Source organism: Budorcas taxicolor, chromosome 10 (genome assembly GCF_023091745.1).
Source record: "Budorcas taxicolor isolate Tak-1 chromosome 10, Takin1.1, whole genome shotgun sequence".
NCBI lineage: Eukaryota > Metazoa > Chordata > Mammalia > Artiodactyla > Bovidae > Budorcas > Budorcas taxicolor.
In genome coordinates, this window is record NC_068919.1 from 23,387,251 (window position 1) to 23,459,339 (window position 72,089).

Sequence of the window (72,089 nt, forward strand, 5' to 3'; positions counted from 1 at the left end):
TGCACCAGGTCTTATTTTAGGCATGTGGGATCTAGTTCCCTGACCCGGGATTGAACCTGAGCCTCCTGCAATGTGAGTGCAGAGTCCTACTCACTGAACCAACCCTCCACCTAAAATTAGCATCTTGAGTTGAAGTTATCATGTTGGCAGGACTCTCTGGCTCCGCAGATCACCTAGATTCTCTTAAACTCTTGTGCATTTTCAGGAATCCCTAGCTTCCAGCATTCATTCTGGAAATTTACAGGGTTGTCTGCAATGCGGAAACCAAAATCAGATAAAATTCCTATCTCAAATTGCTTTCAGCTGACTGAGGAGCTACCTGCTCAGCAAATATATATATATCTCCTATGCCCTGTCTGTACTCCCACTAGCCTGGACCCCAACACATGAAATGAGGAATCAGACTGGAAGTAGAGAGCTGATACAGTTACCACCAGGGGAATAAAACCTGCTGGAATACTTCTTCCCCCACCGGTAAGATTTATCTTTGTTCTTTCATCTCCCTCTCCACTTCTAGGCCTCTTTATTAAGCTGTTGAACCCCCAGTGCTCAGGTGGCCAGCACCCAGTGTGCAGGACTCTAGGATGTCAGGGAGGAAGGCAGTGTGTACCTTCAGGTGGGTGTGGATTCACCCTAAGTGATGATGGTAACTACATCTGCCAAGACCATAAAACTGCTATAACTACTAAACTCTGCATTTAAGTAGTTGTGTCCATAAATTGAGTTTCCCCAGTAGCTCAGCAGTAAAGAATCTGCCTACCAATTGAGGAGATGAGGGTTCAATCCCTCGGTCAGGAAGATCCCTTGAAGGAGAAAATAGCAACCCACTCCAGTATTCTGCCCGGAAAATTCCACGGACAGAAGAGCCTGGCAGGCTACCGTCCACAGGACTGCAAAGAGTCAGACAAGACTTAGCAACTGAGCACCAGACACAATGCACACACGCCTATAAATTATGAAATGACAGTGATTAGTGTCCTGGCCACACCTGACAGCCTGCCCCGCAGTCAACATGCATGTCTTCCCACCTGCTGGGCCCACCACTGTCCTTCCAGAAAGTCTGCTCCCGGAAGTCGCAGACAGGCGTTCAGCCTGAAAAGATGAGGGGACACTCTGTGCAACGGGCAGGAGTGTAGCAGAGACACAGAGAGTGACCAAAGAGGCTCCGCATCCCTGCTCGTGAGCAGAGGAGTGTGGAGACGCTCCTGCTTGGCGAGTGGGTGGTAACCTCTCCTAGTCTCTGGAGTAGGTGAAAAGCCCACTCCACTGCCAAGACAGCTTATTGTGAGAGCACATGAACACTTCTCCCACATGTCTGAAATATGGCTGACTGGTGAGTTAATTTCCCCTGCTTTTGCTGCTGTTCCGTCTCTAGGTCATGTCTGACTCTTTACGACGCCAGGAACCGCAGCACGTCAGGCTTCCCTGTTCTCACTATCTCCCAGCATTTGCTCAAACTCATGTCCATTGAGTCAGTAATGCCATCCAACCTTCTTACCCTCTGTCACCTTCTTATCCTCTTGCCCTCAGTCTTTCCCATCACCAGTGTCTTCTCCAGTGAATCAGTTCTTCGCAATCAAGTGGCCAAAGAACTGGAGCTTCAGTTTCAGTATTCCAGCAGGTTTAATCCGCCGGTGGTGACTGCATCAGAATTCCAGATTCAAGATTGCCTCTTAGCCTTCTTTACGGTTCAACTTTCACATCCACACATGATTCCTGGGTAAACCATAGCTCTGACTATAGGGACCTTTGTCGGTAAAGTAATGTCTCTTCTTTTTAGCACTGTCTAGGTTTGTCACGTCTTTTCTTCCAAGGATCAAGCGTCTTTTAATTTCATGGCTGCAATCACCATCTGCAGTGACTTTGGAACCCAAGAAAATAAAATCGGTCATTGTTTCCACTTTTCCCCATCTATTTGCCATAAAGTGATGGGACCAGATGCCATAATCTCAGTTTTTCAAAGTTAAGTTTTAATCCAGCTTTTTCATTCTCCTCTTTCACCCTCATCAAGAGGCTCTTTACTTTCTCTTTGCTTTCTGCCATTCGAGTGGTACCATCTGCATATGTGAGATTGCTAATATTTCTCCTGGCAAACTTGATTCCAGCTTGTGACTCATCCAGCCCAGCATTTCGCATGGTGGACTCTGCATGTAAGTTAAATAAGCAGGGTGACAATATCGAGCCTTGGAGTGCTCTTTTTCCAAATTTGAACCAGTCCATTGTTCCATGTGCAGTACTAACTGTTGCTTCGTGTCCTGCATACATGTTTCTTGGGTATCCCATCTCTTTAAGAATTTTCCACAGTTTATTGTGATCCACACAGTCAAAGGCTTTAATGTAGTCAATGAAGCAGAAGTAGATTTTTTAATCCCCTTGCTCTTCTGTGATCCAGCAGATATTGGATCTGCTCTGGTTCCTCTGCCTTTTCTAACCCAGCTTCTACAACAGAAATTCTTGGTTCATGTACTGCTGAAGCCTAGCTTGAAGGATTTTGAGCATCATCTTGCTAGCATGTGAAATGAGTGCAATTGTATGGTAATTGGAACATTCTTTGGCATTCATTTCCCTGAGATGAGGTTATTAGCAAAGAGACTATCCTGTACCTAGTTTGAATACAAACAACAAACACAACACCTGCGATATTTACAGAGTGGGCTGCTCTGATCCACAGGGCCCTTGACAGGAGTATCTTGTCAGAAACTCTCCTCCTGGAACTTACTTCGGCAGCAGCATTTCTGGAGCAACCAGAAGGGATGGAAAAGTCAAGGAAAGAGAGAATAAAGCTCCAGTCACTGAAGATGGAGTGTCTGCAGGTGAAACTCAGCAGGATACACAATCTTGGCCTGAATTTTAAAAACCAGAGACTAGCTTCCAGGTCACACAGTCATCCATCAACAATGTGCCCTGGAATTTTCCTTAACACACTGTGAAATATTTCAGCATATATAATCTGAATTGTCATTGAAGAGTTTACTTCACTTTAAGGGATTCTATCTGGGGGGATGTCGATGGGCTGAAAACAGGCATTTCCGGAGAAAAGCTCTTAGGTTCCTTTCCGCACTGTCCTGCTCCAGATTCCTCTCTGTAGGGCAACCCAAGAATTCATAGGTCCTTGGCTCTGAAGAGCAGACCTGGAAGTGCTTTGACAACACCTCTAGCAGAACACACTGGAGAGAGAAACAACACCCCCTCGCAGGGCTGCCCACAGCCAGAGCCCCATCTGCACTCTGGGTTTGTGCTTGGCTCCCCCGCAGCCCTGTGTCACTGTGTCACTCAGAGCACAGTAGTACACAGCCGAGTCTGATGCTTGCACTGCCCGTTTCTGCAGGTGGAAGGACCTGTCACTCTTAACAAGAGTGGCCTGAAAACCTTCATGCTCTACCTTCTTGTCTGCTGTTAAGCCCTTCAGGAGGAGTTGAGGAGCTTTGTTGAGATGCTGGACGTACCAGAAAAGATAGACATTCGAATATGTGGCCTGGTAAGTGCAGTTCAGGGTCATGAGAGCCCCCTCTGAGACAGTCACTGGGCCTTCTGTCTGGTTCACTGAGTCACCATTGGTCCCTCCTACAAAAAAAATCGCTTTGTCATTGTAGAAATGTACAGGAGGAGAGTTTTCAGTCCGAGAAGAAAAATAAAACTTACCTATAGGTATAAGAAAGTGAAAAATCATTAACATTTGGAATAAAATGTTACTTACTGAATATTAAGATGATCAGAAGAACTGAGTGAGTGACAGGATGCATTTTCCCAAAAGAAAACGATCCTTGTTCCCTGGAATACACCAGTCTAACAAATCTAGTCTCCCTCTGGATGTTACAGAAGCTCCTCACTCAGAAACTGAGAGCCCCTTTCTGTACTGCAGCAATATTCTGTCTTGTGGCTACAAAGTAGGCAAGTGAAACCAGCTCCTGAATACGAGGACCTGCATCTGAAGGAAGCCCCGCCCTCTGGTGGTGATCATGAAAATTGCACTATAGTCGAGTCTGACCTATCCCTCCTGATAACAGTTTGTGGGATTACATACGGGAGAATGGGACAGGACCCTAAGAAGAGAGTCCTGAACATAAGAGTGCTTAGGGAATATTCTATTATTACTTCCATAATTTTTTGCATGGTACAGGTATCTCTAGCTTTGCAAGAAACCCCAGTTACAATTTCTAGATGAAATTGTCAGAGGTTCCTCCTTGTGTCTTCGATTCCCATGGGTCAGAGATGGATCCCTCCGTATGGAAAGTGCTTCCTCCTCTCCCCAAGTCATTTCTCTAAAGTACTTATATTCATGTTGACTCTGTCAGCATGCCCTGGAGAAAATTTTATCTAAGGCAGGTGTCAAATAATGTGTAGTTAAGTGATAAGGTTATTATCCCGATTTATCATGGAATGACAGATTTGTAAAACACAATAAAAGTAAAATAGGTGACTTCTTTTTCCCTGATAACGGTAGAGTTGATCTTCCAATTGGAAGACTATTTTTGGACCTTGAACATCAGGGAGCACAGAGATAAGGAAAACAGATGAGATGAGCCCTAACATTGCCCAGCTTCCCCTCTGTACAGGAGAGGAGGAATGTTGACAAAAAGAGAGAGAGAGAGAGAGATAAGTGCAAGGCAGGAGTGGGAGGAGTCAGGGAGGGGTACAGTTTGACCATCCTTGGATGATGGCAACCTTACGTCTTTAGCCTCATGAGGGACAGGTGGCCTTAATTAGGTACCTTGGTTCTTGAAACACAAACGCTATTATTTCCCTTCTTGTCACATAGTTGTTTTAACTCAACTAAGTATTTTTTAGAATGTCAAGTTTAGATGCTTAATATGTTAGCCAGGCACTCTTCATTCCAGAGGCATGTGTGGGTGGTGTTCATCTGTCTTGTTTGTTTATTAAGGATTCAGGCATCTCTATGGAAAGAACTGTTTGCTCAGTGTCTGTCAGCCCATTTGTCTGGTTTCCTGTGCAGTTATCCGGGCTAGTGAAGTGAACCCAGAGAAGATTTAACGCAGTCATTTCACAGCTTGTTTTCTCTAGGGTTGGGTTTACCTTATGCAAAGTAAGACTGTGTTATGGTAAGAAGTCAAAACATTGGTCTTTGCTGACACACACCATTCTAAGGCGTGGGGATGCTGCGGCTGCAGACAGCTGGGAGGTTGCCTTACATGGGATGTCAGGGCAGTGCTGTCAGCCCAGGAACAATAGCTGTGACTCTTAGTTGAATTAAGTCCAATTTGTTTATTTTTGTTTTTATTTCCAGTACTCTAGGAGATGGGTCAAAGAGGATCGTGCTGTGATGTATGTCAAAGAGTGATCTGCCTGTTTTCCTTTAAGAATTTTATGGATTCTGGCCTTCATTTAAGTCGTTAATCCATTTTGAGTTTATTTTGTGTATGGTGTTGGGAAGGGTTCTAGTGTCATCCTTTTACCTGTAGCTTTCCAATTATCTTCTGATTAAAAATAAATGTTTCTAAACGACAATGACCAAGTCAGTTGAACTCAAGAGCTGCTTCTGCTGCTCCTGCTGCTGCTAAGTCTCAATTGTGTCCGACTCTGTGTGACCCCATAGATGGCAGCCCACCAGGCTCCCCCATCCCTGGGATTCTCCAGGCAAGAACACTGGAGTGGGGTGCCATTTCCTTCTCCAATGCGTGAAAGTGAAAAGTGAAAGTGAAGTTGCTCAGTCGTGTCCGACTCTTAGCGACCCCATGGACTGCAGCCTACCAGGCTCCTCCGTCCATGGGATTTTCCAGGCAAGAGTACTGGAGTGGGGTGCCATTGCCTTCTCCGGAACTCAAAAGCAATCTTCTTCAAATGATACCTAATAATGGACATAGAATTTCTCAACAGTCAAAATGACCTGTTTTTCTAAAACTAGGGTATTTATTAAATGCACAGCTGTTTGCTGAGCTTTTCTGTTTTGTTTTTGGTTTTGGCTGTGCCGGGTCTTAATTTCAGCTTCTGAGATCTAGTTCCCTGACCAAGGATCAAACTCAGGCCCCCGGCACTGGGAGCGCAGAGTCCTATCCCCTGGACCAAAGTTCCCTCTAAAATTAGGGGCTTGAGTCAAGTTCTCATGCTGGCAGGACTCTGGCTCGGTGGATCCCCGAGGTTCTCTTAAGCTTTTGTGCGTGTTCAGGAATCCCTGGGCTCCAGCATTCATTCTGGAAACTTAGAGAGTTGTCTACAACGTGGAAACCAAAACCAGACATGATTCCTGTCTCAAACTGCTTTCAGTTGACTGAGGAGCAGGTTAAAGAAAAAAAAAAAAATCCTCTGCCCTGTCTGTAGTCCCACCAGCCTGGACCCAGAGATGTGGAATGAGGGGTCAGACCAGAAGCAGAGAGCTGACACAGTTACCACCTGGGGAATAAAACCTGCTTGGATACTTTCCTGTCACTGTTCGGACTTCGTTTTGTTTTTCCATCTCCCTCTCCCTTCCTAGGCCCTGTTTATCAAGATGTTGAAGCCCCAGTGCTCAGGTGTCCAACACCCAGTGTGCAAGACTCTAGGTTGTTGGGAGGAAATCTGTGTTTACCTTCAGGTGGGTGTTCAGACATCCCCCCGGTTAAATAAGGATGGGGACTACATCCTCCAGGAATATTAAAACCATTATAACTATTAAATTCTGCATTTTTATAGTTGTGCCTATACATTTTTAAATGACAATGATTCAGTGTTTATGCCACATCTCCTAGACTGCCCAGAAATAAAACATATACCTCTTTTCTCCTTCTGTGTCCCCCACTGTCCTTACAGAAACTCTGGTCCTGAATTTGTAGACAGGAGTTCAGCCTGCAGAGATGCGCAGGGTAAACTCTGTGCAATGGGCCCAATTGTAGCAGAGATGCAGAGACTGACCCAAGGGGCTCCGCATTCCTGCTCATGAGCAGAGGAGTGGGGGGAGGTTCCTGCCTTGGGAGGGGCTGATACTTTCTCCTAGTTTCTTGGAGCAGATGAAAAACTCACTCCACTCCAAAGGCAGTCTGCCTTCAAACTGGGTGCAGGATGAGAATATCCTCTTTGCCAGTGATCATATCATCTCAGGGAAAATTAATTCATCAATCAATCAAGTTTCAGATATATTGAAAAAGTGTTTATATAGTCTTAAAATAAAAACAGAAAAAAATCTCTCCTTAACTTATAGAGATATTGTGTCTCACAAGTTATCCAATAGCAGTATATTTTTTTTTCAGGTGAAAAATGCCATTTCTTCATTATCTTTTATCTTGACATGTGGAAATTTGCTGAATGTTTACTAATTGTGTGCAAGGCTGAAAGCAAATGAGTTTGAAGGCTGCAGTGGTGATCATGTCTTAGTGCATTTTTCCACTGATCTGTCAACAAATATGGGAAAATACACCTTCTGTTATATAGTCAGGGGAATTAAAGTGGCCCTGCCTGGCCCTGAGAAGGGCACTTTTATGTTGAGCATAAGTCACCTGCTCTTCTCTGTCAGGACCAGGGGCTTGTCTGGAGGGGCTGCTGAGATGGGAACATTGACCACAGGGCTACCAAACCCTGTAGGCAACATTCCTAGCAGTGCCAACACGGCCCTGGCTTTTCCCTGAGCTTCGGTTCCTTTCCTGAAAAATAAGGAGAAACTTTGTGTAATAAAAATAATGTCATGAATGAAAATCTGATGTAGGTACTGGAACAAACTCTGCCTTTTATATTAATAATGGTCATCAGTGAGTGATCCCTCCTGTATCAAGATGCCTTAATATGTACCTGTGCTTAAAGTTTTATTTCTATAAAACACACAGGCAGGTGTGTTTATATATAATCTAATTTTATAATGATTTTAAACAGATAGAGATATAGAGATGATTTTGATTCTTAAGTCCATGAAGTAGGTTCTATTATTGCCATTTTACATATTAAGAAACTCATGCACAGAGAGGCTAAGGAGTGCCTCAAAAGTCATGCTGTGATGCAGATGACAGGGTTTGAATCCAGCTAATTTCAATTCATCCTTTTATTAAGGATGATATCAAATGTATACAAAAGTGTTCGGGATGGAAGAGCAAAGGCTGGGCCTGTCCTCCCCTCCTGCCTGCCTGTCCCTTTGCCTCCGCCCTCTCCCGTCCAGCGACGCAGAACAGCTTCTGATGTGTTAAAGGCAGGTGGCTTCCCTCATCACTCTACTCTCTTCCTGAGCCCGTGGCTTCTTATTACACTGTGAAGCAATGTGAGCAGCTCCTTGATAACTTCTACATCACACCCTTGGTGGATTCATGTCAATGTATGGCAGAACCGATACAGTATTGTAAAGTAAAATAAAATAAAAATAAAAGTTTAAAATAATAATAATAATAATACTAGTCCTTGCTTAAGTAAGGGAGGGTGTTAGGAACTCAAAAAGGATAGTGAACTAAGTGGTCCTGTGAGGTGAGTAAAATTTTGGAAAGGACTTCCCTGGTGGCTCAGATGGAAAAAATATCTGTCTGCAATACCAGACACCTAGGTTCAGTCCCTGGGTCAGGAAGATCCCCTGGAGGAAAAAATGGCAACCCACTCGAGTCATCCTGCCTGGGGAGTGCCATGGACAGAGGAGCCTGGCAGCCTACAGTCCACAGGGTCCCAAAAGAGTTGCACACGACTGCGCGACTCACACTAACTCAACAGCAGCTTCATGACTAACCTTTACACTTTACAGACGAGGAAGCAGAAAGTCAGAGTGAACGACCTGCTTAAGGTCACACAGTCTGTGCTGTGAGGTCCTTTCTGCCTCCTATCCTGTACTGGAGACCATATAGCCCCCTGGAACATGAGCTCCATCAAAGCAGACATCACATCTTTCTTGCCAACTGATGTTTCCCCAGAGCTGACCAGAAAACGAAGAATTAATGAATAAACTATACTGAAATTTCTCACACTGGGATCCATGCTGTGATGATAAAATTCACAGGACAAAAAAACAGGTATATTTCCATGAGATGTTAATTCAGATCTGTTTGCTTTGTGGATTAGCTTCTACATTATGACTAATAATTTAAAATTTTATTTTGGGGCTATTCATGTTGTGAATGGTAAATCTGCATAGATTTTAAAGATAAAATGAGTCTATATCAAAGGCATTATGCAATCAAACACGACTTTTGACCTCTACCCCAGAGGATGTTGTGCCCTTAGATATTTTTATAGAGAAGCTAGAAATCCAGTTTTCAATGTGATGTCTGATTTTTAAATAATAGCCATAACTACTAACTTCATATACACAGTCCAAGGTTGCAGCCTCCTTCTCCACCACAGAAATTGCAGACTGGACTTGAGTTACTTTCTGGGTCATGCTGGATCCTGCAGGAAAGAGCCTTTATTTACAAGCATGATGGTATAGGGATGAAGTGGCTTAGGACCTAATGCCCCGATTGCACTGCCCCTTATCTCTGCCTTTCAAGATGCATCAGGTAACAATGCTCTGCCCTCCCCACAACCTTGGCACTGAGAGAGGGCATGAGTCCTGTGTGTGGCCACCCTCACCAAGACAGACAGAGGCTCTGCCCGCCCTCGGCGCACTGGCAACCAGCATATGGGCAGCTCCTCCCTGCAGTGATGCGTCCTCTGCTCCATTTCAGATCCAGATCTGAATTCTGCACCCTGTGCTCAAGAGGTCCAGGCAGAGCTCCGGGGCTGTGAGATGCTTCTGCCCCACGCAGGAAACTGAGTCAGCAGCTGGAGGGCAGTTTGTCTGTGTCGGGTCACACGCTTCCTTCCTAGGAGGGAAATGCTAGACTTCTGCACATCAGTTTGTCGAATTAGGACACTATCAGACTAGAAATAAACAGTGGTAAAACAGAATCATGTTCAGTTCATTCTCCTTTGGATCAAAGAATCAAAAGGAACAATGGGGTTTGTATTTTAACAGAAACGCTGAATTTTTTGCTTCAATCTTTGTCTCTGCCTCCTATGGAATCTGGTAAAAGTTACCTGCGAAATATTTTGTTGTCTGTGAACGAATTCATATCTTGCCTCTGCATCACAAATCTGTCAAGTGTGTGCCATGTTAAATAGCAGCAGGGGGAGAAATACATGTGTATGTGATCACAATTTACATGTGTGTATTTGTGTAAACAAAAGTAAATTCAGAAAATTTTAGTCATTGCCTAAATATAAGAACTCCTGTTAAAACTCAATACATGTTTTTCTGAATCACCCGCAACTCTTCCAAACCACATCCATTAATTGTGGTGCAAATTAGGATAGGGAAAACCCTGAAAATACACAAATCCGAAGCCAAGCATTATCAAAAGCAATAGCAATCCTGTTAGAAATGCCAGCAGAGTTCAATCTCCATTGACATCTGTTGCTTGCATCATAGTTTTAAAACTCTTTGACATCGTAAATATTGGGAGTTGTGTCTCACTGCTCTCACATAGGTCCATGAGAACATGTAAGACCAAGGTCATCAAAACTTTAAATGTTTTTGCTTCATAAGGGCTTTGCCTGGTGGCTCAGCTGGTAAAGAATCCGCCTGCAATGTGGAAGACCTGGGTTTGATCCCTGGGTTGGGAAGGTCCCCTGGAGAAGGGAATGACTACCCACTCCAGTATTCTGACCTGAAGAATTCTTGATAAATCAATTTGCTTAATGCCTGAGATGAAGATGGACCAGCATTCTTTTTACCCTCCCTCTCAGCTTTATCAGGTAGCTTTCACTTGAAAACCCTCGAAATTCTTGAAGTCACTAAAGCAAACACTAGATTGTAGGCTTTTTAATTGAGAGAAAATTGCCTTTGAATGTTTTTACTTTAGCACAAATTACTAATGTGCTTGGAAAAAGCAATGAAACTTCCTCATCATGCCTGTATTGTTGCTGTTTAGTCGCTAAGTTGTGCCCAACTCTTTGCAACCCCATGAACTGTAACCCACCAGGCTCCTCTGTCCATGGGATTTCCAAGACCAGAATACTGGGGTGGGTTGCTGTATCCTTCTCCAGGGGATCTGCTCGACCCAGGGGCTGAACTCATCCTGGAGAAGATCTTCTGCATAGGCAGGCAGATTCTGTACCACTGAGCCCCCAAGGAAGCCAAGACCCATATTTACTAATTGTCTAAAAAAGGATTTGCTTTAATAAGATATACACTGTAGCAGAACAGAAAATGCTGTATCTTACAGTCTCAATGAGGAGACATATTTGTCACATGAAGGATGTTTTTTTATTTGAAAAATATAGTCCTCATTGCCATGGCAAAGACCTGTAATGTATGCCCCTTTCATATGGCTACTGAGGCTCAGCTATTAGCCCTGAAATAAGCAGGTTATTCAATCACTGAGAATCTGAGCAACTTTATGTTCAAAGTCATAAAAGATGATGACTGCAATTTTTTGGCCTCAGTGTTCAGGAATATATACAGACTCCTGTGAGTGCCCATTGAGTAAAGTACAGTTTTCATTACTGCATTAACTTAGTTTTCATCAAATGAAAATTTCAAAAATTATAAAATTCTAAGAAGGCAGTAGTATTTAACAAAAAAGAAAGAGATTTCATGGTGGTTCTATCAATTAGCTTTTAAGAATAAAAGTCATGCATCAGAATGATTGACAACCTACCCAAGCTCTGCTCCTAACTGGTTATGTACCTTGATTAAGTTATTAAACATCTCTACACCTCAAATTTTAACATTTTTTAAATTGGAAGTTTCCTAGTATCCACCTGAAGAGGTGGAGAGGGATTTAAAATGCTTAGCCCATTGCCCATAAAACTGCCAATGTCATATACTGGAGACAAACAGAGCTCAGTGAGTGAATAAAGTGATTGATTTGTGAAAGAAACATTATTTTAAGACACGTGTGGTGTCTTAAAGCAATACAATCCTAAAGCAGGAGACTCGGTCATGTCTACTATATTCTCAACACTTATTCATATGACTGACACATATGAGTATGTGCTCAAAAAGTTTTCCTGAATGAATGCAGGTATAACTTGGAATGATTATATCTCATGTAAGCATGAAATCATAATTTTAAAGAGCATTTTCTCTTGTACTTACTCATTTTACATCCTAAGGAAATGTTGGTACCAAATAAAGCAAAATGAAATGAAACAAATATGAAAACACAAAAAGTCGAACCTTTAACTGAAACTACATTTACTTAGAGCAATAGAGCTCCTGCACATGAGTGCTCATACCAGCATTATTTATAAGCGCTAAAAAGTGGAAATAACCAAAATGTTTCCAAAACAATCACTCTTCAAGTGAAGAATGGATCAGGAGAATAGGTGGTATCGCAGAGCAGCCTATTAAGTGACCATAAGGCGTAGTGGAGAGCTGATATGGAGACACGCCATGGAGAGACTCTGCGAGGCGAAAGAAGACAGGTACAAACAGTCATATGCGAGCTGATTCTATCTCTAGGAAACTCCCAGAACCATCAAATCCACAGAGACCAAGAACAGAGGAGTAGATGCCCGTGTCTGGGGGAAACGGGGAACAGAAGTGACTGCTAATGGGTACAAAGTTTCTTCCTGGGGTGGTGTTACAGTACTGATGACTACACAACTCTGTGAACATGCTAAAAACCACTCAATTGTACAGTTAAAAGCGTGAAGGTGATGATATGTGAATTATCTTTATAAAGCTGTTATTTAAAAAGTGATAGAGCTGAAAATATTCATATTAATTACAGATCAAGTGCTGGGACAGAAAACGTCCTGGGGGGTTCTAACCTGCCAATATCAGGACAAAATAAGATGGTTATAATGCTTTGATCTTAAAGAGGAGAGTAAAATTTATGAAGAGGGTTTACCATGAAGAAAATTCAGCTTGTATTTCAGGATCCCTTAGTGTCCTGGGCCCAAGAAACTTGACTCTGCAATTTCATTTTCTTTTTCTTAAGAAGAGTGTCTGAAATCAAAGAAGGATCAGGCTCTGCAAAACCTTCATCTTTACTTGTCAGTCCCACAGAATCATACAAGAGGGATAAAGGACGAGTGAGGTTCAGAGACTCCAGAATGCCAGAACGAATTTCTCTCGGTGAGTTTCATTCATTGCAAGTTACAGTGAGAGCCACACATTTCTCTGTTTTCTGCTCCTCTGCTGTGGGAACATTGTGAATATGTCAAGAATTTAGAATCCCAGTCAACAGAAGTCCATGCGCCCTCTTTTCACTAACAGACTGAGTGTTTGCTTGGTCACTGAATTTGACACATTTCAAAAGGATCAGAGGCCTCAATTCACCGATAAAGATAATGTCAGGTTCCGTGGTCATGCTTATGTCTAGAACTTCTCACAGCACAGATCCTCAAGACCAGGATTGGGATCATGACTCAGCATTCTGTAAAGAGCTGCCATGATGACAAGATGCGGGTGGAGCTGTGTCACCAACATATAAGCAAGACACCTCATGCACAAAATGTTCACTGACTAGACTGCTCTGGCCCACAGGGCCCTTGACAGAAGGAGTATCTTCTCAGGAAACCATCTTCATGGGACTCGCAGCAGCAGCATTTCTTGAGCAACCATAAGAGTTGGAAAAGTCAAGGGAAGAGAGTGTGAAGGTCCCAGTCACTAAAGATGCAGTGTCTGCAGGTGAAACTCAGCAAGACACAAAATTCCGGTCTGAATTATAAAAATCAGACAGTAGCTTCAAGGTCATACATTCATCCATGAACGAGGTGCCCTGGAAGTTTTCATCAACAGGTTGTGACATATTTCAGCATATATCAACTGAACTGTGATTGAACAGAGTTAATGTCACTTCCAGGAATTCCATGCCATCTGGAGAAATGTGACTGGGCTAAAAACAAGCATTTCTGGAGAAGGCCGTTGAGATTCCTCTTTTCACTGTCCCTCCCAGATTCCTCTCTGTAGACCAATCCAAGAATTGCAGCGTTCTTGGCACTGAGCTTCAGAGCTGGAAGTACTTTGACGATGCCTCTGGCATAAAACGGGCTCTCAGGTGGCCTAGTGGTAAAGAGTCTGCCTGATAAACAGGAGACATGGGTACCATTCCTGGGTCGGGATAACTCCCAGGGAAAGAAATGGCAACCCACTCCAGTCTTCTTGCCTGGGAAATCCCATGGACAGAAGAGCCCACTACAGTCACAGGGTCGCAAAAGAGTCGGACATGACTTAGCAAATAAACAGCAACACAGCTAGCATAAAACACCTAAGACAGAAACAGCAACCCGCTTGCAGGGCTGCCCACAGCCAGAGCCCCATCTGCACTCTGGGTTTGTGCTCAGCTCCCCCTGCAGCCCTGTGTCACTGTGTCACTCAGAGCACAGTAGTACACAGCCGAGTCTGATGCTTGCACTGCCCGTTTCTGCAGGTGGAAGGACCTGTCACTCTGAACAAGAGTGGCCTGAAAACCTTCACTCTTTGGCTTCGGGTCTGACATCGAGCCCTTCAGGAGGAGTCGAGGAGCTTTGTTGAGATGCTGGATATACCAGAAATGATAGGGAGAAAAACCAGCAGTCTGGTAAGTGCAGTTCAGGGTCATGAGAGCCCCCTCTGAGACAGTCACTGGGCCTTCTGTCTGGTTCACTGAGTCACCATTGGTCCCTCCTGGAAAAGAATCACTTTGTTATCGTAGAAATGTACTGGAGGAGAGTTTTCAGCCATAGAAGAAAAATAAAACTTACCTGAAATCATAGAAAAATGAAAAATCATTAACATTTACTATAAAATGTTACTGAATATTAAGATGATCAGAAGAACTGAGTGAGTGGCAGAATGCAGGTTCGCAAAAGAAAACGATCCTTGTTCTCTGCAATACACCAGTCTAACAAATCTAGTATCCATCTGGATGTTACAGAAGCTCCTCCCTCAGAAACTGAGAGCCCCTTTCTGTACTGCAGCAATATTCTGCCTTGTGGCTACAAAGTAGTCAAGTGAAACCAGCTCCTGAATACAGTGAGGAACCGCATCTGAAGGAAGCCCCGCCCTCTGGTGGTGATCGTGAATATTGCACCACAGTCTGGTCTGACCTATTTCTCCTGATATTAGCTTGTGGGGTACATACAGGAGAGTGGGACAGGCCCCTAAGAAGAGAGTCCTAAACATAAGCGTGCTTAGGGAGATATTCTATTATTACTTCCATAATTTTTTGCGTTGTACAGGTATCTCTAGCTTCGCAAGAAATCCCAGTTACAATTTCTAGATGGAATAGTCAGATTTCTTCCTTCCATGTGTCTCCAAGATTCCCATGAGTCAGAGAAGGATCCCCCTGAATGGAAAGTGCTCCCTGCTCTCCTCAAGTTCTTTACCTGAACTAGCTCTGTTCATCCCTAAGACTCAGTCAACATGCCATGGAGGAAATCTTATATATGGCAGGTGTCAAATAATGTGTGGTTAATGATAAGGTTATTATTACATACCCTACCATCATAAAATGACACATTTGTAAAAATACCAATAAATAAATAAATAAATTACCATTACTTTTTTTCACAGGTAAAGGTAGAGTTGACCTTACAACTAGAAAACTGGACAAAATATATGAAATAAATCTTGGATCTTGTACATCAGGTAGCACAGAGACAAGGAAGACAGATGAGACGAGCACTGACATTGCTCAGCTTGCTTCATGGAGGCAGCTCCCAGGCGCCAGGGCAGGAGGGGTTTACCAAATTGTCTCACTGTGGGATTGAGATGGAACCTAGAAATTTGTGGACCACTGTACAAGAGAGGAGGGATGTGGACAAAAGAGAGAAAGGGAGAGACAAGGGCAAGGCGGTAGCATGAGGAGGGAGGAGATCCAAGGTGAATCCTGGGCTGAGTGATAATCTGTAATAAAAGAGAGAAACCTCAGTGAGTTTGGTAAACCTCCCTGAAAAGATCTCCTTTGGGGCCCCTGGACCATACTTGGATGATAGCACTTGTCATATTCTTGTTTTAATTCAACTAAGTATTTTTTTGAGAAATTCAAGTTCAGATGCTTAATATATTAACCAGGCTTGCTTCATGGCATTCAGGCTTTCAAAGGCATGTGTGTGGTGTTTATCAGGCTCCTGTTTATTTATTTTATTAGAGACTGAGGAATCTCAGTGGAAAGAACTCTCTGCTCAGTGTCTATCAGCCTGTTTGTCTAGGTTCCTGTGCAATTATTTGTGCAAGTGAACCCAGCAGAAGATATAACAAAGTCATTTCATAGCTGCTGCTTTTTCTAGGATTTACTTTATGGAAAGTATGGTTGTATTATGGTAAGAAGTCAAAACATTGTTCTTTGCTGACATAAACCATTTTAAGGCATGGAGACTTTGTGGCTGCAGTCAGGTGGGAGGTTGCCTTATGCGGGTTTTCAGGGCAGTGCTGTCAATCCAGTAACAATGGCTATGACTTAGTTGAACTGACTAAGGGCAATTTCAAGAACAATCTTCTTCAAATGTACCTTTCCACCTACAGAGATTTTCTCACCAGTTAAAATGAACTCCTACTAAAATTAGAGTTATTTTTTTAATGCACAGCTGTTTGCTGAGTTGTCGCTTGTTTTGTTTATGGCTGCCCTGGGTCTTAGCTTCAGCTTGTGAGATTTAGTTCTCTAACCAGGGACTGAACTTGGGACACCCACATTGGGAGTGCAGAGTCCTATCCCCTGGACCAAAACTCCCCCTAAAATTAGAGTCTTGAGTCAAGTTATTGTGCTGCTAGGACCCTCTGGCTCAGCAGATCACCGAGGTGCTCCTAAACTGTGGTGCATGTTCAGGAATCCCTAGGCTCCAGCATTCACTCGGGAAATTTGAAGAGTTCTCTACAACGTGGAAACTGAAAACCAGACATGATTCCTATCTCAAATTGCCTTCAGTTGACTGAGGAGCAGGTAAGCAAAAAATTAAAAAAAAATAAAATCCTCTGCCCTGTTTGTAGTCCCACTAGCCTGGACCCAGAGATGTGGAATGAGAGATCACAGCAGAAGTAGAGAGCTGATACAGTTACCACCAGGGAAATAAACCCTGCTTCAATACTTTTTTTCCACTGTAAGATTTATTTTTGTTTTTTCATCTCCCTCTCCCTTTCTCTGGCCTGTTTATCAAGATGTTGAACCCCCAGTGCTCAGGTGGCCAACACCCAGTGCGCAGGACTCTAGGATGTTCGGGAGGAAGTCTGCACTGACCTTCAGGTGGGTGTCCAGACATCCACGCTGTTAAATGAGAATGGGGACTACCTCCTCCATGACCATTAAAACTATCCTAACTATTAAATCTGTATTTTTATTGCTGTGTTTATAAATTATGAGATGACAAATAATCAGTGTCTAGGCCACATCTCCCTGACTGCCTGGCAGTAAAACATCTCTCTTTTCACACCTTCTGTGTCCCCCACTGTCCTTCCAGAAAGGCTGGTCCCCAAAGGCGCGGACAGGAGTTCAGCCTTCAGGGATGCAGAGGGGCTGCTCTGTGCCCTGGGCATGACTGTCGCGGAGCGCTGACCCGAGGGGCTCCGCATTCCTGCTCGTGGGCAGAGGAGTGGGGAGATGGTCCTGCCTCGGGAGGGGCTGATACTTTCTCCTAGTTTCTTGGAGCAGGGGAAAAGCTCACTCCACTCCAAAGATAGCTTATTGTAAGAGTACATAAACACTTTTTCCATATATCAGAAATATGATTGATGAATAGATTTCCCCTGAGGTGACATTATTATTGGCAAAGAGAATATCCTGTATCCTGTTTGAAGACCAACATGCCTGCAATATTTACCAACTGAGCTGCTCTGACCCACAGAGCCATTGACAGAAGGATTATCTTGTGAGAAAACTCTCCCTCTGGAGCTTACTTAGGTAGCAGCATTGCTGTAGCAGCCATAGGGATGGAAAAGTCAAGGGAAGAGAGAATAAAGCTCTTACTCACTGAAGATGGAGTGTCTGCAGGTGTATCTCAGCAAAACATACAATCCTAGTCTGAATTATTAAAACCAGAGACTACCTTCCAGATCACACAGTCATCCATTAAATATGTTCCTGGGAGTTTTCATTAACAGGTTGTGAAATGTTTCAGCATATATCAATTGAATTGTCACTGAAGAGTTAATGACACTTTAAGAGATTCTGTGCCTTTAAGGGGAATGTGAATGGGCTGAAAACAGGCATTTCTGGAGAAAAGCGCTTAGGTTCCTCTTTACACTGTCCCGCGCCAGATTCCTCTCTGTAGGGCAATCCAAGAATTCCAAGGTTCTTAACTCTGAGCCTCTAGAATAAAACTCTGTAGAGGTGCTCACAGCCTGACCCCATCTGTGCCCTTGGGTTTGTGTTCAGCTCCCCCTGTAGCCTCTCTCACTGTGTCACTCAGAGCGCAGTAGTACACAGCTGAGTCTGATGTTTGCACGGAGGATTTCTGCAGGTGGAAGGAGCTGTCACTCGAGGTATGAGTGGCTTCAAAACCTCTGCTGGTCACCTTCTGGTTATCTAATGAGCTTTTCAGGAGCAACTCAAGTTCTTTGTTTTTGTACTGGACATACCAAAAAAGAAAATCTGAATAGCTGGACTGGTAAGTACACTTCAGAGTCAGAGATGCCTTCTCGGGGAGGATAACAACGCCTTCTGTCTGGGTCACCGAGTCTCCACTGGTCCCTCCTTTAAAAGAAAAAAGAAAAAAAAAAAAAAACAAAAAACAAAAAACACAAACACACAGTAAAGACTTCGTTAAGTTGGATAAGGAAGAGGAGCCATCTCTCGCTTGATAGAGATTACATGACATCCTAAAACCAAGGAATATAACATCTTAGAAATTTTAAATGTTACTCACGCATTATCAACAAGATCACAAATCCTAAGCACAAAGCAGAGAGCATAGTTGGCTCAGAAGCAGTGGGTGGCTGAGTTTGGGGATACACGAAAGTTGAAAAAACTATTCCTCTAGTTTCTTGATTCTTTGTTGAAATCTTCAAGAAAATCTTAGTTCAAGTGTTATGCAAGACAGACTCCCCTACAAGATCATGCTGTAGGCTGAGCAAGAGAGAAAAGTTCTCAGAAATGAAAGATGAATTTATATCAAACCACCAACGAAAGGGAGCAGCGCCCTCTGTCGTTCTCTCTCTGTTCCTGCAGTCTGCTGTGCATCTTTTGGTATTTAGCCTGAAAAGGAGCTCAGTTCAGTTCAGTCGCTCAGTCGTGTCCGACTCTTTGCGACCCCATGAATCACAGCACGCCAGGCCTCTCTGTCCATCACCAACTCCCAGAGTTCACCCAAAACCACATCCATCGAGTCGGTCATGCCATCCAGCCATCTCATCCTCTGTCGTCCCCTTTTCCTCCTGCCCCCAATCCCTCCCAGCATAAGAGACTTTTCCAATGAGTCAACTCTTCGCATGAGGTGGCCAAAGTACTGGAGTTTCAGCTTTAACATCATTCCTTTCAAAGAACACCCAGGACCGATCTCCTTTAGAATGGACTGGTTGGATCTCCTTGCAGTTACACTCTCAAGAGTCTTCTTCAACACCACAGTTCAAAAGCATCAATTCTTCGGCACTCATCTTTCTTCACAGTCCAACTCTCACATCCATACATGACCACTGGAAAAACCATAGCCTTGACTAGACGGACCTTAGTCGGCAAAGTAATGTCTCTGCTTTTGAATATGCTATCTAGTTTGGTCATAACTTTTCTTCCAAGGAGTAAGCATCTTTTAATTTCATGGCTGCAGTCACCATCTGCAGTGATTTTGGAGCCCCCCAAAATAAAGTCTGACACTGTTTCCACTGTTTCCCCATCTATTTCCCATGAAGTGATGGGACCAGATGCCATGATCTTTGTTTTCTGAATGTTGAGCTTTAAGCCAACTTTTTTGCTCTCCTCCTGCACTTTCATCAAGAGGCCTTTTAGTTCCTCTTCACTTTCTGTCATAAGGGTGGTGTCATCTGCATATCTGAGGTTATTGATATTTCTCCTGGAAATCTTGATTCCAGCTTGTGCTTCTTCCAGCCTAGCATTTCCCATGATGTACTCTGCATAGAAGTTCAATAAGCAGGGTCATAATATACAGCCTTGATGTACTCCTTTTCCTATTTGGAACCAGTCTGTTGTTCCATGTCCAGTTCTAACTGTTGCTTCCTGACCTGCATACAGATTTCTCAAGAGGCAGGTCAGGTGGTCTGGTATTCCCGTGTCTTTCAGAATTTTCCACAGTTTATTGTGATCCACACAGTCAAAGGCTTTGGCATAGTCAATAAAGCAGAAATGGATGTTTTTCTGGAACTCTCTTGCTTTTTCGATGATCCAGTGGATGTTGGCAATTTGATCTCTGGTTCCTCTGCCTTTTCTAAAACCAGCTTGAACATCAAGCTGTAGGCATAGAAGGGAAATAGGTATCAGGGGTGAGCGTAGGGCTCAAGGAAGGAAGCACTAAATAATTTCTGCAGACTTCTCAATGGCTCCCAAGGCTGAGACAGTTAGTAATTCCTCTGTCTTTAAGATGCAGAGAAATACAGTTCCCTAAAGGCTTTCCAGGCCCAGCATCTATTGTCTGATCACACTGAGCAATAAGCTCATTTAGGCAACTTAAGTTATGGTGTGAGTGTGAAGAAAGACTGAGCTGAGACCTCTTCTTGCCATTTCCCTCACTGGTCCCCTAGAACCAGGGGATGAGCTGTCTCTGCTTAGACTGTTCTTTCTTTCTGTCCAGAATCTTTGCGTAGGCAACTTTTTATTCCTTCTTTAAGAACCAATTTGCATGCCAACTCCATATGAAAGTACTGATCCAGTCCTTCAGGCTGAATTAGGACCCACATCTCTTCCCACCATACCTTGTATGCACATATATCACTGTCATTTCTACACCGTATTGGAGTCATTTGTGTGTTGTTTTTCAAAGTAGGTTTGATGCACCTGAGATCAGGAACTTAATCTTATTCATCTCAGTGGCCAACTTCTCAAAACTGAACACTAGTTCAGGGCAAATGGCTTAAACATATTTGAAAAATGAATGAATAAGTGAATGAGTGGACATGTCTGGGTGTACAATGATCTGTTTATGAAATATAGTCTCTATGAGAAATAGTTCTCAGGCCTACAGTATGATGAGCTTCTTCCAGCGGCATGTCTACGGTCTGAACACAGGGGCATTAGGTATTTCCCAAAACTAAGGCACAGTTCTTCATATAAGAGACCACTCTCATCTTGACTATTTTAAAAATATTATAGCACCTTTATACATACAAGACTTAGGTTGAGTATAAACGTTTTTGGTTCACAGTTCTTAATCACCAAAGTGAAAGTCGCTTAGTCGTGTCCGACTCTTTGCAACCCCATGAACTGTATGGGGCTCTCCAGGCCAGAATACTGGAGTGGGTAGCCTTTCCTTTCTCCAGGGATTTTCCCAACCCAGGGGTCAACCCAGATCTCCTGCATTACAGACGGATTCTTTATCAGTTGAGCCACAAGCAAAGCTCTAGAATATGGAGTGGTAACCTATCCCTTCTCCAGCAGATCTTCCCAATCTAGAAATCAAATCAGGGTCTCCTGCATTGCAGGTGGATTCTTTACCAACTGAACTGCCAGGGAAGCCCATGCACATAAAATACAAAATTAATAAAATTCATATTAAAACGTTAATGTAGAAGTGATATTTTACTGAAACTAAAGAGGTGGTGAAATCTCATTAGAAGAAAGCTGTAGATTGTGTCATTCATTAATTCACCTGATTAAGATGATTTGGAGCTTAATGCACTATTGTCTGCTGCCGCTGCTGCTGCTAGGTCGCTTCAGTCATGTCCGACTCTGTGCAACCCCATAGACGGCAGCCCCCCAGGCTCCACCCCCCACCCCCACCCCCCCACCCTCCACCCCACATCCCTGGGATTCTCCAGGCAAGAACACTGGAGTGGTTTGCCATTTCCTTCTCCAATGCATGAAAGTGAAAAGTGAAAGTGAAGACGCTCAGTCATGTCCGACTCTTAGCAACACCACGGGCCGCACTCTACCAGGCTCCTCCATCCATGGGATTATCCAGGCAAGAGTACTGGAGTGGAGTGACATTGCCTTCTCTGCACTATTGTCTCAATTACTGTGATTAGTGATTTCCAGTATTTTTACTTCTATTCAAAAATATCTATTTAAGTCAGCATTATATAACTCTATTATTGAACAAAGCATCAAAAAGTCAGCACTGAAAAAAGTACTCTGCATGTACTGCTACTCTTTTTTCTACTGAATTGCATGTTGATACATTCAAACTTTTAAAATGTTTAAAAAGTATTTTTAAAACTTTTATCCATTTAAAGACCTATGATGCTTTTATTTGTAAACTGTCATTATTCCATTTGTCTTTAATTAGATTTGAAAAATGACATAACACAAAAGCTTCAGAAAGATGAGGAGTATTCTAAATTGGCCCAACAGATGATTAGAAATATTAGAAATATGATAGAAATTATTTAATTTGTTGTCATCAAACAAAAAAATCCAAATAGAAAAATTCTAATGTAATTCCTACACCCTGTAGGTTGGCAGACTTTTTTGTCCATAAAGGGTCAAATAGAAAATAGCTTAGGTTTTGAAGTCATACAGTCTCTGCTACAACTATGCTGGTATAGCACAAAGCATCCATGGTCAATGCATAAATAAATGAGCATGGCTGTCTTCCAATAAAACTTTATTTATAAACATAAGTATCAAGCTACTTTGCCCTGTGGCTATCCTTTGCCAATTTCTGCTATACTCCAAAGATTTATTCATAAACCTCTAAAGATTACTTTCTTCACTAAATATTATCATAGCTTTTTGAGGAGGCTTAAAATAAAGAACACATTAATGGATAGAAAAGAAGAAGGAAATTGAGTGATGCTAATGCCAAAGATCCTTCCTGGGTGGCTCAGTGGTAAAGAATCCACCTGCCAATGTGGGAGATGTGGATTCGATCCCTGGGTCAGGAAGATCCCCTGGAGGAGGAAATGGCAACCCACTCCAGTATTCTCACCTGGAATTCCAGTGGAGAGAGGAGTCTTGCAGGCTACAGTCCATGAGGTCACAAAGAGTTGGACACGACTTGGCAACTAAACAACAACAACAAATGCCTAAGATACATTGATGCTGAGTTTTCAAGAATGAAAAAACACAGATACGGACACTATCATTAAGGAGATCACAAAGTAGGATTGAAAATAGACCTTAAACAAATAATGAGAGAAACAAAAATAAATGACAAAAAAAAAAATGCAGAGGTCTATAATTCTAAAAATATCCACTAAGCTTTCCTTAGCTACTGACTCTTGGACAAGTATACAAGAATGAGTAGGCATTTACTACTTTTTTAAACTCTTTTGAAGCAAGGAAAAGAATTTTAGGAAAAGAAAAAAATAAGAAAATCACCTAAAATTTCTATGAATGGGTTATATAAGAGGAAAATAGTGCCTTTGACAAACTTAGTATTGTTGAAGAGGGAGGGAGAGACAGAGACAGAGAGATTAGGGACACATAATGAAATGAAGTTGGAGAGGTAGCTTCTCTTTGTCCTAAGAGCAAATGGGTGACTGACATGCTAACATTTACACTCTGGCAAAATCGCTCCCACTATGGAAAAGGGACTACATGGAAGAGTGATGGGGTGTGTCAAGTGTTGAGCAGGAGACTGAGATGGATTTTTAATGAGGACTGTGGAGGTGAATTGGGCTGTGGGGATTGTGACATCTTCTAGAAGACTTTCAGGAAGCAACGTCCACAGAACTGGGAATTAGACTGAATACAGTATCTCAAAAATGAATATCACTAAACAAACAAACAAACAAAAAAACTACATGAGTCTTAATATAGCCTAAATTGAGAGTACAGCAGAAACTATTTGCCTATAGAATGCTCATTTTCTACTACCTCTAATAGAACTAATTTTTATTTTATACTGGAGTGTAGTTGATTGGCAGTGTTATGTTAGTTTCAAGTGTACAGCAAAGTGATTCAATTATACATAAACATGTATCTATTCTTTTTCAACTCTTTTCCCACTTAGGTTATTACAGAATACTGAGCAGTTTTCCCTGTGCACTACAGTGGGTCTTAGTTGAATATATACTTTATTTTTTTATTTTTAACTGGAGCATAATTACTTTATACTCTAGAGATGGTTTCTGCCATACATCAACATGAATCAGCCACAGGCATACACACGTCCCCTCCCTCTGAAACCTCACTCCCACCCCCTCCCCATTCCACCCCCTAGGGTGTTACAGAGCACGGGCCTGGAGTTCCCTGCATCATACAGCAAATTCCCACTGGCTGTCTATTTTACACATGGTAATGCATATGTTTCAGTACTGCTCTCTCAAGTCTTCCCACCCTCTCCCTTCCTCACTGTGAGCAAAAGTCTGTTCTTTAAGTCTGCATCTCCTTTGCTGCCCTGCAAATAGGCTCATCATCGCCATCTTTCTAGATTCCATATGGATGCACTAATACATGATATTTGTCTTCCTCGTTCTGGCTTGCTTCGCCCTGTGCAATAGGTTTTAAGTTCATCCACCTCATTACAACTGACTCTAATGTGTTCCTTTTTATAGAGGAGCTACCCCACATCCGAGGCTAGGGGCGGCTGCCAAGAAGAGCTACCCCACCTCCGAGGTCAGGGGTGGTGGCTGAGAGTGCCAGGCTGCGACTGCGCAGGAACGGCTGAGAGGAGCTACCCCACGCTTGAGGTCAGGGGCAGCGGCTGAGAGGAGCAACCCCATGTCCAAGGAGCGGTGGCTGTGCGGGTGCAGGAGGGCTGAGAGGAGCTATTCCACCTTCAAGGTTGGGAGGGGTGGCGGTAAGAAGATACTCTTCCTCCAAGGTAAGGAGCAGTGGATGCGCTTTGCTGGAGCAGCCGTGAAGAGATACCCCATGTCCAAGGTAAGAGAAACCCAAGTAAGACGGTAGGGCATCAGAAGACAGACACACTGACACCATAATCACAGAAAACTAGTCAATCTACGGACCACAGCCTTGTCTAACTCAATAAAACTAAGCCATGCCGTGTGGGGCGACCCAAGATGGAGGGGTCATGGTGGAGAGGTTTGACAGAAGGTGGTCCGCTGGAGAAGGGAATGGCAAACCACTTCAGTATTCTTGCCTTGAGAACCCCATGAACAGTATGAAAAGGCAAACTGATAGGATACTGAAAGAGGAACTCCCCAGGTCAGTAGGTGCCCAATATGCTACAGCAGATCAGTGGAGAAATAACTTCAGAAAGAATGAATGGATGGAGCCAAAACAAAAACAGTACCCAGTCTTCGATGTGACTGGTGATAGAAGCAAGGTCCAGTGCTGTAAAGAGCAATATTGCATAGGAACCTGGAATGTTAGGTCCATGAATCAAGGCAAATTGGAAGTGGTCAAACAGGAGATGGCAAGAGTGAACATCAACATGCTAGGAATCAGCTAACTAAAATGGACTGGAATGGGTGAATTTAACTCAGATGACCATTATACCTACTACTGCGGGCAGGAATCCCTCAGAAGAAATGGAGTAGCCATCATGAACAACAAAAGAGTAAGAAATGAAGTACTTGGATGCAATCTCAAAAATGACAGAATGATCTCTGTTCATTGCCAAGGCAAACTATTCAATATCACAGTAATCCAAGTATATGCCCCAACCAGTAATGCTGAAGAAGCTGAAGTTGAATGGTTCTATGAAGACCTACAAGACCTTTTAGAACTAACACCCAAAAAAGATGTTCTTTTCATTATAGGGAACTGGAATGCAAAAGTAGGAAGTCAAGAAACACCTGTAGTAACAGGCAAATCTGGCCTTGGAATATGAAATGAAGCAGGGCAAAGGCTAATAGAGTTTTGCCAGGAGAAGGCACTGATCATAGCAAACACCCTCTTCCAACAACACAAGAGAAGACTCTACACATGGACATCACCAGATGGTCAACATCAAAATCAGATTGATTATATTTTTTGCAGCCAAAGATGGAGAAGCTCTATACAGTCAGCAAAAACAAGACCAGGAGCTGACTGTGGCTCAGATCATGAGATCCTTATTGGCACATTCAGACTTAAATTGAAGAAAGTAGGGAAAACCACTAGACCATTCAGGTATGACCTAAATAAAATCCCTTATTATTATACAGTGGAAGTGAGAAACAAATTTAAGTGTCTAGATCTCATAGATAGAGTGCCTGATGAACTATGGACAGAGGTTTGTGACATTGTACAGGAGACAGGAATCAAGACATTTCCCATGGAAAAGAAATGCAAAAAAGCAAAATGGCTGTCTGGGGAGGTTTTACAAATAGCTGTGAAAAGAAGAGAGGTGAAAAGCAAAGGAAAAAAGGAAAGATATAAGCATCTGAATGCAGAGTTCCAAAGAATAGCAAGAAGAGATAAGAAAGCCTTCTTCAGCGATCAATGCAAAGACATAGAGGAAAACAACAGAATGGGAAAGACTAGAGATCTCTTCAAGAAAATTAGAGCTACCAAGGGAACATTTCATGCAAAGATGGGCTGGATAAAGGACAGAAACGGCATGGACCTAACAGAAGCAGAAGATATTAAGAAGAGATGGCAAGAATACACAGAAGAACTGTACAAAAAGGATCTTCACGACCCAGATAATCATGATGATGTGATCACTAACCTAGAGCCAGACATCCTGGAATGTGAAGTCAAGTGGGCCTTAGAAAACATCACTACGAACAAAGCTAGTGGAGGTGATGGAATTCCAGATGAGCTATTTCAAATCCTGAATGATGATGCTATTAAAATGCTGCACTCAAAATGCCAGCAAATGTGGAAAACTCAGCAGTGGCCACAGGATTGGAAAAGGTCAGTTTTCATTCCAATCCCAAAGAAAGGCAATGCCAAAGAATGTTCAAACTACCACACAATTGCACTCATCTCACACACTAGTAAAGTAATGCTCAAAATTCTCCAAGCCAGGCTTCAGCAATACATGAACAGTGAACTTCCAGATGTTCAAGCTGGTTTTAGAAAAGGCAGAGGAACCAGAGATCAAATTGCCAACATCCGCAGGATCATGGAAAAAGCAAGAGAGTTCCAGAAAACATGTATTTCTGCTTTATTGACTATGCCAAAGCCTTTGACTGTGTGGATCACAAGAAACTGTGGAAAATTCTGAAAGAGATGGGAATACCAGACCACCTGACTTGCCTCTTTGGAGACCTATATGCAGGTCAGGAAGCAACAGTTAGAACTGGGCATGGAACAACAGACTGGTTCCAAATAGGAAAAGGAGTACATCAAGGCTGTATATAGTCACCCTGCTGATTTAAGTTATGTGACGAGTACATCATGAGAAATGCTGGGCTGGAAGATGCACAAGCTGGAATCAAGATTGCCGGAAGAAATATCAATAACCTCAGATATGCAGATGACACCACCCTTATGGCAGAAAGTGAAGAGGAACTAAAAAGCTTCTTGATGAAAGTGAAAGTGGAGAGTGAAAAAGTTGGCTTAAAGCTCAACATTCAGAAAACAAAGATCATGGCATCTGATCCCATCACTTCATGGGAAATAGATGGGGAAACAGTGAAACAGTGTCAGATTTTCTTTTGGGGGGAGCTCCAAAATCACTGCAGATGGTGATTGCAGCCATGAAATTAAAAGACGCTTACTTCTTGGAAGGAAAGTTATGACCAACCTAGATAGCATATTGAAAACCAGAGATATTACTTTGCCAACAAAGGTCTGTCAAGGCTATGGTTTTTCCAGTGGTCATGTATGGATGTGAGAGTTGGACTGTGAAGAAAGCTGATCACTGAAGAATTGATGCTTTTGAACTGTGGTGTTGGAGAAGACTCTTGAGAGTCCCTTGGATGTCAAGGAGATCCAACCAGTCATTCTAAAGGAGATCAGTCCTGGGTGTTCATTGGAAGGACTGATGCTAAAGCTGAAACTCCAGTAGTTTGGCCACCTCATGCAAAGAGTTGACTCATTGGAAAAGACTGATGCTGGGAGGTATTGAGGGCAGGAGGAGAAGGGGATGACAGAGGATGAGATGGCTATATGGCATCACTGACTCAATGGACGTGAGTCTGAGTGAACTCCAGGAGTTGGTGATGGATAGGGAGGCCTGGCGTGCTGCAATTCATGGGGTCACAAAGAGTCGGACACAACTGAGCAACTGAACTGAACTGAATACTCCATTGTGCATATCTACCACAACTTCTTTATCCATTCATCTGTCAATGGACATCTAGGTTGCTTCCTTGTCCTAGCTATTGTAAATAGTGCTTCAATAAACTGAGGTACACGTGTCTTCTTCAATTATGGTAGAACCACAATTTTGTTGTGAGTGACAACCTGCTGAGATTGAAAAGATCCTGATATCCCAACCTAGACAGCATATTAAAAAGAAGAGACATATCTTTTCCAATAAGATCTGTATAGTCAAACCTATGATTTTTCCAGTAGTCATGTATGGATGTGAGAGTTGAACTATGAAGAATGCTGAGCACCGAAAAATTGATGCTTTTAAACTGTGGTATTGGAGAAGACTCTCGAGAGTCTCTTGGACACCAAGGAGATCAAACCAGTCAATCCTGAAGGAAATCAGTCTTGAATATTTATTGGAAGTTTGATGCTGAAACTGAAGCTCCAATACTTTGGCCACCTGATGTGAAGAAATGATTCATTGGAAAAGACCCTGATGCTGGGGAAGATTAAAGGTGGAAGGAGAAGGGGATGACAGAGGATGAGATGGTTGGATGGCATCACCGACTCAAAGGACATCAATTTGATGAAGTTTTGGGAATTGGTGATGGACAAAGAAGCCTGGCATTCTGCTGTCCACGGGATCACAAAGAGTCATACACAACTGAGCGACTGAACTGAATTGAACTGAGAATAATTTTGTTATGAGCGACAACATGCTGAGGCTGAAAAAATCCTGATATCCCAGGCTCCTTTGAAGAAATGTGGGGACATGGACTAACACTCTGGTAAATGAAATGCAAGTAGAAGGTGCTGGGGGAAGCTTCTGAAAATGATTGACTTGGCCAGCATGTACTCATTTGCCTCTTGACATTCTTCCTGGAAGGTGTATAAAGTGGATGGATTTCTTGCTGTTTCAGCAAAGTATATAAACAAAAGTGACAATTTAAGGACAAGAAACAGCTAGAAAGAAGACCCTTGATTCCTCACAAGATTATGGAGCTAGTATACCAGCCCTGGACTGCACAGGGTACCTGCGATAGAGCTTCTTTATATGAGAGGGAAGTAAACTCCAGCTTGTTAAAAACATTATCTGAGTGTTTTGTTATGTGAAGCTGAACCAATATCTGATATAAATGATGTTCATTAAAAATATAACCCATCACTGCATCAGTCTGATTGAGTAAACTCCTAATAACCCAGGTCTTCAAAGGTGTTCTAGGTGATTCTGACACAGGTGATGTGGTGGTTTAAGGTCTGGAATGTGGGAACCACAGTCCTACCAACTTTTCCCCTGCCCTCTCCTACCTTTTTCACCAAGTGTCACATAAATACAAATGCCCTTTGTCCACAAACACATTTTCAGTAGCATCAAAACTGTATCAAGAAAACTATTCTTACCAGGAAGAAGAATACAATGGATGGAAAACTGTTATATATGTGATAATAAACAGAAGTATCCACTTTCAAAAAACAATATTTTAGGGGCTGATAGCAGAAAACATGTATCTCTCACTTGTAAGGGGGGAAATTCTGACTTTTGGATAAATTTCCATCTCTTTAATGGAGAAATTGATGCTTAGAAACCATGCAAATCATAAATGGCAGAATCAGATTCACATCTTTGTCTCTTTTACTCTCAATGCTGAGATCTTTGTGTCTATTATTACATGACGTTTTCACTCCTTGGTTTTAAAGTGAAAAGTTTCATGGAAACAGTCCTAGATCCTTTTTATTTCTAGTGTCTGATGAATCTACTGTTTCTTATAGAGGAATTAGAGACACACTAAAATCATCCCATGCGTCTTAAAGCCCCAGCTAGGTCTTGAGGGGGCTGCACATATAACAGACGAGCCCTTCTAATACTGAGAAGTCCTTCTTCATCCTCCAGAGGTGACCTGGTAAAATTAGAACTTGAAGGGTCTTTAGGCTCATCAGTCTAAATCCTTTGTTTAAACTGAGGACACTGAAGGCTGCTACACCAATGATATGGCTAAAGACACAGCCAGGATGGGCAGGGCTGAATTTGGCATTTCAGCTTCCCATTCTAAATCCCATGCCCTTTACTATAGTCTGACATGCTACCAAAAACTCAGGAATTTGAGAGGAGCTCCCTTTCGTGTTGCTAGCCGTTTGCAGACTCTCCTTTGTGGGAAGACAAAACCACCAACTCTGCACACTGTCACAGCTTTTAAGAGACAGCTCTGGCAAGTTTGCGCTGGGGCTGCAGGTGCCAGCTGAGCACTGTGTGTCTGGAGCACAGAGGTAAGTAGCAGTGTCCTCGCCCTGGGAAGCCGTGATGGACACGGAGCTGCTTTTGATGGAGCGGTCAAGCGTGAAGTGCAGTCTTCCACTGTGTTTCTGTCTCTCATTTGAACGCATTAAAATCAGATGAACAAAGCCTCGCCTTGAATCCTGTCTGTACCACTGTAAGGCAGTTATAGTAATACTTTTATAGCTGCAGTTCATGGTGACATTTTCACCCTCCTGGATGCTCAGGGTCTGAAGATTCTGTCCTCCTTGCTGGCTATTCACCTCTAGGCAGAAACACAAGGACAGAGGCCAGGAGTCAGTCACCGCATTTTCACTCACTAGTGTCTGCATTTCCTTCCATAATTTGAGGGTACATTTCCCAATTAACAGGCTTCCCTGGTGGCACAGTGGTACAGAATCTGCCTGCAATGCAGGGCATGTGGCTTTGATCCGTGGGTCAGGAAGATCTCCTGGAGAAGGGAATGGCAACTGACTCCAGGATTCTAGCCTGGAAAATTCCGTGGACTGAGGAGCCTGGCGGGCTACAGTCCATTAGGTCGCCAAGAGTTAGACAGGACTGAGCGACTAGCGCTTTCCCTTTTCCCTTTTCCCAATTGAAGAGAAGATTTTGCCCCTCAGTCCTGTGAGCTCTGAACTTTGGTCACCCTCTTCCCATCACCAAGAGCCCCGACCCACTGGCCAGCGGAAGCCACAGAATCACCAAAGACAGGGCCAGAAGCGTCTCCATTCTTCTTCTTTAGGAGGATCAGGGAAGACGCAGCTCTCGCCCTGAAATAAAGCCAGCTTCCTCAGTCTCGCTCTTTTTTTTTTTTTTTTTTTTTTTTTTTTGAGTATACTCATCCAGTCCCTCTGAGACCCAGAGAGAGTCTCAGGTTTCTTACCCAGCCAATCAAAGGAAGCTTAATCATTTTGCTTTCAATACAAACATATTGATTTCAAACAAAGTGAGTCTGAGAGAGGCACTGCCCTCTTGTGGGGGCAACATCATCCTACTAAGAGAACCACCCGAGGAAGATGAAGTGTGTTAGGGCTGGTTCAGAGGAAATTGGAAAGCTGTTCTATTCTCTGTCTTTATTGAACTCCAGTTCCAGCCTACAGTGAGAACAGGTACAGATACAATTTTATGCACTAAAAACTCAATGAAGAAAGAACACTGATGCCCAGTATTTACAGAGTACCTCTGAGGAACATGGTTAGACTTCTTTGTCACTTCTGATACCCTGTCCTTTTTTCCTAATTTGCCTCATGCTGGAATCAGATTGTATATGAGTCAGGGTTCTTACTTACGAGTAACAGAAACTGACTCTGGCTGAATTAAATAGAAAAGGAATAAGTTAATTAATACTGGGTTTGCCTCAGAATCTCCAATATGGTCAGAGAACTGGACTCCAAAGTTATAGAGGCAGTCTACCAAACATTTAGGGAAGAGTTAACACTGATCCTTCTCAAACTACTCTCGGAAGTTGCAGAGATTGCATGCAGAGGAAGGAACATCTCAGTGCAACCTGCTTCATCACTTTGGCCTCATGATCTCATGATCCGGCCTTGCTATCAGTGCTGAAAGTCATGCATGAGCTCAAAAACACTGCTTTCCCCTTACCAAGTTTGTCCCCGCTGATGCTATTGCTCAGTGCCTAATCTGTCCATGACACAGACAAATACTGAGTTCCTGATATGGTGTCATTCCCCAGAGAGACTTCCTGGATGCCTGATGACAGCTGGATTGCATTCAGTTCAGTTCAGTCGTGCCCGACTCTTTGCGACCCCATGAATTGCAGCACGCCAGGCCTCCCTGTCCCTCACCAACCCCCGGAGTTCACTCAAACTCACATCCATTGAGTCGGTCATGCCATATAGCCATCTCATCCTCTGTCGTTCCCTTCTCCTCCTGCCCCAATCCCTCCCAGCATCAGAGTCTTTTCCAGTGAGTCAACTCTTCGCATGAGGTGGCCAAAGTATTGGAGTTTCAGCTTTAGCATCAGTCCTTCCAATGAACACCCAGGATTGGTCTCCTTTAGGATGGACTGGTTGGATCTCCTTGCAGTCCAAGGGACTCTCAAGAGTCTTCTCCAACACCACAGTTCAAAAGCATCAATTCTTCAGCACTCAGCTTTCTTTGCAGTCCAACTCTCACATCCATATATAACCACTGGAAAAACTATAGCCTTGACCAAATGGACCTTTGTTGGCAAAGTAATGTCTCTGGTTTTCAATATGCTGTCTAGGTTGATTATAACTTTCCTTCCAAGGAGTAAGCGTCTTTTAATTTCATGGCTGCAATCACCATCTGCAGTGATTTTGGAGCCCCCCCACCAAATAAAATCTGACACTGTTTCCACTGCTTCCCCATCTATTTCCCATGTAATGATGGGACCAGATGCCATGATCTTAGTTTTCTGAATGCTGGGCTTTAGCCAACTTTTTCACTCTCTTCTTGCACTTTCATCAAGAAGCTTTTTAGTTCCTCTTCACTTTCTGCCATAAGGGTGGTGTCATCTGCATATCTGAGGTTATTGATATTTCTCCCGGCAATCTTGATTCCAGCTTGTGTTTCTTCCAGCCCAGTGTTTTTCATGATGTACTCTGCATATAAGTTAAATAAGCAGCGTGACAATATACAGCCTTGACATACTCCTTTTCCTATTTGGAACCAGTCTGTTGTTCCATGTCCAGTTCGAACTGTTGCTTCCTGACCTGCAAATAGGTGTCTCAAGAGGCAGGTCAGGTGGTCTGGTATTCCCATCTCTTTCAGAATTTTCCACAGTTTATTATGATCTGCACATTGAAAGGCTTTGGCATAGTCAATAAAGCAGAAATATATGTTTTTTCTGGAACTATCTTTTATTTTTGATGATCCAGAAGATGTTGGTAATTTGATCGCTGGTTTTCTAAAACCAGCTTGAACATCTGGAAGTTCAGGGTTTATGTATTGCTGAAGGCTATCTTGGAGAATTTTGAGCATTACTTTACTAGCGTGTGAGATGAGTGCAATTGTGTGGTAGTTTGAGCATTCTTTGGCATTGCCTTTCTTTGGGATTGGAATGAAAACTGACCTTTTCCAATTCTGTGGCCACTGCTGAGTTTTCCAGATTTGCTGGCATTTTGAGTGCAGTACTTTAATAGCATCATCATTCAGGATTTGAAATAGCTCAACTGGAATTCCATCACCTCCACTAGCTTTGTTCATAGTGATGCCATCTAAGGCCCACTTGACTTCACATTCCAGGATGTCTGGCTCTAGGTGAGTGATCACACCATTGTGATTAGATATCTCCTACGATGGAGATGGCTGAGATTTGTTCTCACTGGAGTAGACACTTAAACCTGCATATGGATTTGTCTGCTTAATGTACTCGGCCAGCCTCATCCTCATAAACTCACAGAGTGCCTAATTTCAGCAAGATATTCCCCACAACATTTCTTCTGAGGAAGAAGCTATTTTCACAGCAAAAGGTTACAGCCATGGGCACACACCCACAGAGTTATTTATCTTACCACATACCCTATCATCCAGAAATGGCTGACCTGATTAAATTTAGAATGGCTATTGGTTCTCTGGGCTTCCCAGGTGGCGCAGTGGTAAAGGATCCACCTGCTAATACAGGAGATGCAAGAAACACAGGTTTGAGAGAGGATAAAGATGGCGGAGGAATAGGACGGGAAGACCACTTTCTCCCTCACAAATTCCTCAAAAGAACATTTCAACGCTGAGCAAACTCCACAAAACAACTTCTGTAGGCTGGCAGAGGACATCAGGCAACCAGAAAAGCAGACCATTGTCTTCAAAAACAGTGAACCTCTCTGAGTGTCCCTCAATGTGGAGAAACTTCTCATCTTTAACCTAGATGTTTTAATCGGTGCTGTATAGATGGAGAAGTCTAGAGGCTACTGTGAAAATAAAACTGAAAACCAGAAGCAGGAGGCTTAAATCCAAAGCCTGAAAACATTAGAGAACTCTTGAATTCAGGGAACATTAAGCAATAGGAGCTCATCAAATGCCTTCATACCTACACTGAAACCAAGCTCCACCCAAGGGCCAACAAGTTCCAAGCAAGACATACCACTCAAATTCTCCAGCAACACAGGAACACTCCCCTGAGCTTCAATATACAGGCAGCTCAAAATTATTCCAAAACCTTTGATGTCTCATAACCCATTACTGGTCACTCCACTGCACTCCAGAGAGAAGAAACCCGGCTCCACCCACCAGAACTCCAACACAAGCCTCCCTAACCAGGAAACCTTGACAAGCCACTGATAGAACCCCACCCACAGTGAGGAAGCTCCATAATAAAGAGAACTCCACAAATTACCAGAATATAAAAAGGCCACCCCAAACGCAGCAATATAACCAAGATGAAGAGACAGAGGAATACTCAGCAGGTAAAGGAACAGGAGAGTTGCCCACCAAACCAAACAAAAGAGGGAGAAGTAGGGAATCTACCTGAGAAGGAATTCCAAATATTGATAGCAAAAATGATCCAAAATCTTGAAATCAAAATGGAATCACAGATAAATAGCCTAGAGACAAGGATTGAGAAGATGCAAGAAAGGTTTAACAAGGACCTAGAAGAAATAAAAAAGAGCCAAAATATAATGAATAATGCAATAAATGAGATCAGAAACACTCTGGAGGCAACAAATAGTAGAATAACGGAGGCAGAAGATAGGATTAGTGAAATAGAAGATAGAATGGTAGAAATAAATGAATCAGAGAGGAAACAAGAAAAACGAATTAAAAGAAATGAGGACAATCTCAGAGACCTCCAGGACAATATGAAACGCTCCAACATTCGAATTATAGGAGTCCCAGAAGAAGAAGACAGAAAGAAAGATCATGAGAAAATACTTGAGGAGATAATAGTTGAAAACTTCCCTAAAATGGGGAAGGAAATAATCACCCAAGTCCAAGAAACACAGAGAGTTCCAAATAGGATAAACCCAAGGTGAAACACCCCAAGACACATATTAATTAAATTAACAAAGATCAAACACAAAGAACAAATATTAAAAGCAGCAAGGGAAAAACAACAAATAACACACAAGGGGATTCCCATAAGGATAACAGCTGATCTGTCAATAGAAACTCTTCAGGCCAGGAGGGAATGGCAAGACATACTTAAAGTGATGAAAGACAATAACCTACAGCCCAGATTACTGTACCCAGCAAGAATCTCATTCAAATACAAAGGAGAAATCAAAAGCTTTACAGACAAGCAAAAGCTGAGAGAATTCAGCACCACCAAACCAGCTCTCCAACAAATTCTAAAGGATATTCTCTAGACAGGAAACACGAAAAGGGTGTATAAACCTGAACCCAAAACAAAAAAGTAAATGGCAATGGGATCATACTTATCAATAATTACCTTAAACGTAAATGGGTTGAACGCCCCAACCAAAAGGCAAAGACTGGCTGAATGGATACAAAAATAAGACCCCTCTATATGCTGCTTACAAGAGACCCACCTCAAAACAGGGGACACATACAGACTGAAAGTGAAGGGCTGGAAAAAGATATACCACGCAAATAGAGACCAAAAGAAAGCAGGAGTGGCAATACTCATATCCGATAAAATAGACTTTAAAACAAAGGCTGTGAAACGAGACAAAGAAGGCCACTACATAATGATCAAAGGATCAATCCAAGAAGAAGATATAACAATTATAAATATATATGCACCCTATATAGGAGCACCGCAATATGTAAGACAAATGCTAACAAGTATGAAAGGGGAAATCAACAATAACACAATAATAGTGGGAGACTTTAATACCCCACTCACACCTATGGTCAGATCAACTAAACAGAAAATTAACAAAGAAACACAAACTTTAAATGATACATTAGATCAATTAGACCTAATTGATATCTATAGGACATTTCACCTCAAAACAATGAATTTCACCTTTTTTTCAAGTGCTCATGGAACCTTCTCCAGGATAGATCACATCGTGGGCCATAAATCTAAACTTGATAAATTCAAAAAAATCGAAATCATTCCAAGCATCTTTTCTGACCATAATGCATTAAGATTAGATCTCAATTACAGGAGAAAAACTACTAAAAATTCCAACATATGGAGGTTGAACAACACACTTCTGAATAACCAACAAATCACAGGAGAAATCAAAAAAGAAATCAAAATATACATAGAAACTAATGAAAATGAAAACACAACAACCCAAAACCTGTGGGACACTATGAAAGCAGTGCTAAGAGGAAAGTTCATAGCAATACCGGCATACCTCAAGAAACAAGAAAAAAGTCAAATAAATAACCTAACTCTACAACTAAAGCAACTTGAAAAGGAAGAATTGGAGAACCCCAGAGTTAGTAGAAGGAAAGAAATCTTAAAAATTTAGGGCAGAAATAAATGCAAAAGAAACAAAAGAGACCATAGCAAAAATCAACAAAGCCAAAAGCTGGTTCTTTGAAAGGATAAATAAAATTGACAAACCATTAGCCAGACTCATCAAGAAACAAAGAGAGAAAAATCAAATCAATAAAATTAGAAATGAAAATGGAGAGATCACAACAGACAACACAGAAATACAAAGGATCATAAGAGACTACTATCAGCAGTTGTATGCCAATAAAATGGACAACGTGGAAGAAATGGACAAATTCTTAGAAAAGTACAATTTTCCAAAGCTGAACCAGGAAGAAATAGAAAATCTTAACAGACCCATCACAAGCATGGAAATTGAAACTGTAATCAGAAATCTTCCAGCAAACAAAAGCCCAGGTCCAGACGGCTTCACAGCTGAATTCTACCAAAAATTTCGAGAAGAGCGAACACCTATCCTACTCAAACTCTTCCAGAAAATTGCAGAGGAAGGTAAACTTCCAAACTCATTCTATGAGGCCACCATCACCCTAATACCAAAACCTGACAAAGATGTCACAAAAAAAGAAAACTACAGGCCAATATCACTGATGAACATAGATGCAAAAATCCTCAACAAAATTCTAGCAATTAGAATCCAACAACACATTAAAAAAATCATACACCATGACCAAGTGGGCTTTATCCCAGGGATGCAAGGATTCTTCAATATCCACAAATCAATCAATGTAATTCACCACATTAACAAATTGAAAAATAAAAACCATATGATTATCTCAATAGATGCAGAGAAGGCCTTTGACAAAATTCAACATCCATTTATGATAAAAACTCTCCAGAAAGCAGGAATAGAAGGAACATACCTCAACATAATAAAAGCTATATATGACAAACCCACAGCAAACATTATCCTTAATGGTGAAAAATTGAAAGCATTTTCCCTAAAGTCAGGAACAAGACAAGGGTGCCCACTTTCACTGCTACTATTCAACATAGTTCTGGAAGTTTTGGCCACAGCAATCAGAGCAGAAAAAGAAATAAAAGGAATCCAAATTGGAAAAGAAGAAGTAAAACTCTCACTGTTTGCAGATGACATGATCCTCTACATGGAAAACCCTAAAGACTCCACCAGAAAATTACTAGAGCTCATCAATGAATATAGTAAAGTTGCAGGATATAAAATCAACACACAGAAATCCCTTGCATTCCTATACACTAATAATGAGAAAGTAGAAAAAGAAATTAAGGAAACAATTCCATTCACCATTGCAACGAAAAGAATAAAATACTTAGGAATATATCTACCCAAAGAAACTAAAGACCTATATATAGAAAACTATAAAACACTGATGAAAGAAATCAAAGAGGACACTAATAGATGGAGAAATATACCATGTTCATGGATTGGAAGAATCAATATAGTGAAAATGAGTATACTACCCAAAGCAATTTACAAATTCAATGCAATCCCTATCAAGCTACCAGCCATATTTTTCACAGAACTAGAACAAATAATTTCAAGATTTGTATGGAAATACAAAAAACCTCGAATTGCCAAAGCAATCTTGAGAAAGAAGAATGGAACTGGAGGAATCAACTTGCCTGACTTCAGGCTCTACTACAAAGCCACAGTCATCAAAACAGTATGGTACTGGCACAAAGACAGACATATAGATCAATGGAACAAAATAGAAAGCCCAGAGATAAATCCACACACTTATGGACACCTTATCTTCGACAAAGGAGGCAAGAATATACAATGGAGTAAAGACAATCTCTTTAACAAGTGGTGCTGGGAAAACTGGTCAACCACTTGTAAAAGAATGAAACTAGATCACTTTCTAACACCGCACACAAAAATAAACTCAAAATGGATTGAAGATCTAAATGTAAGACCAGAAACTATAAAACTCCTAGAGGAGAACATAGGCAAAACACTGTCTGACATAAATCACAGCAGGATCCTCTATGATCCACCTCCCAGAATTCTGGAAATAAAAGCAAAAATAAACAAATGGGATCTAATTAAAATTAAAAGATTCTGCACAACAAAGGAAAATATAAGCAAGGTGAAAAGACAGCCTTCTGAATGGGAGAAAATAATAGCAAATGAAGCAACTGACAAACAACTAATCTCAAAAATATACAAGGAACTTATGCAGCTCAACTCCAGAAAAATAAATGACCCAATCAAAAAATGGGCCAGCGAACTAAACAGACATTTCTCCAAAGAAGACATACAGATGGCTAGCAAACACATGAAAAGATGCTCAACATCACTCATTATTAGAGAAATGCAAATCAAAACCACAATGAGGTACCACTTCACACCAGTCAGAATGGCTGCGATCCAAAAATCTGCAAGCAATAAATGCTGGAGAGGGTGTGGAGAAAAGGGAACCCTCCTACACTGTTGGTGGGAACGCAAACTAGTACAGCCACTATGGAGAACAGTGTGGAGATTCCTTAAACAATTGCAAATAGAACTACCTTATGACCCAGCAATCCCACTGCTGGGCATACACACCGAGGAAACCAGAATAGAAAGAGACACATGTACCCCAATGTTCATCGCAGCACTGTGTATAATAGCCAGGACATGGAAACAACCTAGATGTCCATCAGCAGATGAATGGATAAGAAAGCTGTGGTACATGTACACAATGGAGTATTACTCAGCCATTAAAAAGAATTCATTTGAATCAGTTCTGATGAGATGGATGAAACTGGAGCTGATTATACAGAGTGAAGTAAGCCAGAAAGAAAAACACCAATACAGTATACTAACACATATATCTGGAATTTAGAAAGATGGCAATGACGACCCTGTATGCAAGACAGGAAAAAAGACACAGCTGTGTATAATGGACTTTTGGACTCAGAGGGAGAGGGAGAGGGTGGGATGATTTGGGAGAATGGCATTCTATCATGTACACTATCATGTAAGAATCGAATTGCCAGTCTATGTCTGACGCAGGATACAGCATGCTTGGGGCTGGTGCATGGGGATGACCCACAGAGATGTTATGGGAAGGGAGGTGGGAGGGGCGTTCATGTTTGGGAACACATGTAAGAATTAAAGATTTTAAAATTAAAAAAAAATAAAAAAAATAAATAAAGGGCAAAAAAAAAAAAAAAAAAGAAACACAGATTTGAGCCCTGGGTCAGTAAATCCCCTGGGGTAGGAAATGCAACCCACTCCAGTATTCTTGCCTGAAAAATTCCAGGGACAGAGGAGCCTGGTGGACTATAGTTCCTGGGGCCACAAAGGGGACTGCATGACTGAGCACTCACGCACACACTGATTCTATAATAGCAGTGGTTGGAAAACAGCTCTGAAAAGATGGCATTCTGTCTCTTCAGATGCAATGCATGCTTTATAGCAGAGATAAGTAATGGTGTCGTCTCCCCACAGCCAGGATGCATGATTCCAGAAATTAAGGAGGCGGCACTGGGAGTGGACCCTTCACTGTTATCTTCAGTAACTCACTAGCAAGATTTTGCATGTCATGTTTGTAACTTTGAGTTGTACTAGTCCTTATTCTCTAAAAGAAATAATGCTTTCACCAGGGAACACAGCAATGGTTTCACTGAACTGGAAGATAAGACTTCCATGTGGCTATTCGGGTTATATACGTCTCACAACCAATGAATAGAAAATGAGGTTACTCTACTGACTGCAGTGGTTGATACCAATTACCAAGGAGGAATGGGTTGTTGCTACATATCAAATATAAAAAGGACTATGTCTGGAACCCAGGAGATTTCCTAGGGGAGCCTCTTGGCACTTCCAAGACCAATACTAAAGATTAATGTTAAATTACAACAACCAATAAAAAGACAAGATTTTTGAGTACTCAGATCCTTTGAGAATGAAGAATTGGGTCACACCACTAGGTAAGTAACCAAATTCACGGAGGTTATGGCTGTGAGCAGGGAAAATGTAAAATGTGTAATAAGAAAAAACGTCATCTATATCAATTGCAGCATCACCACCAAATCAGGAACCAAAGAATGTAGTAGTTTTCTACAGTTTCTTCTTGCTGTTTATTTTCATGTGTTCCTTTGTGTACACTGCCGCCTCCTGCTTCCTTCTCCTCACTGTACTTATTCTATATACAACTTGAGAGAGGTTAACTTTAGAATTTAGTCTGTGTATAACAGAATTTTCCGTGGAATTTCCTCTGAATTCTAGAAGTAATTAATACAGCCAGTGATCTGTAGTGACTGTTGGGACCAGTGCTGCTGCTAAGTTGCTTCAGTCGTGTCTGACTCTGTGCGACCCCATAGACAGCAGCCCACCAGGCTCCCCTATCCCTGAGATTGTCTAGGCAAGAATACTGGAGTGGGTTGCCATTTCCTTCTCCAATGCATGAAAGTGAAAAGCGAAAGTGAAGTCGCTCAGTCGTGTCCGACTCTTAGCGACCCCATGGACTGCAGCCTATGAGGCTCCTCCATCCACGGGATTTCCAGGCAAGAGTACTGGAGTGGGGTGCCATTGTGTCCACAGGTTTCCTCACTTGGGAGAAAGGATGAGAACTTCTTCACTTGTTCAAAGGACAGACTTAGCTTATGTGATGGAAACAGAGTCATTTCACCCTTGCTTGAAAGTTCACCTGCGTGTGGAGGAGTGTGTATGAAAGATGTGCCAGTTATCAACTTATCGCCTTTGCACTACAAATTCCCCCTTTGTAGATTCAGAGGATAATTCTGGACATGCGCCTCGTAAACATTTCTCCTTGCCAGCTGGCGCAATGTTAAGCTTTGTCGGTAGAGAGGCTGGAAAGGACACAGCAGGAAGGGGCAGCTTCTCTTCCGGGTCCCGGCATGTGCTCTGCACTTCTTGTTCCGGGGTGCTTGGCCTTCTTGCGGGGCACCTGTGATGCTCACGTCCAGCAACGTTTAGTGACAGTCCCGGGTGCTTTCTTGGCAAGTTTCACAGGCACCCGAGCAAGTTCAGCAGTGCTCCTTTGCCAGCTTCCTACAAACTGTGCTAGACCCCTGGGAGCTGTTCTTCTGCTTGTTTGTCTTGTTCTCTGGCACCTCGGCAAACTTCCCCAACCAGCAGGCTGCAGTCACACACTCCCCAGTGAAGCCTGAGTCACCACTGTGATAGGAGAAGAGAGTACATATTATAATGTGTTACTTTCCGTGAAACTCTGGCATAGTCCTAAAGATAACAGTGCCTCCCTACAGATACTATTCTTATGTTCTTTAGAGTTCTTTCTAGGGCTCTTTAGAGTTCATTAGTAAATAATGCTCTGCTATTTGTTAATAATTCTTTATATTAAACTTTCCTTTTTCAACTTCCCGCGGTTTTTCTCCAGAAGGCCCTATTTGGATAGTATGAGTCCATCAAGTGCATGAGAAGAAAGGCATCAGCTGCAGAAAGATCAGCAATCATGTGTCAGGAAGCAGCATTCTACTTTTAAGGAATTTCAGCATGTGGTGATGATGCTCGTGGGTGTGGATGAGGTGGCAGGAGAGTCGGAGAAATGGGACTGTATCACTTAAACATGGGGAGCCCATCTGGGCCAAGAAGAGAATTATCATGCTGTTACATAGTTTTATTTCAGAAGTATTTTTCCAGGTACTAATATCTAAAATAAATACACTATTTAAAAATTAACTTATACAGAGTAGCTAATGAGAATTCCCTTTAAAGTATTCTACAGCTAGTTGACAGCTGATGACAACTTTGTATCTGAGAGGTAAATTCAGTGTCAGTCTCTAGAGAGACAGCGCCCCACGGTGGTCAAACAGGGAACATGGAAATGCTTTCTGTAAGGGGTTTGCGCTCTGCTTCTCCTGTGAAGCCAGGTACTGTGTTACCCAAAGCACAGTAATACACAGCTGAGTCTTCCTCCTGAGCCGAGGGTTTTTTCAGATGGAAGGATGCCTCAGCCCGGCTGAGCTCAGCGGTGAAACCCTGGATGCTCTCTCTGGAGGTGTGTTTCAGGAGTAACTGGAGGCGCTCTCTGGGGTACTGGACATACCAGAAGAGCACAGGACTCCCAGAATACGAATAGTTGCACTTCACCTGCATGGGGTCCCCTTTAGACACTGAGATGTGGCTCTCAGGCTGAGTCACTGCCTCGGCTCTTGTTCCTCCTGTAACACAAATTCTGGGTCAGGGATTGACTTGCAAACAGAGCAGAATATTTTGTTAAGCCAATTCTGAATCAGAAGACCATAGTAAGATAAAATAAAAAGAGACTTTACTCACCAAGTGTGAATATCATCACAAGCACTGAGATGAGGGTGCACTTCATGTCTGAGCTCTGAGGAAGCAGGAGGATACTTTCTACAGGTTTTTCCTGGAAACGGTTCAGCCACATGGACACCCTGACAGAGCAGTGAGTGGGTTTACAGGGCATGCAAAGTAAAAGCTCTTCCTCAAAGGGCTGGTGGCTTTCTAACTTTCTATAGAGTTCAAGTTGTGTAGCATTTCCCTCTAGAGGCCATATATGATACTGCAGGTAATCTCAGGCTTCAGGAAGGCCTATTCTGAAACAAACTGGAGAGGAATTTCCTCCAGTTAGTAAGACAAAGTGTAATGCTATGTTAAGTAAAGAAGCTTGTTACCAGAAAGATCCAGACATCGATGGAACATAATAGAAAGTCCAAACATACAAGTTACTTATGAAAATTTAGTTATTAAAAATAGGAAAAAGATGGTATATTCAATAAAACATGCCCTCAAAAATGGAGAGTCGTCTAGAGATTAACAAAAAAATTTGGACGCCTACCTTAGCATCTGTTATTAAATAAATTCTGCTGCTGCAGCTGCTGCTAAGTCGCTTCAGTCGTGTCTGACTCTGTGCGACCCCATAGATGGCAGCCCACCAGGCTCCCCCGTCCCTGGGATTCTCCAGGCAAGAACACTGGAGTGGGTTGCCATTTCCTTCTCCAATGCATGAAAGTGAAAAGTGAAAGTGAAGTCGCTCAGTCGTGTCCAACTCCTAGCGACCCCATGGACTGCAGCCTACCACGCTCCTCCGTTCATGGGATTTTCCAGGCAAGAGTACTGGAGTGGGTTGCCATTTCCTTCTCCAAAATAAATTCTAAATATAGATAATTAATATTTTTAAGTAATAGCATTTTTTGATAAATTTAGGATGGTCATGAATTTTCTAAGCATGTAAGTCAGAAAGAATATAGGAAAATATTAGCAGATCAGACTTCACAGAAATCTAAGCTTCTGTATAGGTTTGTTAATGAAATGTGTAAACATTACCATACCGAGTTATTTTCCATTCATCATCGATTCTGACCTTCCTCACACCAGGAATAGGCCTTTAGAATTTTAGACCTACAGTTCTTTTTTAAGATAGTTCATTAACAAAGTAACAATCATTTGAACTAAAAAGAAGGCAATTCTAGAAAGAGGGTAGATTTAAAATGTTCCTGATCCCCTGTGTTTAGCCAATGAGCTTTCTGTTGAAGCCAGCCAACGCTGTGCCAACAGAGCTCAAGTGAGTTATTCCATTGGGGCTCATGATAAATCTAGAGTCAGTAGCAAGGAACTCCAGGATAAAGTGCAGAAAACTATAGGTTGTGAAGAAAGCTTTGCATGCAGAGATCAGTGGACCTCTAAGGAAGCTAGTTCTTTTGAGAAAGTCTTTTCTGTAGCCCCCAAATAGCTGAGAAGAAAGAGGCAGGTGGAGTCCCATCTGTCCTAAATGGAGAGGAGTACAACGAGATTGGAGAGCAAAGACATGTTTCTCTAGTTTTTCATCAAGGTACTGGCATTGCTGCTGAGACCAGGGCCCTACTGCCTAAGACATTGCTGATCACAGGTACAGAAATATCTAGGCTTTTCACTCTCACAGCATTGCCTCCACTTAAAGTGCCCCAGCAATCAGACATGTCAGAAAGGGCTAAAGAAAGGAAAGGATACCTCAGAGAAAAATAAGGGCTTCATCTGGGGAAAATAAAGTCTGAAAAAATGATCAGGGTCAGTGACCCAGTTTTCCTAGCCAAGAATCAGTACACAAAGTTTTCAGTGATTGAGAATTCATTTACAAGGAAGCTCTCACAAAGAAGGAATATTTCACTGAATGCATTGCTTATTTATTGAATCCTCTTGAGGGAGTAAATACAATTAAATAAAATTAGGGGAATTATGTAAACCTCAGACATAATTATCGTGAAAAAATACAGTGTCTCCAACAAGATTTTGACTGATGGAAGAGAAGCAGGACATGTACATGACGGCCACCTGACTTCAATTCCACCTCCCTTCTGCTCCTCTCCAGCACTTTCTCCATTCACCTTGCAAGTACATCACACTGATTCTGCTCTATAACTATGAAGCAGGGGCCACAATTCAAGTAACTGTCTCCTATTTCTTTCTCCCCAGTCTCTCTTTTCTTTTCTCTCTTTTCTGTGCACTACTTCTCTTCTGTTTCATCTTCTCATCTCCTTTTTTCTTTTTTTTGTTTTGTCTCTGAGAGAAGTGGAGGTGTAATAGAAGGTAGAAATCACTGGAATAATTGTGAAATGACAGTAAGGCTCATATTTCAGAATTTTGAGTCATGAGTATCAAAACTCTAGATAGGTAATGCAGGTGATTTCTTCTTGAACTTTTAGTTTTACTGTGACCCTAATCTGATGCTCAGTTCTGCTGGGGAATCATCTCTTTACACCACTCAAGGCAACAGATCTTCCTCACAGATGAGTATATGGAGATGCCCCAGTTCCCCATCTGACTAGTTCAGATGTTTTCCTAACTGCCAGAAACCCTAAATTAAATGTTCACCAAGATTCACTTCAAACGTTGAGAAAAAATTTCCTCATTTGGAGTAGCTTAGAGTACACCCTAGTGGTCTAAAATTGTTGGGTCAACCAGCTCATCAGCAGCCACTAGCCCTCCGTTTTCTCCTGAGGACCGTCTACAAATTATCAGGTACAAAAGACCTGTCGGCTTGGGTGGGGATTTTTAAAGTAAACTTATTCCTTCTTCAAAATGTCAGTTAATGGAAACTACTATCTTAAACTATTTTGTCAAATTGCATCTTCAAAGTTGAATGTGATTTTTCTAATCTATTTCAAAATAAGTCCGCAACAAATTATCAAAGGTTTTCTATGAGTGAGATCTTTTTCTAAGTCTTTAAAACTTAAAAACGAATTCAGTTTTTGCTACTTACAAGACGCTGCAGTATAATATGAAAGATAAGGACATGTGTGTATGTGTGTGTATTCATATACAAAGTAGCACATGAGATAGTGCAAAATGAATCCAGAAATAAGGAGACATTTCTTATAACAGAAAACAGTCAGACAAAAAACTAATGAGAACAAAATCGCTTTGTCTTTTTCCTGGAAATGATAAAAAGGAATGTAATCAGAGGTTACGTAGAGATATTGGGTTGGGAGTAGACTAAAGCCTAGAGACACTTTCTAGATGAAAGTAAGAGTAGGAGATGGACAGACAGGTGGAAGTAATTTGGGAGATATGAGGTAAAGTGTTCTATTCTATTGTGCATTTCAAAATTTTAAAGGACATATGAATATATTATTAACCTATCTCTCCTCTCTATATGTAATAGTATACAGTTTGCAACTTGAGTTATGGAACTCAGTTATACATCCTGATGACCTATTGATGCTAATACCCTGCTTCATAATAATTAAGTCCCATTTATACGAACCTTCGAGTTTCAAACTTTCAAAGATGCAAACATGCATTCTCACGTCCAGTTACTTAAGTCAGTTCACATATCTGGTATAATTTTCAAGGTACTGTAATTTTATTTTGTTTTCTTTATTTTTGTATTTGTCTCTTATGTAATATTTGTGTGAAAAGTATTATAAACCTATTACAGTACAGTACTATATAATCCATTGCGTTAGTTGGACAAAGCTAGCTTTGTTGGACTTACAAACAAATTGGAGTTGTGCACACGCTCTCAGAATGGAACTCATTTGTATGTAGGGGGCTTAACGTAGAATAGATTTGCAATACAGCTTTTGAATTCATTTTCTGAGAAACACTTTGTATTTCTTTTCTCCAACTATTACCACCCTCAATTGCTGCAATAAATGATTCAAGCTTGTCTCCTGAGCAGAGGCCAGATGAAGTGAAAGAGTAAGCTAGGTGGCTACCTGGAGGAAAGGCACTCAAGGTACAGGAAGAAGAGCTGCAGAGATCCCAGGGCAGGAAAGCAGTTGCCATGTCAGAGCAACATCAGGTGTGGTGAAGGTGGAGACAGTAAGGAGGAGACAGTGACTCATGTCAGAGAGGGGGCAGGGAACCAGATGGAGTAGTCTTACAGGTTGCAGTAAGACTCTGCTTTTCATCTCAGTGAGATGAAAACCCACTGGAGAGTTGTGAGCACAGAAGCCACATGATCTGAATTATGTTCTCAGAAGCTCACTCCTCTGGGTGGAGACCAGACTGAAGAGGGGCAAGAAGGAAAGAAGAGAGATCAGGTAGGGTTATTACTGCCACCCCCAGGCAAGAGATGAGAGTGGCTTGGATCAGGTAAGAGCAGAGTTGGAAGTGAAAAGTGATGAATTCTGGGCCTGGTTTGAAGAAAGAGCTAATTGACTTTCCTAACAGATCAAATGGCAATATGAGAAAAATTGAGATCAGGGCAACTTCAAGGTCTCTGACCAAGGTGATTAGAGAATTTCATAGACAGAGCTGCCTTTTGCCTAAATGAGGATGAATTCACAAAAACTAGCTGGGAGGTGTGGACAGTGAAGTAGCTGGAGTGGTGGAAATCAGGAGATCACCTAGAGATATACCAAGAAGATGCCCCAATGGGGATGTCAGATAGATCATTTAATATACAGGTTCAGAAATCAGAGGAGCCAAGTGGGTTTCAAATATAAATGCTGATATTTAAATAGTTTTCAAAGCCAAGAGACTGGATACAATTAGCTGGAAATAAATTGTTGGTAGAAAGTAACGAGTTTTAAGAATAAATTCTTGAGGCATTCCAATGTTTAGAGATCAGGGGGATGAAGGAAAAACCCTCAAAGGAGGCTGAGAAGGAGCCACTGAAAACAGGAAGAGAACCAAGAAGGTGCTCGGCCTCTAAATCTAAATAAAGAATTTCAAGAGGGGAGCGTTCTGTAATCTCAAATGTCATCATTATTTGCTATGAAAGTCATATGTTGAAACTCTAATCCCCCAATGTCATTGCATTTGAAGGTGGGGTCTTTGAGAGGCAGTTAGGGTGGAGCCCTCGCCATGGGATTTGTGCCTTTATAAGAGATGCAAGACAGGCTGTTTCTCTGTCTACTCTCCATGTGAAGCTACAATGAGAAGTGAGCGATCTGTAAACCAGAGAAGGGATCTGACCAGAAACTCACCATGCTGGCACCCTGACCTCAGACTTCCAGCCTCCAGAATGGTGAGAAACAAATAAATCCATGTTGTTTATAATCCACCTGGTCTATTGTACTTTGGTCCAAACAAAGACACTGCTTCAAGCAGTTAAAATACTAGCTGGAACAATAAATGCATGTAAACACAAATATAAATAGGCAAATTTTCCTCTTAAGATACAAAGACAATCTGAATAATATTCAAATCTTGTGTAGGAGACATAAAAATAATTCAATGAAGTGACAGAAATGTTAAAAGTCTGTGATTGGGCTCCCTGCTGGACTCAGGTGATTCAGCGAGTATCACATTCCAAAAAGGAACGATGGATATGAGTGTCATAGCACATATGGGATGGGGAGAGATTATTCCTTTGTTTGGCACTAAAGGGGAAAGAGTAAATTAGATCAGAGACTTTTACTTAACATCAGAATGGAACATGTAACGTTAATTATTTAATAATTGCAAATTAATAAAAAACAACAATTTTCTTTGTCAGTCAGAAAGTCTAAATATGACTTGCTCTCAGGTGAACAACTTTAATATTTCTTAAAGCCATTTAAAAAATGACTTGGGCACCACATGTTTGTGTGCAGAAAGGGAAAGTCCCATTCCAATTGTCAATGGTCAGAACAGACAGGTATACAGCGCCACATTAAGGGGACCTCACACTAAGGAGAATGTCAACAGAGGAGTATCTGCAGAGAAACCTGAGCTACATTCTAACAGTAAAGAAAATATAGCACACATAAAAACGATTCTGGAAAGAATTGTGAGAAAAAGAAGAGTATACTTACATAAACTCAGTAAAGTGGGAAGGAGTGAAACCAGGAGAGCAGGAATGAGAAGAACTTCTGTAGGTACAGAGGACACAGCAGTAAATTGACACAGACACTCAACACAGCAAAGCAATTAGCATCCCATGCAGGTAGGAGAGAGGGTCCGCATTCAAGGGACACTCCTTTTGTGGTCTAATAAGAAGATGCAACTCTAAAGGGGAAAGACTTCCCTACCCAACTTATTTCAGCATAGAGAACACTGAAACCTAATGCTGAAAAACGTAAGCAGAGAAATCTCCGCTGAAATGAAAGTCTGGTCAGCTGGGGTCCTTTTGACAGGGTCAAAACAACTTCCTTCTTTCTGAGTACTCTGTTGAGTTGTACCAGTTTGAAATCAGTTCCCCTTTGTGCTTCTATTTACTTCTTGATCCTGTTGATAGACTTTCTTTCACATGTAAGACCAAATCATATGGTCAGTTTGAAACTTTATATGAAAATTTAAAAATGGGACCTAATTAAAATTAAAAGCTTCTGCACAACAAAGGAAACTATAAGCAAGGTGGAAAGACAGCCTTCTGAATGGGAGAAAATAATAGCAAATGAAGCAACTGGCAAACAACTAATCTCAAAAATAAACAAGCAACTCGTACAGCTCAATTCCAGAAAAATAAACAACCCAATCAAAAAATGGGCCAAAGAACTAAACAGACATTTCTCCAAAGAAGACATACAGATGGCTAACAAACACATGAAAAGATGCTCAACATCACTCATTATCAGAGAAACGCAGATCAAAACCACAATAAGGTACCATTTCACGCCAGTCAGAATGGCTGCTATCCAAAAGTCTACAAGCAATAAATGCTGGAGAGGGTGTGGAGAAAGGGGGATCCTCTTACACTGTAGGTGGGAATGCAAACTAGTATAGTCACTATGGAGAATAGTGTGGAGATTCCTTAAAAAACTGGAACTAGAACTGCCATATGATCCAGAAATCCCACTGCTGGGCATACACACCGAGGAAACCAGAATTGAAAGAGACACGTGTACCCCAATGGTCATCACAGCACTGTTTATAATAGCCAGGACATGGAAACAACCTAGATGTCCATCAGCAGATGAATGAATGAGAAAGCTGTGGTACGTATACACAATGGAGTATTACTCAGCCATTGAAGAGAATACATCTGAATCAGTTCTAATGAGGTGGATGAAACTGGAACCTATTATACAGAGTGAAGTAAGCCAGAAAGAAAAACACCAATACAGTATACTAACGCATATATATGGAATTTAGAAAGATGGTAACGATAACCCTGTATGCGAGACAGCAAAAGAGACACAGATGTATAGAACAGTCTTTTGGACTCTGTGGGAGAGGGAGAGGGTGGGATGATTTGGGAGAATGGCATTGAAACATGTAAATTATCATATGTGAAATGAATCGCCAGTCCAGGTTCGATGCAGGATACAGGATGCTCAGGGCTGGTACACTGTGATGACCCAGAGGGATGGGATGGGGAGGGAGGTGGGAGGGGGGTTCAGGATGGGGAACACATGTACCCTCGTGGCAGATTCATGTCAATGTATGACCAAACCAATACAATATTGTGATTAGCCTCCAATTAAAATGAATAAATTTATATTAAAAAATAAATTTTATATGATTCAAAATATCTGATCAAACATATGTACTCTCCTCCTTTCCCACCAAACTTCCCACTGGGATAAAATTTACAAGTATAAACAGGATGATACTAAATCCATAATGTGAAAGTAATAAAAAGATGAAAGATATCAATAGTTCCCATAAGACAAAAAGTAGATGCGAGCATTCTGATGGGTGAGACAGAGAGGGAAAGAGCACAGCCCATAATGAACTATGAGAAGATTTTATTGGACATGCAAGTGAAGGAAACTTACTCCTTAGGAACCTATAGAGATTCTGGACTGAGAAAGGATAAGTGTGATCGAGGGCAGGAGGGAGAGCACATGGGGATGAATTGAAGGTCACTATGTGGAATAGTTATACTAGTCTCCCTGCTACTGGCCTTACATGTGAGAAGCATAGTAGGCTAGCCTGTATGTGGGCACCTGATGTTCACCAAAGTTGAAATAAAACACCTGGAATGCTATTTTTTCCTGTGAGTACTTAACAGAGCTAAGTGAAGTCGCTCAGTCGTGTCCAACTTTTTGCGACCCCATGGACTGTAGCCTACCAGGCTCCTCTGTCCATGGGATTTTCCAGACAATAGTACTGGAGTGGATTGCCATTTCCTTCTCCAGGGGATCTTCCCGACCCAGGGATCGAGCCCAGGTCTCCTGCACTGTAGGCAGACGCTTTCCCTTCTGAGCTACCAGGGAAGTAACAGAGCTAAGCCACCTTCAAACTGATATTAGGTGGATAGGAGAGGAAGAAACAAGTTAGTAAGCAGGTCCCTGCTCATTCATCCTAAAAACAAGCCTTCCAAGTAACATGGTAAGTCCACATGGCCAGACTACTGGCCAAGAATCCCATTCAGGAAGAAACTTTGTGGAGAAGAGGGACACAATGACATAAGGAGTCCATCCCACTACCCAGTTCTTCATTCTTAAATATAAACCAAGAACGAAGTAACACTAGTCATTAATAAGTACAGATGGTGTCTCCTTCCATACCGTGAAGCACCAAGTCATCAACTGTGAATATGAGTCATTTTTCCTGGAACCAAAGTTGTGGCAGAATGTCATGCTTTATGGTCTCGTATGGAAATGCATATTTGGAGAATGACCAAAGGATCTCAGAGAATAATGTAATGGTTCCTTGGTTACTACTCAAAAAATCTGGAGTCTTAACTTTGAATAATAATTTTTTATATATTTTTTTAACTTTTCTCTCTTAAGTTCTTTACCATACATTATTATTATTATTTTTTTTTACTTTATTTTACTTTACAATACTGTATTCGTTTTGCCATACATTGACATGAATCCACCACAGGTGTACATGCGTTCCCAAACATGAACCCCCCTCCCACCTCCCTCCCCATAACATCTCTCTGGGTCATCCCAGTGCACCAGCCCCAAGCATCCTGTATCCTGCATCGGACATAGACTGGCGATTCTTTTCTTACATGATAGTATACATGTTTCAGTGTCATTCTCCCAAATCACCCCACCCTCTCCCTCTCCCTCAGAGTCCAAAAGTCCACTCTACACATGTGTCTCTTCCACTGTCTTGCATACAGGGTCATCATTGACATCTTTCTAAATTCCATATATATATATATATATATATATATATATATATGTGTGTGTGTGTGTGTGTGTGTGTGTGTGTGTGTGTGTTAGTATACTGTATTGGTGTTTTTCTTTCTGGCTTACTTCACTCTGTATAATCGGCTCCAGTTTCATCCATCTCATTAGAACTGATTCAAATGTATTCTTTTTAATGGCTGAGTAATACTCCATTGTGTATATGTACCACAGCTTTCTTATCCATTCATCTGCTGATGGACATCTAGGTTGTTTCCATGTTCTGGCTTTTATAAACAGTGCTGCAATGAACATTGGGGTACATGTGTCTCTTTCAATTCTGGTTTCCTCGGTGTGTATGCCCAGCAGTGGGATTGCTGGGTCATAAGGCAGCTCTATTTGCAATCTTTTAAGGAGTCTCCACACTGTTCTCCATAGTGGCTGTACTAGTTTGCATTCCCACCAACAGTGTAGGAGGGTTCCTTTTTCTCCACACCCTCTTCAGCATTTATTGCTTGTAGACTTTTGGATCGCAGACATTCTGACCGGTGTGAAGTGGTACCTCATTGTGGTTTTGATCTGTGTTTCTCTAATAATGAGTGATGTTGAGCATCTTTTCATGTGTTTGCTAGCCATCTGTATGTCTTCTTTGGAGAAATGTCTGTTTAGTTCGCTGGCCCATTTTTTGATTGGGTCGTTTATTTTTCTGGAGTTGAGCTGCATAAGTTGCTTGTATATTTTTGAGATTAGTTGTTTGTCAGTTGCTTCATTTGCTATTATTTTCTCCCATTCAGAAGGCTGTCTTTTTACCTTGCTTATAGTTTCCTTTGTTGTGCAGAAGGTTTTAATTTTAATTAGATTCCATTTGTTTATTTTTGCTTTTATTTCCAGAATTCTGGGAGGTGGATCATAGAGGATCCTGCTGTGATTTATGTCAGAGAATGTTTTGCCTATATTCTCCTCTAGGAGTTTTATAGTTTCTGGTCTTATATTTAGATCTTCAATTCATTTTGAGTTTATTTTTGTGTGTGGTGTTAGAAAGTGATCTAGTTTCATTCTTTTACAAGTGGTTGACCAGTTTTCCCAGCACCACTTGTTAAAGAGATTGTCTTTACTCCATTGTATATTTTTGCCTCCTTTGTTGAAGATAAGGTGTCCATATGTGTGTGGATTTATCTCTGGGCTTTCTATTTTGTTCCATTGATCTATATTTCTATCTTTGTGCCAGTACCATACTGTCTTGATGACTGTGGCTTTGTAGTAGAGCCTGAAGTCAGGCAAGTTGATTCCTCCAGTTCCATTCTTCTTTCTCAAGATTGCTTTGGCTATTCGAGGTTTTTTGTATTTCCATACAAATCTTGAAATTATTTGTTCTAGTTCTGTGAAAAACATCGCTGGTAGCTTGATAGGGATTGCATTCAATTTGTAGATTGCTTTGGGTAGTATCCTCATTTTCACTAAAGACCTATATATAGAAAACTATAAAACACTGATGAAAGAAATCAAAGAGGACACTAATAGATGGAGAAATATACCATATTCATTGATTGGAAGAATCAATATAGTGGTAAAGTCTCTCTGGGGCTGCGATTGCCTCTCTCCAGCCCTTTCGGCTCTGGCTGCCTGTCCCCAGTGGGGGATGGTCTGCAGCCGGCTATTTCCGTTCCATCCTTTGTTCTGTGCACGGTCCTGGCGGTGTCTTATGTTCGAGCTTTTCATGTGGTAGCTATCCCACAGTCTGGTTTGCTAGTCCAAGTTAGTTCGTTCTGGTTATGCACGGTGCATTCCTGCCCGATTCTTACAAAGCACTGCAGCCCGCGCCTCCCGCGCCTCCCTGCCCTGCCCCCACTTGTTAGTGGCGGATGCAGGCATCTGTGCTGCTTTTCCGCTGGGGGAGTTACTGTTGGGCTTGTAATCTGTTGGTTTTAATTATTTATTTATTTTTCCTTCCTGTTATGTTGCCCTCTGTGCTTCCAAGGCTCGCCACAGACTCGGCAGGGAGATTGTTTCCTGGTGTTTGGAAACCTCTCTTCTTAAAATTCCCTTCCCAGGATGGGCTTCCCTTCCCAGGATGGAGCTCCCTCCCCACCTCCTTTGTCTCTTTTTTCATCTTTTGTATTTTTTCCTACCTGTTTTTGAAGGCAATGATCTGCTTTTCTGATGTCCTCTGGCAGCATTCAGAAGTTGTTTTGTGGAGTTTGCTCAGCGTTGAAATGTTCTTTTGAGGAATTTGTGAGGGAGAAAGTGGTCTCCCCGTCCTATTCCTCCGCCATCTTAGGACCGCCTCCCTACCATACATTATTTTAATTTTTCCTGATTGGTAAGAAATAGAAGAGGCTTCCTGGTGGCTCAGATGGTAAAGAATCCACCTGCAGTTGGGGAGACTTGGGCTCAATGCCTGCAATTTAGGAGGCCTTGGGAAGATCCCCTGGAGAAGGGAATGGTTACCCACTCCAGTACTCTGACCTGGAGAATTCCATGGACAGAGGAGCCTGGCAGGCTACAGTTCATGGGGTTGCAAAGAGTCGGACACAACTGAGTAGCCAACACTTTGACTTTTCACTTTTCCCAATTAACAGGAAGATTCTGGCCTGGAGAATTTCATGGACTGTATAGTCCATGAGGTCACAAAGAGTTGGATATGACTGAGTGACTCACTTTCACTTTCAAGAAATAGAGAAAGAAACTAACCTTTAAAATACAATAATTTTCAAGTCTACCATTTATTGAATGCACTCATATGACATGAGAGTTCCATGCTAGTAGCAGACACTGCTGGTGCTCAACCTAGACCCCCTTTTCCAGGCCAGTGGACCCAATTCCCAGATGCTGCAAATGGTGGCTATGCTTGCCTCACAGCTGCCCTCTTTCCCAGAAAGCTGATCTACACCAATAAACATCACCATTCTCCAGTAGAGTATACCCATGCTCCAATGAGTGCCTTATTCTAAGATCCGCTGTATGGCCCCCTTGACTCAAGGTGGGAGGGATCAATTCTGTGGGGCATTTCATGCTCCAGAGACCCCCATGGAGTCAGGCTGGATCAAGAGTTCAGCTCAGCCACATTCATGTTTACCCTCTTCCCCTCCCCACTTAACTTGCTTTTCTCAAAATAAGATGGGTGTCAGAAATCCCAACTTTGGCTTTGTTAAGGAAGTCAACCTAAGACAATATGCTACCTCACTTAATCCTTAACCTATCCTGAAATATATATGAGTATAGCCTGAAATCAAGTCACTCATTAGCAACAAAAGATAATCAGACCAGCACCACAAACCAGGTTCTTTCCAGTGGCACCAGAAGACACACAAGTGGAAAGAGAATTAGAGTATCTTGAGCTCAATACATTTCATGCTCCTTCTCATTGCCTTTCAAGTGCTTTTTCCGTGATTTGGAAATAGTTCTGAGTCATAAGTTTCTAGACTGAGAATTTGAAGCAAATTCCAACTGGATTTCATCCTTCTTTGCATGCATGCTAAGTTGCTTCAGTTGTGTCTGATTCTGTGCAACCCCATGGGCTGTAGCCTTTTATACTTTTACATCCTTTCAGTCAGTGACTATGTGAACAAAACTGAGTAAAAATCTTAATTAGTCATTTCCAGGTTTTCCCACTCTTTGGACTAAATAAACAATGTCATGTCTAACAGACCACTACTTCAGCTTTATGACGACTGTGACATCTAATTTTTTCCCCTGGATCTATTTGTTGTTGTTCAGTCACTCAGTCATATCTGACTCTTTGCAACCCCATGGACTGTAGCATGCCAGGCTTCCCTGTCCTTCACCATCTCCTGGATCTTGCACAAACTCATGTCTATTGAGTCATGATGCCATCCAACCGTCTCGTCTTCTGTCATCCCTTTCTCCCCTGCCTTCAATCTTTCCCAGCATCAGGGTTTTCCAATCAGTCAACTCTTTGCATCAGGTGACCAAAGTGTTGAAGCTTCATCATCAGTCCTTCCAATGAATATTCAGGGTTAATTTCCTTTAGGATTGACCGGTTTAATCTCCTTGCAAACCAAGGGACTCTCAAGAGTCTTCAGCACCACAGTTCAAAAGCATCAGTTGATTTCCATCAGATCACAAACATTTTCCCCAGACTTTGGCATAAGTTATAGGACAATTCCACAGTGCCAGTGAGGAGGGGAGAGCTGATATTCATATTCTTGTTGGTATTCCCAGCTCTCTCACCAACATTCTCTAAAACATCCTCAGTACCATATGGTCTTTGATAACTGATCCATGTAGGTCTTTAATCACCATAACATTGGTTACTCAGAGATCCTTCTCAGGAAATCTGTACCCCTACACCCTGCTGTGGGTGTGGGATATTCTATGGCTATAGCTAATTCTCTCTACCATCCCCAGCTACATGCAAGTACATAGGAATCAATGCACTCTTCCACAAGGCTCACACCTGGAACTTTGAATTCTACTCAGCCTTTACTCAAAAATGGTAACATAAACCTCTGATCTGAATTCCTGCAACTGTCTAGGCTTTTTGTTTCAACCACTTCTCACCTTCTGATGTTAGTCCTTCCATCCACCCATCAAATATATCCTTATCTAATCCACCAATGGGGCTGCAGTTGCAGATGAAGATGGGTGAAGATGAGGTGGCAGATCTATAACTAAAATAATTCATGACTCACAACTTTCTCAGAATAGTTGCTTAAGACTCCTTTCTGGGGCTTCCCTGGAGGTCCAGTGGTTAACACTTGGCCTTCCAATGCAGGGGGACTTTCCATTCTCTTTCCACTTGTGTGCCTTCCAATCCCTGGTCTGGGGAGGTCTGGGGACTAAGATCCCACATGCTTCACAGCCAAAAAGCAAGAAACATAAAATAGAAACAATATTGTAACAAATTCAATTAAAGGCTTTAAAAATGGTCCACATTAAAAAAAAGAAAGACTTCTACATTTATGTTTTTCCATTATTTCCTAAAACAATGAATATCAAACACCTTGAATAACTACATGGGGAAAGAGCAAAATGTACCAGGAACTATGAGGGAGTATCTCATTTATCCTATTAAAATATTGCCATATGTAAAAGCATCATAATACCAATTCCAGTGAGTAAAGTTACGGTACAAAACTAGAGTACAATGAGAAGATTGAAAAATATTTCAGTCATTCAGACCAAACTGTCTCTCTAATTTCCCTTCAGAACCAACTGTCTCAGAATTATGAAAATACTTCCCTGATCAGTCAAACCTTCTACACTGTTACTCTTAATCTTCATTTGCATCTAGAGAGGTGACAGAATGTCTGTGCCCTGCAGCCTAAGCTCTCCAAGAGGCGCTGCCGAGGCCCCAGCAGGTTTGGGCACAGGCTGCAGGTGCCTGGGGAGCACTGTGTGCTCACTGCACAGAGGTAGGTGGCTGAGTCGCTGGGCTCAGAGTCTCTGATACGCAGGGAGACATGCCTGTTGGTTTTATTGGACTGCGCTGTAAATTTTCCTTCCTCTTTGTCTTTGTCGGCATACACGTATAGCAGAAACTCAGGTCCTTTCCCAGGGTACTGTCTGTACCATGTGAAGTACTGAGAAGCACTGTCAGAATAAGTGCAGCTGAGAGAGGCGATGGCTCCCTCTGGGACAGGCAGAGACGCAGGACTCTGCTCCACGGTGTTCTGCTGGCTGCTCACCGCTGTGCAAAGAGACAGTGAACACTCAGTCAAAGAAGGTGGGTTAGGTAGTGGATGCCTCCTCTCCAGAATTCAAGTTACCTTTTCACAGGCCTCCCACCTCTACCATCCCTTATTTAAGGGAAATAGTGTTCATGTTTCTCCATGAGCCTAGAAGGGACAATGACTCCAAATAGTGTATTTTATGGTCCCATAGAAATGCCCCAAACTTACAGATTAACTGAAGCCACAGGATCACTAATAAAACCCTTGAGGATTTCATCATTCTTGCCTCCTCTGGTTCACTGAGGATTCAATTTTTAAGGCCTAAAAAAAAAAAAGAATTGAGCTCAGACATTTCAATTCTTCTGCTTTAGAAATCATAAAAAGAGCCTGTTCTATCAAAGACAAAAGAGACTCTTTTCATTATCCATGCAACACACCACCAAGCTCCTCCTCTCTCCTCCCATTTTCTCCCTCTCTCCCCGCCCCCCCCCCCACACACACACACACACACACACACACACAGAGGAAGGAATACATGAGTAGGGTCCCTGAGAAGACACTGCCATCTTGTGGACTCAAGATCCTGATCAAAGAAATATTTGAAACATAGATCCTTATTGTGGGAACTGATGAAAATAAAAATGTGCCACTTTAGTTAAATTAAAAATTTGAGAAGCATATGGTCCAAGTCAATGTGTGTGGGGATAGAGTGATGTCTACATGTGTGTTTTACATCAAATGGCAACACTTGTCTGATTAGAAGCAGCTTTATCAAATGGCCACTCTCTCACACTGAAAAACCAGTCCTAAGGTATTCTAGTGATAGAAGTCTGGGTGAGGCTCTCATGATTTAGGGGGTCTGTGTAGCTCTTCTCCATATCAGGCCAACACTTCCTATCTTATTTCCCTACTTCTATTTTTAAAGAAATCTAATCCAAGTCAAAAGAATCCTCTTAAGACACAATGGCCTAAAATCTAACTGAATAAACATGTTTCCAGCTCACAACTTGGGCAGATTTTTAACAAAGTCAAGGACTTAATTCTTAATTCCATTTTGTACCAGTGGCATATCTGTGTGGAAGCATTGATTACTTGGGCTGATGGTAGTATTAGATGGACCAGCTTTCAGTACCTAGAGTGTAAATAAAATCCAAAGGACATGTTCATGGGTCTAATCCCTCTTCTTGTACACAGCCCTGGCACCTCAGGATTATGGGTCTGGTATCAGTCTCTCTAACAAGCTTCCCTGGTGCCTCAGTGGTAAAGTATCTGCCTGCCAGTGCAAGAGACGTGAGTTCAGTCCCTGGGTTTAGAAGATTCCCTGGGAGAAGGAAATGGCAAGCCACTCCAGTATTCTTGCCTGGAAAATCCCATGGACAGAGGAGCCTGGCAAGGCTATAGTCCATGGGGTTACAAAAGAGTCAGACATGACTTAGCAACTAGACAAGAACAGCAACAATCACTCTCTGCCTTTCTATTGTACCCTAACCACAAATCAGGTTTATCAGAGGGCTGCCTATGCAAGAAGCTTAACTGAGTCTAACGGAAAAAGAAGCACAGACAAGTACTGTTCCTTCTCATTTCACTTCCTGCTCATGCCCTTGTAGAAGCTAGTGGCTAGAGACCAGCAATGCAGCAGGTCCCTTTCTGCTCAAGAACTAGGTAAACAGTATCCATTAAAGGTGGACTGCTCAGGTCCTCCCTATTCCCACTGATGGCTATGTAGGAAGTAGGATGAGGGAAAAGATGCTAACAGTGGGATCCTTTTCTTTAAGAGAACATTGCTTTTGACAAAACTCACACAGCTATTTCTCACTCTCCTCTTCTGGGAATCCGATTATACTTATGTCAGAAAATGTGACAGTGTCCCAGAGGTCCTTCAGCCTCAGTTCATTTCTCTTCATTCTTTTTTCTTTCTGCTCTCTGACTGGACAATTTCAGTTAACCTACCTTCAAGTTCTTTCTCCTGCCTATTCAAATCTACTGTTGAATTTTTCTTACAAAATGTTCTCTGTGTAACAATTTCTCTGCCCTGAGAAAGTGCTGAGTTATGTGACATGTAGACAAGCCCTTTGTGTTAGTCCTTGAGGGAACCACAAGACAGGTTAAAACAGTGAAGCTCTGCTCTCTCATGACAAAGAGCTCTTCCCCCTCCCCCACCAGGAACCCACACTGGGGATGCAGGCAGCTATCTAAAAACCGCCATGGATCCAGTGACGGAAAGACGGAACAAGGGTGAGTTAAAATACCATATAGCTTTCCTGCCAGGAGTCCGTTTCCTTCTACTTATGTGTTTGCTCGGTTGCTGCACAACTTTCCATGGTGTTTGCCTCTATGAACAGATTAATGTGTTAAAGTTTCCTGTCTTTCTAAGCTTTCCTCTTCCTGGTCCTTTGGCTGAAGAGAAAAGACTTTTCATGGCCTTTTAAATCTACATCTGTTGGCATTTCCAGGTTCCTGGCTTCTCCAGGACCCACTTGGGTTACATGAGGCAAAAGAAAGCTCAGGGAACTCACTGCTCTACCATTCCTGAAGCCCCAAGTTCCTAAGCTAGTCTGGCTTCTTCTCTCCAAATTCTTATGTTTTTCTCTTACATGTGGTCCAGGGTTTCTAACTGTCCTTAACAGGTTGAGTAGAAAAAAAATACACCTACTACAGCTTGTCAGATGTGGAAAGAAAGCATGATGCTTCCTTCTTTCCCTGAAGAGTGAACCTCTAACCAGCTTGGCTAGTCCACCTCCTTGGCAATAGGCCCGTCCAAATGGTATTAAAATTATTTAATTCTTGTTCAGCCACCTAGATTCTCCTGTTGAATAAATATAGTCCTAGATTATGAAGATAACTATGGTTTACTTGAGTACACTGCTCTAAGAATTCCCTTAAATGGCCCAGTAGGCCCAAGGTGGTGAATATAAATGATCTCTGTAAATGGCATGAAAATGCCCTTATTCCTCTCGCTCCTTATCATTCTATATAAAAGTTTTGAGTGTGATTAGGAAATGACTAGGAAAAATGGCAAAGTTATAGCTACTAGAATGATCACGCCAATTTTGTGGTAGTGGAAAAGGAGCAACAACCCTGGTACTCGGGAAGGGGAAACCTTAGACCCTGGAAAGTTTGTGTTTGTTGGAAGGGAAGATTGTTCATGCTCTCTTTGTATGCTAGACCCAGCACTGCAGCCTAAGCAGAATAACCATATGGTCTGTGAAAACAGAAAAATTGAAATGAATGTGGCTCATCCTGGACTGTTCTTCTGCACCTGACATCACCAACAGAAGCTGCTCAACATGGATTCCCAGCCCCTTATGTGTACAAACCTGTAATTCAGTGCATCTTTGTTTCAGTATGGCGGGTTCAAATGCATATGCTTTTGGTGTCTGCCCATCTTGAATTATGCCTCATGAATGATGCTGCTCATATAACTTAGTAAGTGATGTAACGATGATTCTAATCAAGTTTAACAATAAATTTAGAACTGGACCAATCTGTCTCCCTTGGAGTTATATGTTTGTGTTTGGGAAGAAACAACATCTCTCCATTGGGAGGGATGGTTGATCTTTGGTCCCTTTTTAGAAATTAAACCAAAGACCAGCGTGTCCAATTCCCTTGCATGGGTCATAATGAATATTATACTACGTCCAAGCTGTTTATGTCCTGGAACTTATTCACAGTTGACTGAATCTGGGATCCTAGGAGACATGACTGAGCTTAATCATGCAGACTGGTCTCATCCTGCTGTATAAATTTCTGCTCACAGTTGCTGTTTATTCGCTAAGCTGTGTTCAGTTCTTTTATGATCCCATGGACTGTAGCCTGCCAGGCTCCTCTGTCCATGAGATTTTCCAGATGAGAATACTGGAATGGGTCGCCATTTTCTGCTCCAGGCTATCTTCCCAACCCAGGGATCGAACCAGTGTTTCCCGTGTCTTCTGGATTGCAGGCAGATTCTTTACCACTGAGCCACAAGGGAAGCCCTGCTAATAGTGGATTTAATTAAATGTTGTTAGAGAAAAATCAAATAAATTTAATCTCAGTCTTTGTCATTCAGAGAAAAAAGAACAGTGGAAGGAGTGGCAAACTCTCAAGAAAAATTTCTAGAAACGAATACAATTTAGAACCATGAAGTGAATGTTGTTGAAAGGCAGTTTGCTTTGAGTCTCTTATAAGTCTACATGATGTTGTGGGTTAACCAACAACGTAAGGTCATTACCAGTCAACCTGAACCATTTCTCAGAGTTGTGCTTGCAGTATGTAACCTTGATGGATGGGGTAATGTCTTCTCTGAGACAAAAAATGAGCTTGCTTACTGCTTGGTGAAAATAGCAATGAATTCCCTAAGCTCACTATTCATCAGCTGTGACACAATCCCATCGCATGCATAGCATCCATTTACACCCCTTAAATCACCATGAGAGACTTATGGACAAAGGCAACTGAAGCAAATGTGCTAGTGTTCATGCTGCTTGCTGTGTCCTAAGTAATAACACCCTTCATCTCTGACACAGGATTTGTGACTTTACTGATAGCACCAAAGACACAACAAGCTATTAGCCTGTAAGAAAGTAAGATCAAGACCTGACAAAATCCTCTCTGCCATCTTTAGAGATACTATAATAAATACTTGAATTACTTTTGAGAAAAATATTTCCCCAAACTGGTCTAAAATGGATCTTTTCTGAAGGATGTTCTTTATAGCCTCACATGGGACTTAACTGTTATTTCTAATGAAATGAATAATTCTCTGACATACTGTAATGAAATAAAGACTCTTGAGAAATTCGTGTTGCACCCTCAAATGACTATTAATCATGTGAGGAATCTAATACCAGTACACGATCAAAAGTAGAACAATTATGAACCAGTCCTCTGGCCATAATTATGATCTCTAATCAAAGCTTCTTTAAAAAATCTTATCTCCTGTAAAATGTTTCTACCAAAGCTAATTATTTGAATATGTTTCCTGAGACTTTTTTCTTGCAGTAATTTGAAATCAAATTTTAACTTGTGCTCATAATTATTTGACTTGAAATTCATTTTATATTTTCCAAAGTCTTTTGGACATGTCTTTTTTTTTTTTTTTCTCTTTTACTATTTCACTTCAGGGTTTCTAGCTTTCAAGTTGACCCAGTTCATTGAGATTACACCTGATAAGGTGAAGTCAGTTGAATGAGGACAGACTGAGACCCTGAGTGGATCTAATCATTTACCAGAGCCTCCTGAGCAGAGGAAGGCTGGAACCTGAGTCTTCAAGTAAGAGCCAGAGATAACTGAACTAGAGCACAGAAGAAGCAATGAGAACATGCATGAAGTGAAGAGTTTCAAGGGGGGAAATGACAAGAAGGGAAAGGAAAGCAAAGAGGGAGAAGGCCCACGCAACATTTATTTAGTAGATAGTGATCAACTGGCTACTATGGGCCAGTCACTGTTCTAGACACTAAGAGTAGAGCCCATGAGCAGAACACACAACAATACTGACCTCACAGGACTTATAATCTAACTGGAGTTATTAGCAATGAATATATTGACATGTCAATAAAAAATATGCCTGCTCATTATGGTTATTACCATTGACCAGGGTGTTTGTTACAGAGCTTCCCTGGTGGCTCAGAGGTTAAAGTGTCTGCCTCCACTGTGGGAGATCTGGGTTCAATCCCTGGGTTGGGAAGATCCCCTGGAGAAGGAAATGGTGACCCAAGCCAGTTTTCTTGCAGAAATTTCTTGGAGAATCCCATGGACAGAGAAGCCTTGTGAACTACAGTCCCTGGGGTCACAAAAGAGTTAGACACAAATTAGTGATCAAACATAAACAAGTGATATTTGAGCTGAGACCTGAAGGATGAAAATAGGTCACGCTCACCAAGATCAGGGTGAGGGGAGGGGCGGGAATTGCAGACAAATGAAAGAATAAGACCCAACGTGGGACAAGACTCGACAAGTTTAGAAAACTGAAAGGTCAGCATTGTGACTGCACAGAGAGTCAGGGAAGAGAGTTATGAACTAAGATTGAAGGGTCAGGTGTGATTCACATTGTGCAGAATCTTGTATACCATAGCCAAGAGTTTATATTTTATTCTAGAGGCAATAGAAATCCATTGAAGCATTTAGGCAGGTAGCAACAACTTTGATTTATAATTAAAAAACCACTGTTGTTACCAGTTAGATTGGTGCTTCTCAAATTTCAAAGTGGTAGAATCACCTGGGGATTTGTTAAAATGAAGATTCAAATTCAGTAGATTTGAGTTGATCCTGGGATTCTGCACAAGTTCTAATATTGCTGGTCTATATTTTGAATATCAAAACTCTGGGTAATACACTTTGAGAGAAAAGAGACAAGTTAGAAGGTAACCTGGATCAGAACAGTTGAAAAGATCAGTTCAATGCAGTCACTCAGTCGTGTCCAACTCTTTGCAACCCCATGGACTGCAGCACACCAGGCTTCCCTGTCCATCACCAATTTCCAAAACTTGCTCAAACTCTTGTCGATAGAATCAGTGATGCCATCCAATCATCTCATCCTCTGTCATCATCCCCTTCTCCTCCTACCTTCAACTTTTTCAGCATCAGGACCTTTTCCAATGAGTCAGTTCTTCACATCAGATGGCCAAAGTATTGGAGCTTCAACATATGCTTTCTTTCACTTAAGATATAAATAATTGTTTTATGAAAAGAAGAAAAATCTGTGCTAATTACTGCAGCTTTCTCAACCTGCAAATCAATATAGTGATCACTATAATTCTTCACCACAACATCTGTTCAGTTACCTAACTTGGGACCTAATAGTAGGAGAAAAGATAATCTCCCTTTGCAGAAGGCTAGAATGAATCTCGCAGACATGGAGTCCTGTCACAGTGGTCCCTTTCTCTTCTCTATTTGTTCTGACAGCCCAAGTCTGTTCAGAGAAGGCAAATAGGTGCTAGATTTTGGTCATCGGGTTACCAAGCCTTTGAATTTATATTGTTCCCATCGATTCAGTTGGAACCCTCTCAGTCAGGTCTGACTCTTTGTGACCCCAGACCTGCCAGGCTCCTCTGTCCATGGCATTCTCCAGGCAAGAATACTGCAGTGGGTAGCCATTCCCTTCTCCAGTGGATCTTTCCAACCCCAGGATTGAACCCTGCTGTTGCTAAGTCGCTTCAGTCGTGTCTGACTCTGTGCAACCCCAGAGAAGGTAGCCCACCAGGCTCCCCTGTCCTTGGGATTCTCCAGGCAAGAACACTGGAGTGGGTTGCCATTTCCTTCTCCAATGCATGAAAGTGAAAAGTGAAAGTGAAGTTGCTCAGTCGTGTCTGACTCTTCGCGACCCCATGGACTGCAGCCTACCAGGCTCCTCTGCCCATGGGATTTCCCAGGCAGGAGTACTGGAGTGGGGTGCCATTGCCTTCTCCCAGGATTGAACCCAGGTCTCCTGCATTGTAGGCAGATTCTTGACCATCTGAGCCACCAGGGAAGTCCAAAAAAAGCCACAAAAAGCCTCTATATTCTGTGCACCTAGTTCTAAGGGAATATACCACAAGAGACCTCCATAAGACAGTTGATCATAAGACCACTACTGATTATAATATTTGTGTAAGAATGTAAAAGGAAAGCCATGCCTAAGGATATTACTAAGCAACATGGTGTCAACTACAAACTGGCACTTGCCAAGAGTATTTGCCAGCCACAGAACAACAGCGAGGGCATCTGTCTTCTGCCTCTACAGAGACTGAGCCCTGTGCTGCCGCAGCTGCTGACCTTCAACACCCACTGAGGGGAATGCAGAGTGGAGAGTGAGGCACTCTGTGCTCCAGGGAAACTGGTGAAACAGGTCTTTACATGGCTAGATATTTTCAGGAACTGATTTCATGATCCCAATCCTTGCATCTCTTCATATCTAAATCCCTTCATGGTGACATCAGCTCCTTGTGACTAGCAGAAAATCTTTTGTAAAGTAAGCACTTGATTGCATTGAATTCCCTTCAACAAAATCTTATATGTTGACTTTCCCCCACTACCGCTTTGGAGCAGTCTCTCAGGGCTCTCTGAGCTTCAGTCTCCCCAGCTGCAGTCCTCATTTTGCCCCAAGTAAAACTTACTTCACAACTCTCACATTGTGCATCTTTTTAGTCAACAATGCAAACAGCAAAGAGCTGTTACCTACAATGGCCTACCCCTTAAAGTTAAACAGAACTATCTTCTTATCTCAAAGTAATCACAGCCTCAGCTAAACTGGTTGAAGTTTTTTCAGATCCTGCCCTGGAATCTCCATTAAATCTGATGGTACCACACATAGCACAGATTGTTCTCCAACCTAAAACCCCCAACCTTTTTCTACCAATCGGTTGACTAATACAAAATATTACTCAGGTTATTCAACTTTGTTAGCCTTCTCAGTGAAAGGTTCTCCTGATAGTACCTCTGCTATTCAAAATGCCTTCATGTCCAGGACAGATTTTTTTAACACTCTCATACCAAATGTGAATTAATGTGTTATAAAATAATCTTATCTTAAATATTGAAAGAAATAATACCAGGCTGTCCATGCAATAACTATTCTAAACTCCTTTTTAAACCAATCATTAGCAAAAAATGAAATTAACGAAGTAGCTGAACTTATGGATCTATCTTGGATACATTAAATTGCAAAAAGTATACATACAGTGGTAGTTATAGGTTTTTAACACAGTTCGCATATCATGTATGCCTGTTAAAGTGAAAGTGAAAGTCGCTCATCATGTCTGACTCTTGGTGACCCCATGGACTATACAGCCCATGGAATTCTCCAGGCCACAACAGGCCACAATACTGGAGTGGGTAGCCTTTCCCTTCTCCAGGGGATCTTCTCAACCCAGGGGTTGAACCCAGCTCTCCCACATTGCAGGCAGGTTCTTTACCAGCTGAGCCACAAGCAAAGCCCAAGAATACTGGAGTGGGCAGCCTACCCCTTCTCCAGCAGATCTTCCCAACCCAGGAATTGAACCAGTCTCCTGCATGGCAAGAGTCACCCTTTCTTATTTCTTCAACAAACATCTACTGATAATCAACTATGTGAGTGGCGAATGCTCAATTCAACATATAATAGTAAATGAAAAACATTATAAGCCTATTGTAACAATCATTTATTAAAAAGGTAAGCTGAATATTCACAATACTATGTGAATTATAAATATCATATTTATTGGATATCACACATTTCCCCATAATTGGCATGCAATATATAACCAGAAAAATAATAAATGCTATTTCAAAACATAGTATTTAAAAAAACCCATTCATAATAAGGACTGTGAATTGCTTCCAAGAGGTTATTTATAGAAAAGGAGTCTGAGTGGCAAATGTAAAGGCAATCTTACAATTTCGAAACAAAACAATGCTAACTCCCTTCAAGAATTCAGTAAGCAGCAATTATCCATAAAATGTGTCATGCTTTCTGGGTCATCTTGAACCTAACCTTTTTATTCTATGCTTGTCTAACACATCAGTTTCCACTTGCAGACAAACAATATGACAAATGCTACTTTGAAGGTTGCATCAAAGGAAGGGGGCTGCCCCAGTCACAAGTTTGAGTACAGGTAGCGGGTGCCTGGGAAGCACTGTGTCCTTGCTGCACAGAAGTAGACAGCTGAGTCTCCAGGCTGGATGGTTGCAATGTGCAGGGAGAGATGTTTGGCAGTGTTATTCAATAAAACAGTCAGTCTCTGATCTTTTTTTTCACCCATATTTGAACGAATAGCTATAAGGAGCTGGGGACCTTTCCCAGGTTCTTGCTTATACCAAGAGAAGTAGTCTGAAGCTGTGTCTGTATAAGTGCAGGTGATAACAGAGCTGTTTCCCTCCTGGACACTCAGGGTAGAAGGACTCTGCTCCACCTTGTTCCCAAGGCTGACACCTATGGAGAAAGTAGAAGTCGGAGAAAGTAGAAGTCAGAGAAAGGAGAAGGGTTGTCAGATTAAGTTCCACAATTTACTTTCCCTTTTCTACAATAACTAGAAGAAACCTGAATAAAATCAGTCTCAGGGTCTAAAGAATATCTACTAATACACTCTATTTCCCTTAAACCCTCAACTCACAGTCCAGCTGTAGCCATAAGAACATGATTAAAGCTCCAATGGGTGTCTTCATTGATTTTCCCATTTAGGATCAATTGTGGACCTGCAGTCTCCAACCAGGAGACCTGCTTCTGTTACCAAGTGTTCCCTTCTTTTCTCTAGTGGTTTCTTTCATTGTCTACCCAACCAATAAGAAAAGGCTCTGCATCTGCCCTAACCCTATCCATTCAGAACCCACTCACATGAACCCTCCACATGTTCTGATCAGCAGAGGTGCACCACCATCTGGTGGTCACATCTCCAACTACTGAACTCTGGTTAAATGTCCTTTTCATGGCTGTGCCTATGAGGGACATGCATAAAAACAGCAAAGGTCAAACAAATTATGTCTCAAATTGAAGTAATCTCAATTAAATTCAGTTCAGTTGCTCAGTTATGTCCAACTCTTTGTGACCCCATTGAACTGCAGCATACCAGGCCTCCCTGTCCATCACTAACTCCCGGAGTCCACCCAAATCCATGTCCATCGAGTCAGTGATGCCATCCAACCATCTCATCCTCTGTTGTCCCCTTCTCCTCCTGTCCTCAATCTTTCCCAGCATCAGGGTCTTTTCAAATGAATCGGCTCTTCGCATCAGGTGGCCAAAGTATTGGGGTTTCAGCTTCAACATCAGTCCTTCCAATGAACAGCCAGGACTGATCTCCTTTAGGATGGACTGGTTGGATCTCCGTGCAGTCCAAGGGACTCTCAAGAGTCTTCTCCAACACCATATTTCAAAAGCATCAATTCTTCAGCACTCATGCACAGTAAGAATGTAGAGATAGAGAATTTGACTGTTTATAAGATGAAATGAGGTAGATGCTGCTGCTCTTTATTCAATGATGGGTTTGATATACAGTTTTTAAATTATAAAAACACCATGATTCACTCTCCTAAACAAACAAACCAAATATATATATGTATGTATGTATATGTGTATATGTGTGTGTGTGTCTGTATATATATATATATGAGAAGGAAATGGCACTCCACTCCAGTACTCTTGCCTGGAAAATTCCATGGATGGAGGAGCCTGGTAGGCTACAGTTCATGGGGTCGCAAAGAGTTGGACACGACTGAGTGACTTCAATGTCAGCCAATATACCATTTTCATTTGCCTGTTATGGAGGAAAACTCTCTCTAAAAGGAACTTGTAAGCCAAAGATCAGAGTAACAGAGAGAAGATCATCTGACATTTCAACTGCCTGTTATCTCAGACTGTCTCCTCTAAGCTGGTTTTTAGTGGCCCCTTGCTATCTCAGAGAATTGACAGTAGAATCAGTTGAAATGTATCCTAAAATGCAATTACTAAATGGCAGAGATCTAAGTGTTGCAGTTTGCATTAGACAGCTTTTCTCTGCTCAGCAACGAGGGTCTGGAAGAAGGAGATAGGAACAGAATAAGGGGGAGATAAGAGTATCCAGTTTATCCTCTACTTTCTACTGCTGGCTCATTTGATCTATTTTTTAATTATATAATTTTTTATTCTGTCTTTTGGATGTAGTTCCTGTTTTGTAAAATGAGGTTGAACTAAACCCTGTCTAAGGGCTCATCTGGCTCTAAATTCTTTTATACTATTCGCAGAACAAATCTTTATTGAGGTCTACTTATATACAATGTAAAGTGATGAGAAAGAGTGGGGAGAACCCCCTTGCCCTCTGGAACCCCCAACACTATTTTCGCATCCCATGCAGTCTTTAAGGGCTGCAGTGGCCACTAATTAACCCTAGGGCCTTCCTTGGAATGAATCCCTATCTGTGATTTCATTTCTCCTATAAGATCAAGGAGAATATAAATCCATAGTAAAATGGCATAAAATGGGACGTGGCTCACTGAATGTAAGCATCATCACAGACAGTGAAATCAAAGGGGCTTTGTGACCTAACTGGCAAGAAGATATTCTTTTGGTGACTCATTCTATAAGTCTTATTTCATCTTGTAGGAACAAAAGAAAAAACATCTGCACAACTGGAGGACCTGGAGGAAGTAGATGAGTTGCCTACAGGTAAAGCAAGAGGCTCTTTCTAAAGCAACCAAATTGCTTTCTGGCTTCTGCCTTTTTCCTTGCAAGTGTAGGTGGGGATCACCTACATCATTTTTAGAACCAGTGCAAAATGAAAATTTGGAATCTTCTTTACAAGAAGCTGAGTAAAGTTTCATTAGGTAATGTTTCTAGAGGGCTTCCCTGGTGGCTCAAATGGTAAAGAAGTTGCCTGCAATGCAGGAGACCTGAGTTCGATCCCTGGGTCCATCCCCGGGTCCGATCCCTGGGTCAGAAAGATCCCGTTGAGTAGGAAATGGCAAGCCGCTCCAGTATTCTTGCCTGGGGAATTCCGTGGGAAGAGGAGCCTGGCAGGCTACAGTCCATGGGGTCACAGAGTAGGACAGGATGGAGCGACTAACACTTTCACTTTCAACGTTTCTAGTGGCACCATTTTTCTAAAATGCTTTAACTCTTCATACAAATTAGTTTCATGTATCTGAATCTAACTTTTTGAGACTTTTCGATCATTTTAGGTTCACAGAAAAATTCAAGAGAAGATGCAGAGGTTTCCAATACACCTCCCACTCCCACACTTGCATAACCTCTCTTCTTATCAACTGCCACATGAGACTGGTCTATTTCTCACAACTGACAAGCCCATATTAATGCATTATAATCGCGCAAAGTCTATAGTCTACCAGGATTCACTCTTGGTGTTGTACATTCTATGGGTTTACACAAATGTATAGTGGCATGTGCTCATGATTATAGTATCACAGAGAGTAGTTTCACTCCTGAAAATCCTTTGTGCTCTGCCCATTCATCCTTCCGCTCCCCTCAATCCTTGCAATCACTGGTTTTCACTCCCTTTGTAATTTTGCCTTTCCCAGAATGTCATATAGTTGGAATCATATAGTAGGCAGCCTTTTAGATTGACTTCTTTCACTTAGTATCATGCATTTAAGTTTCCTCTGTATTTTTATGGCTTGACAGCCCATTTCTTTTTAACACTGAGCAATATTCCATTGTTTGGATGTACCACAATTTACTTATCCACCCTCTTGTTGAAGGACATCTTGGTTAGTCCCAGATTTTGGTAATTATGAATAAAGTGCTCTAAACTCCCATGCTTTCTCTTAGCTTGTGGCAGCTGCCGTCAGTGTGTGGTGCTCCTTGGCTTGCAGACACATCACTCCAGTCTCTGCCTTGTCTTCACATAAAAAATTATTTCTCTCATATTTGTTATTACCAGGACTCAAAAATCTGAATACAAACTTTAAAAACATTACACACATTTAATTCCCTTTTCACTTTGAGGGAACACACAAGTGCAGTTAACCAAAAAATTGAGTCATCTCTTTCTATTTGTCGATCACCGTATATTTTTCCAAGCATTTTCCATCAGAGAAATTTATATATAGCTTACATTTTATCTGTCAGGCACACTAGATTATTTTAACAGGACATTGGATATTAGCATCTACATCAGTTATGACAATGGCTCCATATTAGAGCTTTGTATCCACGAGAGATTTCTGGGAAGAAGGGCAAAAAAAAGTGAAATGACAGTCCTAAAGGATCTGATCTTCAGAGGAAAAAATGCTGAATTATGTATCTGGAAACCCACAGAGGTAACAAGGGTACTTGGATGGTGTAGTACTGTGCAGGGCTGGGGCTGAGGCAGCTGCAGTTTGGGTACAGGCTGCAGGCTGCCTGGGAGCACTGTGCCTCCACCGCACAGAGGTAGGTGGCTGCGTCTTCCAGCTGGGAGGCTGTGATGTGTAGGGTACTATACCGCTCCTTAGAATTCACTGTGGAACTCAGCCTTTCATTTTGCTTCGTCCCTGAAGCTATGTAAAACAGCCTGGTGAGGCTGCCTCTGGGATTCTGCTGGAACCACTGCACACTGCTCACTGTGTCAGAAGAATTGCACCACAGAGTAGAGTTGGCTCCCTCCTGGAGGCTCAAGATTGAAGGACTCTGCTCCACCTTCACTCCCCTCACCCCTGCTTGGAAAGAGGAAAACAAACACATATGATTTCACTGGAGAGTCATGGATGGGTTTTCCAGACCAGGAAACTATCTGAGGAAACACCTGAGGATGTAGGACCCTCTAGGAGCTCCAGGTCAGCTCTCCTCCCCTCCCTCCCACTGACAGCTGTGGACACTCCCCAGTTCCCTGTCTGGGATGACCCCAACTCACAGCAAATCTGGACCCACAGAAACCCCAGCAGGGCTCCCGATCTTCTCTTCATGATCCCTTGCCCAGTTACTGAGGTGCCTTCACCCCTGCTCTGAAGAATATAGAGTCTTGGGGCCGGAGAAATTTTGTTCTTACTGTCAGTATGTTCCGCCAGAATCACTGAGTACCAATCACATCTGAGGTGAGGCAACTCACTTAACAGGAAACTCCACCCACAGTGGCCTAGTGAGACTG

At 42.0% G+C, this 72,089-nt stretch overlaps 1 pseudogene and 5 gene segments (V, D, J or C); all 6 read right to left on the reverse strand.

The window, feature by feature from the left end:
• Positions 1–3,154: 3,154 nt before the first annotated feature.
• Positions 3,155–3,743, reverse strand: LOC128054448 (T cell receptor alpha variable 18-like). The segment is given in 2 exon segments: positions 3,155–3,564; positions 3,698–3,743. Coding segments are annotated over 2 exon segments (456 nt in total).
• A 10,316-nt stretch (positions 3,744–14,059) lies between these two features.
• LOC128054706 (T cell receptor alpha variable 18-like) lies at positions 14,060–14,731 on the reverse strand (annotated as a pseudogene).
• Positions 14,732–18,135: 3,404 nt separating this feature from the next.
• Positions 18,136–18,712, reverse strand: LOC128054707 (T cell receptor alpha variable 18-like). The segment is given in 2 exon segments: positions 18,136–18,494; positions 18,667–18,712. Coding segments are annotated over 2 exon segments (405 nt in total).
• Positions 18,713–30,035: 11,323 nt separating this feature from the next.
• Positions 30,036–31,002, reverse strand: LOC128054708 (T cell receptor alpha variable 17-like). The segment is given in 2 exon segments: positions 30,036–30,538; positions 30,951–31,002. Coding segments are annotated over 2 exon segments (555 nt in total).
• Positions 31,003–42,377: 11,375 nt separating this feature from the next.
• LOC128054709 (T cell receptor alpha variable 16-like) lies at positions 42,378–42,969 on the reverse strand. The segment is given in 2 exon segments: positions 42,378–42,733; positions 42,849–42,969. Coding segments are annotated over 2 exon segments (468 nt in total).
• Positions 42,970–57,210: 14,241 nt separating this feature from the next.
• Positions 57,211–57,883, reverse strand: LOC128054710 (T cell receptor alpha variable 12-2-like). The segment is given in 2 exon segments: positions 57,211–57,620; positions 57,832–57,883. Coding segments are annotated over 2 exon segments (462 nt in total).
• Positions 57,884–72,089: the final 14,206 nt, after the last annotated feature.